The sequence below is a fragment of the Canis lupus genome, chromosome 16 (assembly GCF_011100685.1).
Source record: "Canis lupus familiaris isolate Mischka breed German Shepherd chromosome 16, alternate assembly UU_Cfam_GSD_1.0, whole genome shotgun sequence".
In the NCBI taxonomy this organism is placed as follows: Eukaryota; Metazoa; Chordata; class Mammalia; order Carnivora; family Canidae; genus Canis; species Canis lupus.
This window is the reverse complement of record NC_049237.1, coordinates 24787612-24859462: the sequence shown is the minus strand read 5'-3', so window position 1 is coordinate 24859462 and position 71851 is coordinate 24787612. Positions and strand designations below refer to the sequence as shown.

At 40.8% G+C, this 71851-nt stretch overlaps 2 protein-coding genes across 6 annotated transcripts; both read left to right on the top strand.

Moving 5' to 3' along the window:
• Positions 1-24168: 24168 nt before the first annotated feature.
• On the top strand, positions 24169-42699 carry GOLGA7 (golgin A7). Of its 3 annotated transcripts, none has more exons than XM_038559970.1 (6): positions 24169-24264; positions 24534-24665; positions 30246-30398; positions 37592-37693; positions 38697-38759; positions 41291-42699. In XM_038559970.1, the coding sequence occupies exons 2-5, from the start codon at positions 24555-24557 to the stop codon at positions 38742-38744; spliced, it is 414 nt and encodes a 137-aa protein (XP_038415898.1). In that variant the 5' UTR covers positions 24169-24264; positions 24534-24554; the 3' UTR covers positions 38745-38759; positions 41291-42699. The 3 variants fall into 3 exon arrangements, with proteins under 3 accessions (XP_038415898.1, XP_038415896.1, XP_038415897.1); XM_038559968.1 differs by having other exon boundaries at positions 24249-24315; XM_038559969.1 differs by lacking the exon at positions 24169-24264 and adding an exon at positions 24294-24401.
• A 15036-nt stretch (positions 42700-57735) lies between these two features.
• On the top strand, positions 57736-70485 carry GINS4 (GINS complex subunit 4). 3 transcript variants are annotated; one of them, XM_038559966.1, is made up of 8 exons: positions 57736-57925; positions 58556-58670; positions 62505-62591; positions 63358-63471; positions 65763-65860; positions 66027-66115; positions 68966-69056; positions 69146-70485. In XM_038559966.1, exons 1-8 carry the CDS (start codon positions 57741-57743, stop codon positions 69240-69242), a joined length of 876 nt encoding a protein of 291 aa, XP_038415894.1. In that variant the 5' UTR covers positions 57736-57740; the 3' UTR covers positions 69243-70485. The 3 variants fall into 3 exon arrangements, with proteins under 3 accessions (XP_038415894.1, XP_038415893.1, XP_038415895.1); XM_038559965.1 differs by having other exon boundaries at positions 68963-69056; XM_038559967.1 differs by lacking the exon at positions 62505-62591 and having other exon boundaries at positions 68963-69056.
• The last annotated feature ends 1366 nt before the right edge of the window (positions 70486-71851 follow it).

Genomic DNA, 71851 nt, shown 5'->3' with positions numbered 1-71851 from the left:
TGTGCAGCCTGTTTAAGATTCTCTCTCTCCCTCTTTCAAGGAAAGAAAGAAAGAAAGAAGAAAGAAAGAAAGAAAGAAGAAAAGAAAGAAAAAAGGAAGAAGAAGAAGAAGAGAAAGAAAGAAGAAGAAAGAAAGAAGACGAAAGAAAGAAAGAAGAAAGAGAAAGAATAAAGAAGAAAGGAAAAAGAAAAGAGAAAAAAGAAAAGAAGAGAAAGAAAGAAAGAAAGAAAGAAAGAAAGAAAGAAAGAAAGAAAGAAAGAAAGAAAGAAATCCCTACTTTGTAACTTCTGAACTCCTCAATGAGTCAAGGTGAGGAGCATTAAAAAGTACTAAAACCACTCAGTGAGACATTGGGAGCAGGAGATTCCCAGCATGCCAAAGCATCATCTCACAGAGTGCAAGGGTGGAAATGGACCCCACAATCACAAGATGTCAGTTATCACCTTTAACCAATCACACATCACTGCCTGGGAACAAAGCACCGTGTGCTTCCTGATGTGGTGTGATATGAGGGACACAGCTTCACCTAGAATTATTCCTGCAAAAATGTTTAACCTGAATCTAATCAAGCCTGGGTCCTAATTTTCATTTTACAGGAAATGCAGGGGATAGACAAGCAGGTTTAAAACACCATGAAAAACAGACAATCCAGAATGTTGAATATTCTACAAAACATCTAGACTGAGGGCAGCCCGGGTGGCTCAGCGGTTTAGCACCGACTTGAGCCCAGGGCCTGATTCTGGAGACCCAGTATCGAGTTCCACATCAGGCTCCCTGCATGGAGCCTGCTTCTCCCTCTACCTATGTCTCTGCCTCTCTGTCTCTGTGTCTCTCATGAATAAATAAATAAAATCTTTTAAAAATAATCTTGGTTGAAACTAAACAAAATACATCATTAGGACAAGTGAGAGAAAATATATGTTTGTATAAAAGTTTTATTTATTGGGCACCTGGGTAGTTCAGTCAGTTAAATGTCTGACTCTTGATTTCAGCTCAGGTTGTGATCTCAGGTTTGTGGGTTTGAGCCTCACATCAGGCTCTGTACTTGTCCCTCTCTGTCTGCCCCTACTCCACCTCAAACAAATAAATAAAATTTGTTAAATGAAAAATTGTATTTATATATGTAAATATGTATATACATATATACATGCATAGAGAAAGAATAAAATAAAATGGAGAAATCACCTACTTCAACTGATCTCTCTAACTGATCCAAAGCCACCTGAGAGATAACTAAAGGACTAAATAATATGCCAGGTGAGTTTGTATCGTCTGCACTAGAGTAATCAGTTTTCTAGACTTGCGCTTTCCTATTAACAGGAGCTTCAAGAAAATCCCATTGTTTACCAGCTACCCTTTTCACAAAACTGAAATTAGAACTGCCAGCCTCAGGCAGCCTGGGTGGCTCAGTGGTTTAGCGCCGCCTTCAGCCCAGGGTGTGATCCTGGAGTCCCAGGATCAAGTCCCATGTCGGGCTCCCTGCATGGAGTCTGCTTCTCCCTCTGCCTGTGTCTCTGCCTCTCTCTTTCTCTCTCTCTCTCTCTGTCTCTCATGAATGAATAAATAAAATTAAAAAAAAAAAAAAAAAAAAAAGAACTGCCAGCCTCACAGAGGGACTCTCTGAGAACTCACTAGTTAACACATGTAAATATTGTAAGGTTGAAAACCATTATGAAAATCAGATGTGGGGATCCCTGGGTGGTGCAGCGGTTTGGCGCCTGCCTTTGGCCCAGGGCGTGATCCTGGAGACCCGGGATCGAATCCCACGTCGGGCTCCCGGTGCATGGAGCCTGCTTCTCCCTCTGCCTGTGTCTCTGCCTCTCTCTCTCTGTGTGACTATCATGAATAAATAAATAAAATCTTTAAAAAAAAAAAAAAAAGAAAAGAAAATCAGATGTGTAAAAATATCAATGTGCCTGAGGTGTGTAGAGAAACCAGGACAGGCCTTCCACAAACCAGAGTTTGAATGTGAAGGGGATTCAATAAAAGTGGCAGCTTTTGCCAGATTCTCTTTGGAACTTGTACTTCATAGGGTATGATTGTGGAATGAAATCCCCACCAATGGTACAACACTTACACTCAGGAAAAAATGAAGTGACATAAGGAAGGAAGACTTTTATGTATATTCTAACTCTGCCATATTTTTGGCCAGTATCTGGTATAGAACCCCATTTTCCCTGTGTTGGATTCAGAGTTATTTTATTTTACTATAAGCCTTGGCTAGGTGTTAACCAAAGATGCACAGTTTAATTAGACTATATCAGAAAGTGTGTATCAGAAACTAGCCAGTTCATCTTGCTAGCTTTCCAAAGACCTGTGCTGTGGCCCAGCCACATTGCTGGCTTTGGCCACATCTAGCCATGGCTCATTCTTATTCTATGCCAACAACAGAATTGGAGACTGGTGGAAAGGATTTCTATTTTCAAGGCACTTTGATAACCTTCATCATAGTTGATCATTCCAATAGTCCCACAAGACAGGCAGAGCAGGAAATAAATGAATTTTGCAAGTGAGTAAACTGAGGCCCAGACTATCCTGGCCAAAGGCACATAACTAGTACATTACAAAGCTGGGAACAGGATTTAACCCACCCAACCTTGTGCCACGGTGGCCCCGGGATTCACAGGGCCTTCTTTTCACACCAAGCCTAGAGCTGATCCCTTTCCTGGAACCCCTAACCAACTTCTGCAGGCCAGCAGTTCCACAGCCAGCCGCCATGGCCCAAGCTCTCTTCCCATGAGATCCCCTCACAACACAGGGCGGGATGGGGGTGGGGGGTCCTATGAAGTTTCAAAACTTCTGAGACTGGTAAAGAAGTATGCAAACAGTAAAATGGTATCATAATTGAGGTAGGTTAGAGACAAGATTCCTTTGCCCATTTTCTTCCAGTTTCCAGTCTCTTTGTTGGAGATCAGGAATCAAAACTTTTTGCACAAAAGCACAGAATTCTAGACATAACAGAGAAAGTTTGGGAAGATCTAATCCAGTGATTCCCAAACTAGACTTCCTGTCAGAATATGCAGGAGAGTTTGTTAAAAATAAAGATTCCTGTGCACCACTTGCAGCGATTTTGATTCAGTAAGTCTGTAGGTGGGCCTGAGAATTTTTATTCTTATCAAGTTCCCTTGGGGTCCCAGCTGGAGAGGATGGTGAGCAGCAATGTGCAGCCTCTGTCAGAATATCAAGGGTCTTTCCGGGACAGGAGACTGACTCCCCGGCAGAGGATGCTTGCCCAAAGTCATCCAGCTAGACAGGGATTTATAGTTTTCTAACCAAATTCACACACATTATCACATGGGTACACTTATCAGCCCTAGAAGGAAAGTGAGAACCAGATGTCCTAATCCTTCTGGGGAAGAACAAAGGGCCTTTTGTGCTTCTGAGCACCTTCTTCATATAAGTCTTCTCAGTCTGCCATAACAAGTGCCACATTCTGGACAGCTTAAACAAAGACATTGGTTGTCTCACAGTCCCAGAGACTAGAAGTCTGCCATCAACTTGTTAGCAGGCTGGTTTCTTCGGAGGCCTCCCTCCTTGGCTTGTAGATGGCCACCTCTCACTGTCCTCACATGGTCCTTCCTCTGTGTGTGACTGTGTCCTAATCTCCTCTTCTTATAAGAACACCAGTTGTATTGGATTAGGAATTGCGGAAAATGTCTTCTCCTTGTGTCTTCACATGGTCTCCCATATATCTGTGTTCAAAGTTCCTTCTTTGTAAGGACACCAGTCATTGGATTAGAGCCCACTAATAACTTCATTTTAACTTAATTACCTCTTTAAAGACTTTGTCTCTAAATACAGTCACATCTAAGGTACTAGAGTTTAGGACTTCAACATATGAATTTGGCTGGGGCCAGGGGACCAACCAAATTCATCAGCATACAATTTATCCCATAACACTCTCCCTACCCCCAAAGTGCTGAAATTGCTACTCAATTTAGAATAAAATCAAGGTAATTAGGAAATAAAAACTAAGCTTTCAAGTTAAGCATTAATTGAGCATTTTTAATGCTTTCGAAGGTCCAAAATATCCTGTGGGTCATTAATGCAGAAAAAGTTTCTAAGAAATGCTATTTGTAAGCCCAAGGGCTTAAAATCTGTGTTCAAGTTTATTATCAAAGACTGCTATAATTCACAAATAATTAATACTGCCTCTCTTCATAAAAAATCTGATGAGTTTTGATTTTAAAAAGGAAACCTCTAAAAATAGATACAAGAAGGGGAATGAAACACTACATTTTGGACCAGCTGAGTTGGTGGAATAACAACGTATCTTGATGTTTCATTGAACAAAATAACCTTTCATCTTGCTCATGTCTTGTAAAGGCAGGATTCTGGAGGTCAAAGGTTAACTGGTTTGGAAATGATTATATGTTTACGAGCAAAATAAACTGAGAAATAATGTGTGAGTCAAAGCCGATCTGTTCTCACTGTCTCAAATTCCTAGAAACACAATGAAATTGACAATCCATGCAGTCTTTGCACAAAAAAAGGACATTTTTCCTTTTTTGTGCACTGAAGAGGACTGTGCCAATACAAACTTCTGCTTTCCATCTTCTGAGCAGTCCAGCTCAACAGTGCTATCTCTGACCCAGGGCAATGTTTTTAGAAGCATTGGCTCCTCTTCACACAAAACTAATTAATTGTATATTTTCAAATGTTTCCTAAGTGCCTCCTCCCTGTTGCTTCCAACCCTCTTTCCACCCATTGCTTGCTTAAAAAAAAAAAAGAAAGAAAGAAAGAAAAGAAAAGAAAGAAAAAGCAGTTCTGCAAGATCAGGCTGCTCTAGGACACTATAGATGGGCACTCCATTAGAAGTCTGTGAAGCTGGGTTCTCATTTCTGAATTCCCACCTTCTGTGTGATCTGAGGCAAGCTAACTCTCTGAGCCTCCATTTTCTCATCTGTAAAACTAACAGGATTAGATTCAAAGCCCTCTTAAGTCTTTGCAATAACCTTTATATTCTTATTTTTTAAAACAAAAAGATGTGAGATCTTGAGAAGTGCATTTATTAAGGGGTGCCTGGATGCTCAGTCAGTTAAGTACTCAATTCTTGATTTTGGCTCAGTTTATGACCTCAGGGTTGTGAGATCAAGCCCCTTGTGGGGCTCCCTGCTCAGCAGGGAGTCTTCCTGAGATTTTCTCCCTCCTTCTCCTTCTGTCCCTCCCCCAGCTCTCTCACTAGTGCTCTCTCTCTCTCTCTCAAATAAATAAAATCTTAAAAAAAAAAAAAAAAAAAAACAGAAAAATGCATTTAAGACTTACTTGTCTGACAAAAGAAGAAAGGTGAACAAGGAGGAAGAAGGAGAAGAAAGAAAGAAAGAAATGCATGAATTTTCTTGCATGCAAGCATCGCTGCCCCAACAATGGTTAGAGCACCCCACGAGGGATCATTTGACAGTGGGGGCCCTGCAAACACACATCACAAGTGGGGAGCAGCCTCCACTGATAGAAACCAGGACTGGAGCTCAGGTCTCCTGACTCAAAGCACAGTGTTGTCACTATCTAGCTGTGTGACCTTTGGAAAGTCACATAAACATCTCTGGTCTCTAGTTTCTTCATCTATAAAAGGAGGGAGTTAGATTAGATGGTTTTTCTCTCTTCTAGGATTGCATTAGTGAGACAGCTGGTATTGTTAATTGATAAGGAAGCCATTCAAAGAGGATCCATCTGTTTTTAATTAAATTCCATTTGAGACATCTTTATAAATGCTCTGGGTCTAGGAGATAACATTTTAGGAGATACTGACAACATACATATTGAAGCCATATGGCAATGCATAAAGAATAGACTCAATCAAATAGAATGAAACCAGTGAATGGTGAAACTGGAAAGCCTAATGCTTTGAGAGATTTGGAGAGGGAGTTAAAGTTTATTGGGCATGAGAAAAGTAAGAGAGTATTTTCAATGGAAATTGGACATTAACAGAAACATCATGATAGGAAGTTGACATTCCATGGACTCTGACAGAGTAAAAAGAAGTAAGAAAAATAAGAAAACAGAAGCCAGAGGTAAAATAGGAGAAATGGTTAGGAATGTTGTCCATGGGGATGTGGCCAGAGAAGAAGAGGAACAAGATCTGAAGCAGATGATAATTGCTATCCACAACTCATATTTACCCATGAGTTTTTATTTTAGTTTTTTTAAATCAATGAACTTTATTTGTTAGAGCAGTTTTAGGTTCACAGAAAATGGAGTTCCCATCTGCTCCCTGTCCTCACATATGTAGAACCTCTTCCACTGTCAATATCCTGCACCACAATAGTTCATTTGCTACAACTAGTGAACCTCCACTGACACATCCTCATCGCCCACACTTCATAGGCTGCATTAGGATTCACTCCCGGTGGTGTACAGTCTATGGGTTTTTGACAAATGTATATGGACATGCATCCAACATTGTAGCATTATGCAGACTAGTTTCACCGGCCTAAAAATCCTCTATGCTCTGCCTATTCAGCCCTCCCTGCCCCCTAACTCCTGGCAACAACTTAATCTTTCTACTGTCTCCATAGTTTTCCCTTTTCCAGAATGTCAAATACTTGGAATCATACAGAATCCAGTCTTTTCAGACTGGCTTCTTTCACTTAATAATATGTATCTTAGGTTTCTCAGTGCTGCCATGGATAGCTTGATAGTTTGTTTCTTTTTAGCTTGGACTAAAATTCCATCATCTGGATGTATCACAGTTTATTTAACAATTCACCTACTGAAGGATATCTGTCATGATTCCAAGTTTTGGCAATTAAAAATAAAGCTGCTATGAATACCCACGTGCAGGTTTTTATATGTACATAAATTCTCCGTTCATTTGGGTAAATAAATACCAAGGAGTATGATTGCTGGATCAAGTAGTAGGAATATGGTTAGTTTTGTGAGAAACTTCTAACTGTCTTCCAAAGTGGCTGTACCATTTTGTCTCCCCACCATCAATGAATGAGAGTTCCTGTTCCTCCAAACATCACCAGCATTCAGTGTTGTCACTATTTTAGGTTATAGGCATTTTACTAGTTTTGTAGTAGAATCTTGTTTTGATTTGCAATTCTTTAATGACATATCATGTTGAATATCTTTTCATATGCTTAGTTACCATCTAACTATCTAAAGTGTATCTTCTTTGGTGAGATATCTGTTCAGGTATTTTGTCCATTTTTTTTAATTGGGCTGTTTGTTTTCTTATTGTTAAGTTTCAAGAGTTCTTTGCATATTTTGGATAACAGTCCTTTAACAAATGTGTCTTTTGCAAATATTTTCTTTCATTCTGTGGCTTGTCTTCTTTTGATCATGTTTTTGAAATAGTTAAAATGGTTAAAATGAACACAATCAGCTTTGAAGAAGGAAATAAATCACAGATCAAATCATATCTCTTGAAGAGAACATAATAGAAGTGTGGCCAGTAGAGGAGAAGGGGAGGGTAGTGTTGGCCCAGTTCTGTCTCAGTATATATGTTCTACTATATATGCCCAAGGCATGGGTAAAAGTACTAAAACAAATCATCCACACCATATGGGAAAACTCATTTCAGACAGTATGTGGAAGTCTTAGAGGGATGGCTGGGATAGTTAATACCATTTGCCTTGGTTTTTCTCTCCTCTTCCCTTTCTTTTCATGGTTCACCTAAAACAGGGGCATCTGGCTGGCTCAGTTGGTAGAGCACGTGCCTCTTGATCTTGGAGTCATGAGCTCAAGCCCCATATTGGGTGTAGAGCTTACTTTTTGAAAAAAATCTTTAGCCATAGTTTACCTCAAACATTTCACAGAGGAAGTGGATTTATTGTACCATGCTTAGATGTTGCTTCCTTCAGGAAACTGTCTCTAACCCCCCAAGAAATTATTTAATGCCCTGCTTTTGTGCATTCTGTACTGTACTGGAGACTTCTCACACTACATTCTGATGGCCTGGGCACTTGTCATAGGCTTCCCTTGAGCATAAGTTCCATGAGGCCAGAGTCACCTGCCTTATTTCCAGCTGTATCCCAAAATATAACACAGTAATTATAATATTACTATAATTATAATATTATCACCTCTATCACAGTAATTATAATATTATCACCTCTCAACAAACATTTGTTGCATAAATAAATTAAATAAGTACTAGAAAGTACTAGGTGAGAAAGAGACTCATCCTATTAGTTTGCTCAGGCTGCTGTAACAAAGTGCCACAAAGTGGATGTGACTGGAATAACAGAAATGTATTGTCTTACAGTTCTGGAGGCTAGTGATCAAGATGTCAGCAAAACTATGCTCCCTTTGAAGGTGCTAGGGAAGGATGTTCCAGGCCTCTCACCCAGCTTCTGGTAGTTCCTTGGCTTGTGGCAGCCGAACTGCAATCTTCTTTCTATGTACCTGCCTGTCTCTTTGTCCAATTTCCCCCTTTATAAAGACACCAGTTATATTGGATTAGGGCCTACCCTAATGACTTTTTTTAATTTGATTACCTCCATAAAACTCCATTTCCAAATAATGTCACATTCTGAAGTACTGGGGATTAGAACTCTAACATTTTGGGGGGCAAAGGGAGTGCAGTTCAACCCATAACACTCACCTAGGGACTTTGAAATTTATCCTATAGACAGATAGGCTCTTTAAACAAGAGTATGAAAGAATTAAATTTGCATTTTAGAGAAATCATTCCAGTAGCAGGGTTGAAGGTAGAATGAAAGCATGTATGACTGATGAAAATGCTGAGGTGAGTCCAAGTAAGAGGTCAGGAGCCTCCAAACAAAGTTAGTAACAGTGGGAATGAAAAGAGAATCATTTCAGAGATATTTTGGAGGTAGGGAGGCAAAGATGCAATGACTAATTGCTGTTGACTAATTCAAGAGTGGATGCCAGTTAATAATTTAGAGAACTATAGAAAGGAGAACAGATAAAAGAAGATTAGCTCAATTTGGGGCTTACATAGGTCAAGTTGCCTTCTGCCCCAATGTCTCTCTCCAAGGATTTCTACCCAGTCAGTGAGATCCTGGATAATTTACAACATCCTCATATAGCATCATTTAATGACAAAGAGATAAGTGTATACATATTGCTACTTACCAGGGTCCCTAATGTTTTAGAATTTTTTTACTTTTCCATTTTGAAAGAATTACATAAAAAGTTGTAAAAAAAAAAAAAAAAAAAAAAAAAGTCGGATAGCCTGGGTGGCTCAGCGGTTTAGCGCCTGCCTTCGGCCCAGGGCATGATCCTGAAGACCTGGAATCAAATCCCACATTGGGTTCCCTGCATGGAGCCTGCTTCTCCCTCTGCCTATGTCTCTGCCTCTCTCTGTGTCTCTTATTAATAAATAAATTATTTTTAAGTCTTAATATATCTTTCACCTAGCTCCTGCTAACATCACCTTCTCACAGAACTACAGTGTAATTATCAATAGTACTATTAATTATATGATTATCAATTGTGCTATTAATTAGCATGATTAATAATTATATTAATTGGTTGTATGATTAATATTGACACACAATATCAACTAATCTACAAGTAATCTAGTACTTTAGATTTTTTTCATGGCAATAATTATTTAAAGGAATTCAAAACAGTGCCTGACACATAGGCTCCCAACAGATACTTGTGAAAGAAGCAATGAAAAGTAATGTTGGAAGAGGAGCCAAACTAATACTCTAGTGACTTACCAGAAGCTGAGTTAAGAACTTTATCTGAATTATCTCATTTCATCCTCATTACAACCTGTGAGACCAGTAATTAATTGTCTCTGACTTCACACAAGAAAATTAAAGGTATAGAGTTTTTGCCTATTAAAATATGCTGGATGGATTGGAAGGAAGGAATAAAAGAAAGAAGGAAGGAAGATAAAGAAAAAGAAAAGGAGGAAAAGAAAGAAAGAAAGAAAAAAAGAAAAAAGAAAGAAAGAAAGAAAGAAAGAAAGAAAGAAAGAAAGAAAGAAAGAAAGAAAGAAAGAAAGAAAGAAAGGAGAGGAAGGGGCAGCCCAGGTGGCTCAGTGGTTTAGCGCTGCCTTCAGCCAAGGACCTGATCCTGGAGGCCTGGGATCGAGTCCCTCCTCCCGCTCCCTGCATGGAGCCTGCTTCTCCTTCTGCCTGTGTCTCTTCCTCTCTCTCTCTCTCTCTCTCTCTCTCAGTCTCTCATGAATAAATAAATAAAAAAATCTTAAAAAAAAAAAGAAAGAGAGTAAGAAAGGAAGGAAGGAAGGAATCTCAAGCAATAGGTATTGCTTAGAGATGAGCCATGGGAAAGGGCTCTCCTCATCCTCAAAAGTGTGAGATGAAGAGCCCATTTTTCTCTGGGACAGGAGAAATGTATGTCCCACCTGGCTAGACATACAACATATCAAAGATTACCTGGTTTTTAATACCAACAACCTTTTTTTTTAAAGATTTATTTTTATTTTATGATAGAGAGAGAGAGACAGACAGACAGACAGACAGGCAGAGGGAGAAGCAGGCTCCATGCCAGGAGCCTGACACGGGACTCGATCCCGGGACTCCAGAACCGCACCCTGGGCCAAAGGCAGGAGCGAAACTACTGAGCCACCCAGGGATCCCCTAATACCAACAATCTTGATCACCCTTTCTCAATTCCATTTAATCTTGAAGCAGTTGATTCTGACGGTCTGCTCACCTTTGAAAGGATCCTATCACTTATAGCAGAACAACGCCAACAAAGATAAGAAAAATTTATCTTGAGGGTTCCTACCTGCCATTTTCTCTTCCCAAGTCCTCCCCTACCTACCTGTTAGGGATCATCACACAGAAGCCCACCTACTTCAAATCTCCCCCTTCTTCCTCTGCCTAGTCCAGGCTCACCTGACCTTTGTCCTATTCTCCATAGACCTACTGGGTCACTGACTAAACTGACAGCTACTAAGGGACAGTGGAGAAAGGTAATTTCTCTGCCATTTCAACAGATTACAGGGCAAATGTCTTGTCCTGGACTAACTTTTAGAAAAATTGTGACTGGGTGCTGACATCCCAGATAAAGACCCATGGTCACTTGTTCACGCCTTTTTCCATGCACCCTACACCTTCCACACCCTGCTGGTGAAGAGAGTCAAACTCCAAAACCTCTGCCACAGCCGGCCACTGTAAACACAAGAGGGCTGCAGTATTAGCCCAAACAGGAAAGGCAAAGGACCCCTATAAATGATGTAGCTCAATCCACTCTTCTCTCTCTCATTGAAAGAAACAAAAATGCAGGCAAGAGAGCTCTTTTATGAGAAAAGCATTCAGTACAACAGTTAGGCATCTGTTCAGCCTTTCCCCAAAATTGGGACACATGTTGCTCTGGATGATGGGATTTAAATAGGAAAGAACAGAGGTTAACTCAGGTATGCTAACAGTGTTATCTCAAAATTCAGTGAAGACATACAAGCTGAAACAGTAACTGACTAGAAATTACCAACAAATGTGTGAAAACAAAGAGAAAATGATCCTTGGGGCTCTGTCCGTTGTGTAAGTGTGCCCCAGAAACAAGAAATTGCATTCCCAGCTCTTATGAGTAAGCCCTCCATAAATATTGTTGAATGAATTCATTTTCAAATCATTGCTTTAAAATCTATCATAAACAGAGTAATGTAATAAATATGTAGGGCTCAAAAAAAAAAAACTATACACAAAGGACTTGAATTTCAAAAAGGAGGAGAGAATGAATTTTTAAGACTATAGACCACAAGCTCTGTAACCAAACCAATAGGAGTTGGCTCCTTGGTAAGTCAGAAACTGCACCAGGTTGAGTTGTCCCTCAAGGAAAACTTTATTTGCAGCAAATAAGGAGATCACAGGGAATAACTTCCAAAGTTGTGATTCTCTGAGCACGGGTGGATGGGCTCCTTTAATTTAGCACTAGAATGACCATTTAGGTAGGAAAACCCCACTATGGCATGTAGAGGCGGGCCTCAGGTCACCCATGCGCCTATTGACACATGCCTATACATGTATTGTATGTTATGTAAACGAGGCTGAGGCTCCTCCTTGAGTGGAGATTTTAGTACCATAAGGAGATAAAGATAGTCATTGGTCATTTTAGGAGTCACTCCACGGTCAGCTGGAGGTCTTGTCAGGGCAGTTGCTATCTTGAGGGACAGTTTTGCTTTCCATTTGCCTAAGTTAAGACATAAGCTGGGAAGGGGCACCTGGGTGGCTCAGTTGGTTAAGAATCTGACTCTTGGTTTCAACTCAGGTCATGATCTCAGGGTCATGGGATTGAGTTCCACATGGGGCTCTTTGCTCAGCACAGAGTCTGCTTGAGATTCTCTCTCCCTCTCCCTCTGCCCCTGCTCCCCACACACCTGTGCTCACTCACTATCTCCAATCTTTAAAAAGAGAGAGAGAAGCTGGGAAGAAGAACTTAAGGAAAAATGTGGGATAAAGGTGGGAGAGTAAAACTAGGTGGGCAACAAAGCTCAGTTCTTGGGATCTAGCTGGTGACAGCCTAACTTCACCTTAAAATATTAAAAGGTTTTTTAAAACATTAAAGGGACACCTGGGTGGCTCAATGGTTTTAGCACCTGCCTTCGGCCCAGGGTAAGATCCTGAAGTCCCAGGAACAAGTCCTACATTGGGGTCCCCACATGGAGCCTGCTTCTCCCTCTGCCTATGTCTCTGCCTCTTTCTCTCTGTGTCTTTCATGAATAAATTAATAAAATCTTTAAAGAAAAACATATTAAAGAATAAGATGATCACTTGGAGCTAGCATATATTCATGGATCACAGACAGTGTCTGATTCATATTATTATCATTGTTTGGCCAGGATTAATAGATTCATAGACTTAGTAAAGATTATATGAGGTAAGACATATAGACTATTCAGCCTAGTTCCTGACTCTAAAAACTCAATAAGTCATAGCTATTAGTATTATTATGTTGATTTTAGCAAGAGATTTGATTATATCTAATCATAAACAGTAATACTAATGAAAACAATGGCTACTATTTATTATTTCTTATGTGGCAAACACATCCTAAGTGTTTTACATACGATATCACATTGAAACCCTGCGATTAGCATACTGGCATGGACAGTGTCCCTAAATATTCATGTCCATTAAGAACCTCAGAATGTGACCTTATGTGAAAATAGGGTCTTTGCAAATGTTATCAAGTTTAAACAAGGCCACACTTGATTAAGGTGGGCCCTAAATTCAATGATTGGTGTCCTACCTGGAGAGAGATTTGAAGACTCGGAGGAGACAGAGGGGAGAAGTCTGTATAAAGGGATTGGAATTATGCTGCCACAAACCAAGAGATGCCATGGATTCTAAGCAGAAGAAGTTAGGGGTCTCCAGAAAAAGACATTTTTTGAGAAAGAGCACACACATATGGGGGTGGAGTGGGAGGGCAGAGGGAGAGATAGAATCTTAAGCAGTCTCCATGCCTTGCAAGAGCCCAACTCAGGGCTCGATCTCATAACCCTGAAATCATTACCTGAGCCAAAACCAAGAGTCAGGCAGTTAATCAAGAATTGCTCACTTAACTGAATAAGCCACCCAGACACTGGGAGACATAAGCTTTTTTGTCACAAGAAATTCATTTCAGGCCCCCAGTCATTTTGTAATCTATGCCTTACCGGCACTACTCGCCCAAAGCACAGGTCTTACAGAACTTCCCAAGATATGTTGAAACTGCAGAAGACCTCATCAATTAATTATGGTAAGGAACTTAAGAGTGTAGAACAAACTACCACTATCAAGCCAGGAGCCTAATTATACCAGAGACAATATATCAGTGGTTGAACTCCCAGTGCTGATTCGAAAGTAAAGATTAACCTGAATACATTCCTGAGTTATCTCTGCAAGTTCTAAACTCCCTTGAGCACTCAGATACCAGAGCAACTGGACCAGAAATTGATACTGACCCTCGCCAGCCCTCAGGACTCTGACCAACTAAGACCTAGACTCGTCACCTTAAGATAACTTGTGGGCTGCCTGGGTGGCTCAGTCAGTTGAGCAGCTGACTCTTAGTTTTGACTCAGGTCATGATGTCAGGGTGGTGAGATCAAGCCCCACATTGGTCTCCACGCTCAGGGGGAGTCTGCTTGAGATTCTTTCCCTCCACCTACCTTCCTGCTCTCTCTCTCTCTCCCTCTCTCTCTCTCAAATAAATTATTTTTAAAAAATAGGGGCACCTGGATGTTTCAGTCAGTTAAATGTCTGCCTTCAGCTCAGGTCATGATCCCAGGGTCCTGGGATCAAGCCTCTCATCAGACTACCTGCCAAGCTCTTAACCTCTCCCTCTGCTCCTTTCCCCCCATATTCTCTCTCCCGTGCCCTTTCTCAAGTAAATAATAAAATTTTTAAAAATTAAAATAAAGTAAATCTTTTTTAAAAAATATGACTTTTACCCCAATTCCATCCCGAATGCCTCATTACACAAGCTCCTCCATGAGTCTGTTTGCACTCTTAGCTTGAAGTTTTGTTGTTCAAGGAAACAGTATTTTAGGAAATATCCCCAGTGTTCTCCTTTTCCTGTTGCAAATATAATTCTTCCTTTTCCTATTCTTTGGCTTGGTTGTGTCTTCTGACTCGACACCCACCAAGAGGTGCACCTAGTTTCAGTTAACAGGCTGGTCAGAAATCACCAGAAGCTAGAAGAGGCAAGGGAGGATCCTTCCTTAGAGCTTTCAAATAGAGCAAGTTCCTGCTAATACCTTGTTTGAACTCAGCCTCCAGATTATAATAAAATAATTTTTTTTAAGCTACCTAATGTTATGGTGACTGTAGGAAACTAATACAGTGACTCATTATTATATTCACTCACAGTAAGGAAACTGAGATGTAGAGAGGTAATAATACATCTTGTCCAAGGACATAGAGTTAGGAAAGTACAGAACTCACATCCCAGCACAGGCCTATCTGAATCCAAAGCCCATGCTCTTCAACATAGAAACCGGTCCACAGATTTACATCTGGCTTATCTTTCGCCATCCAGGAATGCTAATTAGTACATTGATGCCAACCTGAAAAGTTCTCTAGTGATAGTCACCCATTCCTTCATTCATCCAACTTTTTAGAGGGAAGGTAGGGGTCTATCCCAGACTGCTTGTCTATTAGTGAATATTATCAATAATAACTAATATTTCTCTGTAGCTAATATAAGCTCGGCGACTTACTATGTACCAAATACAATTTAAGCACCTTATATGTATTAACACATTTATTTCTCAAATTCATATAAAGCAATGGGAAGACTGATTACAAAAATAGGCCAATTCACAGTGGGATAGGTAAAAGAGATGAAGGGGATTAAGAGTAGTATACTTATCACGGGGCGCTTGGGTGACTCGGTCCATCAAGCATACAATTCTTGATTTCAATTCAAATCTTGATCTCAGGATGGTAAGATGGAGCCCCATGTGAGGTTCAGGGCTGGACATGGAGCCTGCTTAAGATTCTCTCTCTCCCTCTCACTCTGTGCCTCCTGCCCCCACACACACACCCTTGCACATACATGTGTGTATATGCTTTCTCTCTAAAAAAAAAAAAAAATACGCTTATCATGATGAGCACTGAGAAATGTATAGCATTACTGAATCACTATATGGCACACCTGAAACTAATGAAACACTGAAACATTTAAAAGAAAGAAGGAAAGAAGGAAGAAAGGAAGGAAAAAAGAGGAATTTATTTGTAGCTACTCCTTCCCCCAAAATAGCCCCAAGTCTTCAGTTCTCCCTGTAGCATGCCCCTGCGATGTGACTTTGCAGCCCCTCTCATAAAGAAGTGATGGAACATCTTTCCCCACCCCTACATCTGGCATGGCTCTGTGACTTGCTTTGGCCAATAGAGTAGTAGAAGTGACTATGCCAGATGCAAGCCTCAGTTTCAAAAGGCCTCAATATTGTTCTTGAATCCTCTCTAATGTAATTTGATAGGAAATGCCACAGCACTCTAGTAATCCTTCAACAAAGAAGTTTCTCAAGGCTAACAAAGAGAGATGGGTGATGGGATAATGCAGATAGGATAGGTTTTTCAATTTCCTAAATAGGTCCATTTAGATATCAAGCACCCGGCTTAAGCTACTGTTCTCAGCATCTGCTTTGTGGAATTCTAAGAAGTTTCATTATGATATACCATTTCAGAAGTTACAGAAAAGTGGATTTCCAGCCAGTAAAAGGTTATCTTTCTAATGAAGCAAATGTATCCTGATCATACAGCTATAGTAAACGAGCCTCTAAAACCAGTACTCAAGCAAAGATTGTATAAAGAATTTCTGCAAAGAGTGGGAGATGCTGGGCAGGTAACATTTAACATCTTTCTCACTCTTGAATTCTATTATTTCTATAAGAGTGTCCATTCCTATAACTTAAATATATATATATATATATGAAGAAAGCAATCTCAAGGGGTCATCACAGTGAGTGATAATTACAAGCACACATGGTATTCAGAAGTGCTTGAGGGAATTTAAAGGAAAGAAAGCTCTTGGTAGGATATGCAGTTGAGTTACAGAGGATTTGTCTTCTATTATATTACTTACCCCATACCCCATACTTTGAAAGAAATTTGTTTCTGCTGTTTTTCATTGCTAGGCTGTGAGCAGCTCAAGGGTATGTCTTAGCCATAATTGTATCCCAAGGTCTGACAGAGTACCTGCTATGCAATAGTGTCAACGTAAATCTGTAGAGTGAGACCAACTGGACCACTGAAGCTGAGTTGTCTATTCCTGTACCAGAAATAGCAACCGAAGGCCACATGCACAAGCAATGACGACTAGGACATGAGACAGTGATTGCAAGATACTGTTGATTACAATCTGTGCCCCAGTTTTAGAAAGGACATTGTAATTTCCAGCTGGAAACTCTCTTAGAAAAGAAAAAAATAATCAAAGAAATCCTTACTCCCTCTACATGCCCATTTTTCTGACCAGAGCAAATTCCAACAAGACATGATCACCTGTCATTGGAAGCATCACCAACCCTTCACTCTTGTAGAAGTCTTAGGTGGCTCCATGTGACACACTATAGCCAAGTAGGCGACGCTTCTAACCTTCTCCCAGCCCTCAGGAACTGCAGAAATCTACCGTAAGATTTTTTTTTTTAAGATTTTATTTATGTACTTGAGAGAAAGAGAATGAGTGGGAGAGAGGGACAGAGGGAGAGGCAGAAGCAGACTCCCCACTGAGCAGGGAAACCTACATAGGGCTCAATCCCAGGACCCCAGGACCATGACCTGAGCCGAAAGCAGACACTTAACTGACTGAGCCACCCAGGTGCTCAACTGTAAGATTTTAAATTTAGAGGTTACAGAGCCTAGGCAATAACCACAGCGGTGCCTTAAGCTGCTCTGCTGGCTGAGTTTTGAGTCATTCTAAAATACCTACAGAAATGGAGTGACATCTGCAAAATAGAAAAATAGGGGTTTTCTACTCTCTTCTCCCCAAAGAACAACAATTTTTACAATCACCCACGGACAAGAGTGTCTTTGGTTAAGTCTGGGTGATCAGTGGAGAAGTTCCAGCATATCTCTAAAGAAAAAAAAAAAAATCCAAGATCGGACATATTGAAGAGGATAAAAGGAACAGCTTCATTTTGCCTGCATCACCTCTCCCCTAAAATGGCACAGCTAAGTGCAAGAGGGACACTCTCAGCCTGTGATTTCTCCCATAGGGAAAGTGAGATCCTGTGAATGAGTGCCTAGCTTCCCCAGCTGCATGGAATGCCACCAAAGAAAAAAAGACCTGAAACCATAAAGCTCTTAGAGGAAAACATTGGGGGAAAGCTCCTTAACATGGGTCTTAGCAATGATTTCTTGACTATGACAACAAAAGCACAGGCAAGAAGAGCAAAAATAAACAAGTGGGACTACATCAAACTAAGGGCTTCTGCACAACAAAAGAAAACAATTAATAAATTTTTAAAAACAACCTACAGAATAAGAGAAAATACTTGCAAACCATATATCTGATAAAAGTTTAATATTTAAAATATGTAAAGAACTCATACAGCTCAATAGCAAAATATAAATAATCCAATTATAAAATGGGCAAAAGACCTGAATAGGCATTTTCCCAAGGAAGACACATAATGGCCAATCAGAAAAAAACAATTATCATATGGTTTCACTCATATGTGCTATTCCATAGGAGACAACACAGAGGATCATAGGGGAAGAGAGGGAAAACTGAAAGTGAAGCCATCAGAGAGGGGAAAACCGTGAGAGACTCTTAACTATAGGAAACAAATTGAGTGTCACTGGAGGGGAGAGGGCCAGGGGGATGGGGTAACTGGGTGAGGGGCTTTAAGGAAGGCATGTGATGTGATGAGCACTCAGTGTTGTACGCAACTGATAAATTGTTAAATACTACATCTGAGACTAATGATGTATTATATGTTGGCTAAAACAATTTAAATTTTTTTAAAAAGACATAATGGCCAACAGGTACATGAAAAGGTGTTAAACATAATTAATCACCTCCGATATGCAAATCAAAACCAAAATGAGATAACACCTCACACCTGTTAACATAGCTTTTAGCAAAAGACAACAGATAAAAAGTGTCGGCAGGGATGTAGACAAAAGGAAACCCTCGCACACTATTGGTGAGAATGTAAATTGGTATAACCACTAGGAAAAGCAGTATGAAGTTTTGTCAGAAAATTAAAAACAGAGGAGCACCTGGGTGGTTCAGTGGTTGAGTGTCTGCCTTTGACTCAGGTCATGATCCTAGGGTCCTGGGATGGAGTCCTGCATTGGGCTCCCAGCAGGGAGCCTGCTTCTTCCCCACCTGCCTGTGTCTCTGCCTCTCTCTGTGTCTCTCATGAGTAAACAAAATCTTTTTTAAAAAACTAAAAATAGAACTACTGTATGACCCAGCAATCCTTCTTCAGTGTATATATCCAAAGGAAATGAAATCAGTATCTCAAAGAGATAACTGTGCTCTTATGTTAATTGCAGCATTAGTCACAATAGCCATGATATGGAAACAACCTATATGTATATAGTCAGATGAAAGGATAAAGAAAACTTTTTATGTACATATATAATACCAATATTATTCAGTTGTGATAAAATCCTGCCATTTGCAACAATATAAATGAATTTAAAGGGCATTATACTAAGTGCCATCAGTAAAATAGACAAATAATGTATGATCTCACCCACATGTGGAATCTCAAAAAAATAAAAATAAGTCTAACTCACAGACATAGAAAAATGGTGATTACCAGGGGCTAGAGGCCAAGGAGATGGGAAGATGCTGATCAAAGTGTACAACAAAGGGTTGTAAGATAAATAAACTCCAGTAATGCAATGTATAGCATGGTGACTATAGTTAATTCTTATGCATTGTGTACTTAAAACTTGCTTAAGAGAATAGATGTTAAGTATTCTCAACACACACACACACACACACACACACACAGGGTTACTATGTGAGGAAATAAATATATTGACCCAATTGTGGTAATCATTTCACAAGGTACACTTATGTCAAATCATCACATTGTACACTTTAAGTACATGCAAATAGGATGCCTGGGTCAGTTAAGTATCTGCTTCTGCTCAGGTCATGATCCCAGAGTCCTGGGATCCCCACATCCGGCTCCCTGCTCACAGGGAGGCTACGTCTCCCTCTGCCCCTTCTCCTGCTCCTTCTCTCTTACTCACTCTTTCTCTCTCTCAAATAAATAAATAAAATATTTTTTAAATAAGTATATGCAAATAAATACATACAAAGTATATACAATTACATCTCAATAAAGCTCCAATAAAAAGGGGAGAAACCTGGTAAGTGAATGAGTTAATGAATGAATGAACAATATAATGAATGTGAAGTGAGTATGGAAAGAATAAGTTAGTTTAGGCCAAGAAAATGTCAAAGTTCACTCCAGGAGACAGAGCAGAGAAGTGAAGATACGGCAGTGGGAATAGGAGAGGATCTCAGCAAGTTAGTAAACACAGAAGCCTGACTAGAAATGAGGGGGCTGTGTAAGAGAAAGAGAGCCATGTGACTATTAAGTAAAATCAGTTGATTTAACACCAGAGTTAGATTCGGTAGATGTTAGGAAGATGTTCTAGTTTTCCAAGCAGAGGAGCAAGTCTATGACTGCAGTGTAGAAGGACTAATCTTCAGAGTTAAACAACTGAAGCTCCCAATTAAAGTTGGGCCAAGGGAAATGGTTTAAACCAGAGAAGGAAAACTAGATTTGGTATTAAAAGGTCAGTTATGGGGGAGGTAGGCGGGGGGGATGGGGTGACTGGGTGATGGGCACTGAGGGGGGCACTTGACGGGATGAGCACTGGGTGTTATGCTATATGTCGGCAAATCGAACTCCAATAAAAAAATACCAAAAAATATAAATAAATAATAAATAAATAAAAGGTCAATTATGTGAGAAGTTTATGAAATCTTTCACAGAGTGATGAAATCCTTGAAATCTATCAATGAAGCTTCTGCTATGAGGCAAGGGAATATTCAGATACTTTTTTCAACGGCAGTTTCACGCCGTGGTTATAGGTTTCTCTGATAATGAAAACTGAATATGCTAACTAAATTTGAATTACTAGTACAGAATTCCAAAATGTGTTCAACTGCATTAAACAGGTTGGAACCACTCTAGGCCTTTCAATCAACTGAAGGAGAAGAGAGGGACGAAAGGAAGATGGAGGAGAAGAAGGAGGAGGAAAATGAGGATTGATAGAAATGGAAATATTTTATCTATCCCATGGTCCTTCATCTAAGCATGCCTAAGAAAGTGTTTCATCAATGTGATTGGCATCTATCAGGTGTGTCAGGCAGAAAGGCAGTTTGGGGGCCACTAGGTAAAAGTATATCACTGATCTAATCTTAACCAATTTTGATTGAAGGAAAACCAGTTTCATATACACGATTCTACCACCCTCGGTGATTAGGTAGGATAGAACCTCAATCCCAATCACCAGCCCAAAACGAACATAAGTCAGTAGAGAACCCACCTAACCCAGCTAACACCTATTTATATTGAAGATCAGATTTCACATCTTTGGGGGATAGCTTTCCAGGTGTGGGTTGTAAGACATGAAATTTATAGGCTGGGACAGGTGGGCTAAAAAAATAGAACTTTATTTTCTTTATTCCTATTTTGTAGCAAGAGGGGCCAAAAAAAATTTAAAAACTCTTAAATTTGTCCATTCAAAAAAAAAAAAAGACTTCCAAGCATTTTAAAAGTCTGGGTTAGGTTCTAAGCAGAAATCCAAGTCTTGGAAGAGTTTGTATAGCATTTGATTTATGTGAAGGAGAACTGGGTTCCTATCTGGCATCCTCCTGGGTCTAGCTTGGGCTGCCTAGTCTCTGGGCATCTTGTGCTGGTATTCAGTGAGGTGTGGCAAGACCCACCTGGTCCTTTTGGACACCATGGTGGCAACAAAGTAGAAATCTGCATGCCCAGCCATAGGTCCTTCCATTCTGCAGCCTCATCACTGCCACCCCAGGCTCCTTCCATGTCACTGGATCTCTTGGCCCTCCCACATAGGGTTCTCTGGCTTCCTAAGTCACAGGTGTAGACTGCAGAACAGGATATTTGGAGGCACCATCCATGGCCCAACAGCCTTGGCTCTCTCATCTGCCACCTGCATGGCACCTCTGTTGCTCTGGTTCCCAGTTCTATGCTAAAAGAGGGACTTGTGGTCTCTATCTTGAGAAGCATTGAGCAAACTACCCTGCCCTAGCATTCTGGATGTGTTCACTATCCCTCACTACCAGGTTCTTCCCGAAAGAATATCAACATATGGATGTGTAAGGAGGGGGGAGTAGACATATATGCAATGACATTAATATGGTTTATTGTCTTTAAATTCCTATTTTACCCAGGTTCTTCTTCTCAAGTATCAACAGTTACTTGTACTTTCCCTCCTGTTTCCCAGGGCAAAAATGAATGAATGAATGAATGAATGAATGAATGAATGAACTGTTTCACCACCTAGCCTTACTGGTCAAGGACTATAAGGAAAACCTCAAGTTAAAGACAAAGTACAGGGATGCCTGGGTGGCTCAGTGGTTGAGCATCTGCCTTCGGCCCACAGCATGATCCTGGGTCCTGGGATCGAGTCCCACATTGGGCTCCCCACAGGGAGCCTTCTTCTTCCTCTGCCTGTGTCTCTGCCTCTCTCTCTGTGTCTCATGAAAAAATAAATAAAATATTAAAAAAAGATAATAAAGACAAAGTACAGAGAGAAATATTTCCTAAGCACTACCCTTTTACACAATGTATGAAAACTGTTTAATTTGTCTACTCCCCTAGACTAATAGTTCAGAGGTTGACACTGTTTTACCATTTGAGAATGTTCCCAACTGCAAATACTGAATATTTAGGAAAACAACTCTTAGGAGGTCTTATGAATCAGTAAAGAAGCATCAACTGCAGAGATAAACACTAGTAGACATTTAATGCAAAACAGGACCAGATGATGGAACAGGATAGAAAATCCGGAAATAGCCACACATACACATAGAAACAACTGATTTTTGACACAGCTACAAAGGCAATAACGTGGAGAGAGTCTTCTCAACAAATTGTGCTGGAATAACTGGATAATCATATGAAGAGAAAAAACGAACTTAAATCCATACGTGTGGTAGGCAGAATAATGCTCTTCCCAAGATGTCCTTACCTAATGCCCCCAAACCCAAGGATATGTTAAGAGAGTGAAAAGGCAAGCCACAGAATATGGGGGAAAAAAAGAGTGTAAATCGTATATATGACATAGGACTTTTCCCTAGAATACATTAAAAAAAACTCTTAAAACTCAATGATAGGAAAACAAACACAAATACATTGCAAAAGACTTGAACAGATACTTCAAGAAGATATAGGAATGGCAAATAAGTATATGAAAAGATGTTCTAATTTTCTAGTCATAGAAAAATAAAATTTATAACCACAAATAAGATACCTCTATACAAGTGTTGGCAAAGATGTGGAGCATCCCTCATATGCTACTGGTGGGAACGTAAAATGGTACAACCACTTTGGGAAACAGTTTGGCAGTTTCCTAAAAAGTTAAACACTAGATATTTACCCGAGAGAAATGAAATCATATGTCCATACAAAGACTTGTAGATGAATGTCCGATAGCAGTTTAATCTGTAATAGCCCCAAACTGGAAAGCAGTCCTAAATCTGTCCACAGAATAAACGAATGACAGGATACTCAATTCAATGGAATACTACCCAGCAACAAAAATGAATGAATTCTTGATAAAACAACAACAGATGAATCTCAAATGATGCCTATGTGAAAGAAGCCAAACAAACAAGCAAGAAGTACACACTGTGATTCATTTTATATAACATTCAAAGAAGTACAAACTAACATATAATAGCAGAAAGCAGGTCAGCGCCTGGAGAAAAGGAGCTGGGTAAGGGCAGGAGAGAGGGATTACAGAGGAGCTTGTAGGACATGCTGAGGATGATCAATGTTCACAGTCTTGATTGAGAGGATTTCATGGTTGCACACGTATGTCAGAACTTATTACACTGTTCAGTTCAAGTATGCTCCGCTCATTGTATGCTGTTTATATTTCCATAAAACTTTTTAAAATACAGTAAGAGAAAATTTTTAAGATATATAAAAGGCAGGGTAAGGCATCGGTGCCAACAGGCTGTATCAGGCAGGCTCCAGCAGCTGAGGGCAAGGCGGAGTTCCTTTGGCTGCTCTGCAAAAGTGTGTGCTGAGTCAGGTGGAGCCCCAGAGGTCACGGAGGGGAACCTGTCCTCCCAGCCGCCCGAGGGATGTACAGACTGGGCGCTGGATGGACATCTCTGCGGGAGGAGGAACGGTGACCCCGCAGAGACCTGAGGACGGATGCTCGGTAATAAAGCCCAAGCAGGGTCTCCGTCCCCTCCTTCTCCCGCCCCCTTGCCAAGAGGATCCCCAGGCGTCTGCTTTCTGCTTCCAATTTTGTGTGAGCAGTTCGTTTTGTCCCGAGTCGGGCGGCACCCACAGGTAAGCCAGGACGTCAAAAACTACGTCGATCACTAGGGAAATGACACGACACGGATATGACACAACAGGGAAATCCCGAGTATTGGACCGGGGCAAACGAGGGGAGCGTGCAGCAGCCGTAGCTTCCCGGGCCTCGCCCCGCCCCGGCCCGGCCAGGCCCGGCCTCTTCCTTCCGTATTGACGCCCCCGGGCGGGGCGGGGCGGGGCGGGGCGAGGGGCGGGGTCGGCCCGGACCCCGCCCACTGCGCCTCCTCACCGCAGCGCGCAGCCTCACCAGGGTCGCTTTACGGCCGGGGCGAAAGTGAGTCCTCTCCTTGCGATAGAGGCTGAGCGGAGGGGCGGGGAAACAAGCTCTTTTGCGGCAGGACGTAAGTGGCGCTGTGGGCGGTGCGACTGCAGCTGGAGGGCAGAGGAGGCGGGTTCGTGTTTCCCGGGCCGAACCGGGCTGCGGGGGGTGCGGGGCCTGGCCCCGGGCTATAGCTCAAGTCCCGCGGGGCCAGTATGGGTGAGGGGGAGTGGGGCGGGGCACGCCTCGCGCCACCTGGGCCCGTGGGGAGGGGCTGGGGGGCGGGCGGGCCGGAGTCTCGGGTCCAGGCCGGGGATCTGACCCGAGGCTGTTGTCCCCCCAAACCCGCAGCGCGCCGGTCCTGTCCTCGCCATGAGGCCGCAGCAGGCGCCGGTGTCCGGGAAGGTGTTCATTCAGCGAGACTACAGCAGCGGCACACGGTGCCAGTTCCAGACCAAGTTCCCCGCGGAGCTGGAGAACCGGGTACGCACCCTGTCCCCGCACCTGCTCTGGGGCGATGGGGGCGGGCCTCCTCAGGGCAGACACCGGGCCCGCGGTGTGCCTGGCGGCGAGGGGAGGGGAGGCGAGGCCCGGACGCGGCGTTTGGAGGAGGACGAATAAGACCGACCCCCGGGTGTGGTGACCTTACAGAACTCTGTGGTGCCGAACCAACCAGCCGCCTTCTTCCCCCCGCGCCTCCGCCCCGCCCCACCCCCACCCCCACCCCGGGTTATTGACAACAGTGATGAGGAACTAATTCCTGAGGTTCCAGCCACCTAGCTCAGCACGTTGTAAACTATATCCTCCCACCTCGCCAGGAGAGTAATCATCATCGTTCTCGTGATTGGGGTTCCTGGCCATGGTGCTGGTCGCCCTGCTCGGCAGAAGGGGTTTATTAAATTGCTGTACCAGGCAGTACGGACAGGCCTGCTGGGAACCTGAGCAACGTGGAGCATTAGATCGGCCTGGACAGGGAAGGATCTCAGAACAAGGCCTGACACTTGCAATTCCCGGTTATGATCCCCGGGAGCCACCTGTGTTTTGTTGGCTTGCATATCAGAATTGGCGTCAGGATATAGGTCCCATAGGCAGCCCTGCACCTAGAAATGGAAGATGGAGCTGTGTTTCCTCTTTCTTCAGACTCGGGGAGAAATTCTTTGTATTTTATTTTAAAAATACAACGAAGTGAGCATGTGTGAGTTTGTTTTCTCTTGTATCTGAATGTGCTCACCCACCCAAAGAAAGAGCTTTTGGTCTTGAGCCATGTTACCTTGCATTCTGTTTTCTTTTTAGAGATCAGTTTCTGGTTAAAGGGGAGCAGGTTTTCTGCTCTTTTCTGCTTGATGGGGAGGGTGAGGGACTGAGGTGATTAGGTGTGTTGTGGGTGTGGGAGTAAGAAATACTGGTCATGGGATAAGTGGGTATAGAGGAGTCTGTACAAGAGAAATGTGTAGCAGTCCTTTAAAATCAGCTTGTAACAGGTAGATTGCTCTACCTGAATGCCAAGTTTGGAAAATCAATGTGTATCAATCCTAGTGTCCTTCGACTTAATTTATAATTGTGGTCAGGTTAGTGACCCAAGTATGTTTCTTTAAGTGCAAATGAAAGATCAGGTATGCTTTACAGGGATGGTGTGTGGATGAGCTTGTCTGTGAGATGCTGTATTAAATGCTGCACTTTGCCGTCTAGATGTTGAGTTAACTCAGCTTGACACTGGGTGGACATTTCCATCATGGTTTCAAGAGATAGAAATTGAGCAAGTTGCCTGTTGTCTACCGCTACTGAACGTTATTTTTAAAATAACTTAACATCCTAGTTAACATGTTTTACGTGTTAGGACTTGTATGAAATGGATCAAATGTTTTATTTGTAAGCCTGTTATGGAAACTCTGACTTATACTATTTATGTACTTTCAAATCAGAGTGTAAACTCTTCTTTCTACCACACTTACTTGGATGTTATAAGATTCCTTTGTTTTTTTTTTGTTTGTTTTTTTTGTTTTGTTTTGTTTTGTTTTATGATAGTCACAGAGAGAGAGAGAGAGAGAGGCAGAGACATAGGCAGAGGGAGAAGAAGGCTCCATGCACCGGGAGCCCAATGTGGGATTCGATCCCGGGTCTCCAAGATCACTCCCTGGGCCAAAGGCAGGCGCCAAACCGCTGCACCACCCAGGATCCCGATTCCTTTGTTTAAAGGTTTTATTTATTGTTTGTTTGTTCGTTTGTTTAAAGGTTTTAAAGTCAAACTTCCAACTCATAACTGAGCCAAATATATATATGCAGATATGCAGGACCAGACATTAGCCTTCTACTCCATGTGTGGTAGAGCCTTTACTTTATAGTCTGGATTCTGAGAATCTCCACGGATTCTTACAGGAAATTGATGTTTCTAAATTCTGGAGTCCTTTTACTTCTTTGACTTCAGATTATAGCCTAGAACTGCTAGGCTATAATGTGACTCTGAGTACTAACTATAGGGAGTGTTACTTGGTGCTATTCAATTGTGTCTTTGAGGGTGTTTTTTTTTTTTTTTTTCTTCCTTTTTTTTTTTTTTCAGTGTTTGGGTTAAAACACTAGTTTATGCTTTAAACTGCTTGGGAGAGCTTTGATTTTTCTTTTAATGTATTGAAATCAAATTTAAATTACAGGTTTAAATTTTCCTTGCTTTGTTTGATGGAAAATTAAAAGGTTTCTGTCTTTGTTTCTATACTACTTACCCTAGAAATTGTACTGATTGCTCTGCCACTGGGCTGATTTTCCTCTGGGGAGAACATCACACTTGGTAATTTAATAGAGGAAGAAACTAATATACAAATGTTTTGTATTACTTTAAAGTATTAGATACACTTACATTTGTACCCTTTAATCTGGGAGGGAGGACAAGTTCTGCCTGTTAACAAGTTTACTTCTGCTGCTGCCTGGTAAATGTAATACTTTGATGCTTAACTTTGTTGTCAGGACACTTCTTAAAGAGAAGTGTCTTGACACTTTATTCTCACTTTAGCCAAACTACAGGCATGTTAGGTACCCTTGGTCTGGGTGGGAGAGAAATAAGTGAACTATATAATTTGAAGCATTTGTTCCCCTACATACCTTTAAAAATTTGTGTCTATATCCAGTTGGTAGAAATTACCTTTGACTTGTAAGCTTTGATTTGTGATCACTTTACGCTTCAGCACCATGCTTTCTACCACATAGTTCAACAGGAAACAAAAATTCTGGGAAAACGAGTCAGATTCCTATTTCCATTCTGATTTTCAGTGTTTTTTACTCAAATTTGTATTTGGCTCCCACTTCACAAATCTCCCAATTTTGAAATAGCTTCAGTATCAGTCTTCAAGTACCCAGGGGAGAACACTGACAGGTGGTCTTCATAGTGAAGGGAGTGACAGAAAAATGCCCACATTTGTTCTCGTGAGCCCTTGTATGTTAGGTCCTTTGCCTTTACTGCTGACTACCACGTTTTTTACCTTTCCTCCCTTTTTTAAAATAACCTTTCAAAGAAATGCTTGACTTTTTACATTTCTTTTTTATTAAACTTTTTTTTTAGTCCTTCACCTTGGATTTTTTTTTTTTTAAATGATCTATGATTTACCTCCATTATAAAGCATTACAGTATTGGGATAACTTTTTTAAGAATTCATGATTCTGGTATGATCAGTAATTCTGATCTGAAAGAAATAAAATGTTTATGGGTTGGATCCCATAGTTTCAAATCACACTATATCCAAAGATATGTAAATAATTCAGAGAACTTTCCTTATCAGATCATGACATTTCAGATAGGTCAAACGTGAGAGTTTGAAATTATTTAGACTTTTAGGATTTGCTGATGCGACAGATGGAAGTTGTTAACTTAGGCATAGTTAGTGAAGATAACAATTTATTATAAATATTTTTTCACAGAGTGAACAGAGTCCGTTTTCGGGGAATGAGAACTCTGACATAGATTCCCTAGATGACCATTCAAGTGGTGGCTCAGTGCGGGAATGCTGCCCTGGTTCTCAGCATCATCTCCACCCACCCAACCCCTGTCAGAAACTCTGAATATTCTGGAAATTAAAAGTAGCTCCTTTGGAAAAAACAGGAGAGCCGCCACCACTTAAAGTTCACATTAAAGTTTTTCGTGCCATTGGCTCATTGAGTCCTCATAGTTTTTCCACACAACAGACAAAACAATGATTGCAACTGCTTCTAACCTAAAGGATTTTAATTGTTTAAAAGTGATGATCATAAATTGTTTTACATTTTAAAAAATTATGTTCTTGGGACTATTTTGTCTCCAACAGTATTTTGAAGTTCTTTGACTTTCTTTTGAGTCTTTGTATAAGACTTCACAAAAGTGGGGCACCTGGGTGCTTCAGTCAGTTAAGCCTCTTGATTTCAGTTCAGGTCATGATCTCAGGGTCAGGAGATTGAACTCTGTCAGGCTCTGTGTTGGGCAGAGAGAGGCTTAAGATTCTCTCTCTCTCAAAAAAGGACTTTATAAAGGAGGGAATTCGTATGTAAGGAGTTACTCTTTTCAGGAATAAGGTAGATGTGTGAGAGGAGGCATAGAGTAAGGACAGATAAACTGTCCTTTGTTGCCAAGAACGATAGTTTTGCGTGAAAAGCTCTACTAATTGAGTGAAAGTCCTAGGGTAGAGCACTGAGATTTGAAATCTACAAAGTACTGTTAGGAGAAAAACGTGAAAGCAGGAGAGGAGGTTAGAGTGAAAATGGATGACAGTGGTAGTATTAGTGTAAATGTGAGATAATGGTGTCACTGAATAGAAGGGTAATAGGAATGATTTGATACAAAGAGAGTTGTGTGATAGTTTGAGATTTTGCCTTGTTTAGTGTGAGCTTTCAGTAGATTCCAGTGTTTAGGGACTCAATTTAAGATTACCTGCTCTTAAAAGCAAGAGAGGCAAACCAAGAGACAGATGCTTAACTGTGGAGAACAAACCGATAGTTACCAGAGGGGAGGTTGTTGGGGGGCGGTGAGGGAAATAGGTGATGGGGTTTAAGAAGTGCACTTCTGGGCAGCACTTTATGCTGCCTTTATGGCTCAGCGGTTTAGTACTGCTTTCAGCAGGGCACAATCCCAGAGACCCGGATGGAGTCCCACGTCAGGCTCCCTGAATGGAGCTTGCTTCTCCCTCTGCCTGTGTTTCTGCCTCTCTCTCTCATGAGTAAATAAATAAAATCTTTAGGAAAAAAAAAAAAAGTGCACTTCTTGTGATGAGCACCAGGTGTGGCATGAAAGTGTTGAATAACACTTTTATATACCCAAAACTAATATTACACTGCTAGCTAACTGGAATTTAGATAAAAACTTAAAAAAGTAATGAGATTACCTGCTCTTTCCAGTTAAAGAGAATGTCTCCTTCCTTTCATACCCCTGCCATACTTTAAATATGCCTTGTCAATTTATTACCTATTTATATTTACATACATGTTCTATTTGCATGACTGTCAACTCCTAGAGGACTGAGACAATGTCTTATTCATCTTTCTCTAAGGCCTGTCCTAACATCTGATGATAGATGCTCAATAAATGTGAATATAAGTGGAAGCAAAGATGGCAGGATTGTATAATTTTTTTAAAGATTTATTTATTTTAGAGAGAGAGAGAGAGCACATGCCAGCAGGGGAGAAGGAGAGAGACAGAGAGTATCAAGCAGACTCAGTGCTGAGCACAGAGCCCAGCATGGGACTGGACTTAATCCCATAACCTATGAGATCATAACCTAAGCCACAACCAAGAGTCGGATGCTCTACCAGCTGAGCTACCCAGGTGCCCCAGGATTGTATAATTTTATTATTACTTGGTACTCAGTATAAAGAATAAAGAGACAAGATATTGAATCTTGAAGATATCCAGTGTCCATAAGAAGGATAAGATGAAACAAAGACTAAGCAGTTTCAGTAACATAGGTCCCATTTTAATCACTTAAAATGTTTGCCAACTATTGGATAAGAATGTTGATGAAATAGCAGAATGAATTAATGATAGCAGGCATAACTGAGTGATTGATCTTTTTTTCCAAAACTTACTTTTAACTTCTTTTTTCAACACAGATTGATAGGCAGCAGTTTGAAGAAACAGTTCGAACTCTAAATAACCTTTATGCAGAAGCAGAGAAGCTTGGAGGCCAGTCGTATCTTGAAGGCTGTTTGGCTTGTTTAACGGCTTATACCATCTTCTTATGCATGGAGACTCATTACGAGAAGGTAAGGTAACTTTGTTCTCACAAAATCTCTTAAAATCATATTAATTGACATTTATGTTTACTGGTGACAGTTGCCATAAAACTTAAAGGGGCAAAAAAAAAAAACTTAAAGGGGCATGTATAGTAATAATAATAATTCAAATTCTGCTGTTGCTTCTGTGTCTGGAGCACATAGTAAAGAGTCCCGAGTTTTTCAGAAACTGGTCAAAACTGATGTGTCAACATGGAGTTAACATACCAGTGTTCAAATGGGCTTACACTTAAGAAAACTGTGGAAAATCTATATTTTCATTCTGTCTAGCTTTCTCAGAATCCTTTTTACTTATCCTGCCACTTGCTTTTTTTTCTTCTCTTTCTAACCTGCTAGACATGGAGTTGCCAGTTTCTCAACTTAGATGTCCAAAAGGCAAACTTCCCACCTCCCCATTTTGTTTAATAGCACCCTACCTTTCTCAGTACCATCTTAAGGTATGGAGGATGAAAAAGAAGGGAAATATTTTCAGTTGTCAAAGACTGAAATATATTCCATTTTCTCATTATTAACTTTTCATGATTTCCTCTGCCACCGTTCTAATATATTCCCTGATTACCTGTCTCTTAGACTATTGAAATAGTCTGATGAGTTTTATTTCTTTCATTCTTTTATTTTTCTAAACCATTTGCTTCTGCCTTCATAAAACACTGCATTGCTATGGCTCCTGGATGGCTCAGTCAGTTGAGCTTCCAACTCTTGACTTCAGCTCAGGTCATGATCCTGGAGTCCACTTGAGATTTTCTCCCTCCTCTGCCCCTCTCCACACTCACCTGTTCTCTCTCTCTCTCTCTCTCTCTCTCTGTCGCTAGAATAAATAAAATAAAATCTTAACAAACACTGCGTTACTTTCTCTAGCACTCTTACAAAGTCAGAGGCCTTCCCTGGCTTCCATTTATTGCCAGTGAGTGATGTTCAAGCCCTTTCTCCAACGGACCTCCAGCTTACATTTCCAGCTCTGTCTCCCAGCCCTTCCTCACTTTGTCTTTCAGCCAAACTCATTCACTCACCAAGCACACCCTCTGAGATTTTCCTTTACCTACAGTTCCATTCCTTCTGTGTTCAAATCTCACCAGCCCTTTATGTCCTGCCATCTAACTTTTCCTTATGCTTCTAATTGGAATTTTTTCTTGCCTTTGTATCCCCACAATACTGTACTTATGTCTCTTTTCCTGGCACTTAACCTCTCTTGACTTTGGAGTGAAGCAGTTTGCATTTTTATTTGCCCTTCAAGTATGTATTTTTCTTGAGGTCAAGGACATTGCCTTAACCATTTTATGTCCCTCTTCATGCCAAATACCAAGCCCAGGGTGTGTTAGGCACTCATTGAATGTGTGTTGAATGAATTTAAGTTAATCACAGTACACTCCTAATATATCATTTAATTTTGAGCATTTTTAGCAGCTGAAATGCTATAAAGATAACTCTATAATACTCCACCTAATACAAGTGTGCCTGTGATGTCCTAGACTCTGGAGAGCAGATACAGTTGCAGCTAAAGTATTTTTGGAGTTATTGGCTGAAAATGCTGCTGCTGCCAGATGCTTCATTAGCATCCTGACATGAATTGTCTTAGTTTTACTGAAAGAATGTATTTAATAACTAAATTAGTAGTTTATATTTTTTCTATACCTTATAGAGAAGTAGCTAACTTTCATTCCTCTTTTAACATTCAAAATCAGAAGTTTTAAAGGATCGGTATTTGTCTTAGCAGTTTCTCTTTAATAGTACATTTGCTGAGTGAAGGGACAAGAGATTCATTCATTTCATAAATATTTATTGAAAACCTACTATGGGGCAGCCCAGGGGGTGGCTCAGCGGTTTAGCGCCGCCTTCAGCCCAGGGTATGATCCTGGAGACCCAGGATCGAGTCCCGCGTTGGGCTCCCTGCATGGAGCCTGCTTCTCCCTCTGCCTGTGTCTCTGCCTCTCTCTCTCTCTCATGAATAAATAAATAAAATCTTACAAAAAAAAAAAAAAGAACACCTACTATGTACTAAACAGTGTGCAGGGGATATAACAGGGCAAATATGATTGCTGACATGTGGTGTTTATAATTTAGTAGTAACAACAGATGCAAAAGAAACAAGACCAACTCAATTATAAATGGTGGTAAGTGTCTTAAGGAAACAAACTTTCCTGTTTGTTTCCTATTAAATATAATAGGAGAGACCTAATTTAAATTGTATGGCCAGAAAAGGCCTCTGAAGTAGTAACATATGAGCTGCTATGGGAAGGATGCAAATCCAGGACCGTTCAGATAGAGAGATGAGTGTGTGCAAAGGCCCAGAGAGCATAATGGGTTCTGGGAACTATAAGAAGGCCAGTGTGGAAGGAGAGAAGTGGAGAGAGGGGCCAAAGATGAATTTGGAGAGGTAAGGAGGAGCTGTATCTTGTGTGTAGTCCATGAAAAGATGTTTAGATTTTATTTTCAGTGCCAAGGGGAAGCTACTGAAAGGTTTTAAGCAGGAGAGTGATACAATTAGGTTTTCATTTTATTTTATTTTTTATTTTTATTTTTTTAAAGATTTATTTATTTATAATAGACATCGATCCCGGGACTCCAGGACCGCGCTCTGAGCCAAAGGCAGGTGCTAAACCGCTGAGCCACCCAGGGATCCCCATAGTTTTCATTTTAAAGCAATCTCTTTAACCTAGGGGAAAAAAAGATAAAAGTGGAAGTAGAAACCAGGTAGCATGCTCCATAGAAATCCAAGCAGGAGATGATTATAGCTTGAGCAGGGACTGGAGCAATAGAGATGGAAAGAAGTGAACAAATTCAAGGAATATGTTGATAGTGAAATACAGATTTGAACCGGAGGCCATGTAGGAGAGGAGGGTAAGGCTGAATCCAAATGGATAGAAACTAGGCCATCCGGGCGTGGTCATTTACCGAAGCACATGGTACTGCCAATTTGAGGTGTAATTATGTCCTCTAGAGTATTTTGTTCATACTTAGTGGAGTAGTAGATAATTGAGTTGTCATCACACTATAGTTTTACATTTGTTGATAAGATTTTAACTAACTTTTAATCAATGTGCATTTGCTGAAATAGATACCCCCTTCTAATGTCAGTTGTAAAAAAAAAAAATGGTAATTGGGTGCCAGCCAAGTCAATTGCATTAATTATGGAATCATGGACAAATTAATCTCTGAGTTCTCACACCTATAAAATGGGTGCTAGGGCAGCCCCGGTGGCACAGCGGTTTAGCGCCGCCTGCAGCCCAGGGCATGATCCTGGAGACCCTGGATCGAGTCCCACGTCAGGCTCCCTGCATGGAGCCTGCTTCTCCCTCTGCCTGTGTCTCTGCCTCTCTCTCTCTCTGTGTCTCTATGAATAAATAAATAAAATCTTTAAAAGAATAAAAAATTAAAAAAAATAAAATGGATGCTAGAATGTAATGCATTTCCTCACATATGGTAGATGCTTAATAGTATTCTCTTAAGATAAATTTAAAAATTAAATTAGTGTATATACATATATACACATGCTAACTTATGTGTTTATATATATATACACACACATACATGTTTTAATTAGATATTTGTGAATAGTTTTGTTTTTTTTTTTTTTTTCAGATATAAGTAATCTTTTTTAGCATCTGCTAGCTTATTTAACTGCTTAAAACATTTAGCAGCTTTTAATTAAAATCCCTTTGGCTATTGGGTTGCCTGGCTGGCTCAGTAGAGCATGGGACTCCTGATCTCAGGGTTATAAGTTCAAGCCCCACATTGGGTGTGGAGGCTACTAAAAATAAATAAATAAAAATCCCTTTGATTATTAATCTTGACAGGCAGTTCTCTATATCAGAAATAGAGTGGAAATTGATCCTAATATATGTTTTAACTTGGGATCATAGGCAACATGGAAGGTATTACTTTATAAGTCTAATCAAGGTTTCTTTCTTTTTATGGAGTATTATAAAGCAAGTAAAGACCAAATAAAATTAGGGGTGCCTGGGTGGCTCAGTTGATTAAGTGTCCACCTTTGGCTCAGGTCATAATCCCAGGGTCCAGGGATTGAGTCCTGCATCTGCTCCCTGCTCAATGAGAAGTCTGTTTCTCCCTCTTCCTATGCGCCTCCCTCCCCACTCATGCTTTCTCTCTCTCTCTCTCTCTCTCTCTCTTTGCTCTCCTCTCTCTCTCAAATAAATAAAAAAATAAAGTATTTTGTTAAAAAACAAATAAGATTAGTTTTAAGAAACCAAAATTTAGGGCAGCCCTGGTGGCTCAGCAGTTTAGCGCCACCTTCAGCCCAGGGTGTGATCCTGGAGATCCGGGATCGAGTCCCACATCAGGCTCCCTTCATGAAGCCTACTTCTCCCTCTGCCTGTGTCTCTGCCTCTCTCTCTCTCTGTGTGTCTCTTGTGAATATATAAGTAAAATCTTTAAAAAAAAAAAAAAAAAAAAAAAGAAACCAAAATTTAAGGCATGTCCATATTTTTAAATAGGTAATTTTATTTTAGAAACTGGACATGAATAACTAGATCATGCAAAGTGATTAACTGGATTGATCATAATTAAGATGTGTACTTATACTTTTTTTTTTTACTTTTTTTTACTTTTTTTTCTTTTACTTTTTTTTACTTTTTTTTTACTTATACTTTTAAAAGAAAACTTTAAATATATTTTTGTAGTTTTGATAAAAATCATATAAGAACAGCTGCCCTCTCCATCTATCAATTTGTACATTAGGAATTTCTAGGCTATTATTTACTACTTTATGAAAGGACAGGATTGAGTCATTTAGTCTGTATTGTTTTAAACACTAAAATTTTAGTCTACAAACAGTAAGCCAAATATAATAGTGCTTATACTTTGTCATGTGGGTTAAATTTTTTGAAATTGTAAATAAGCCTTTTAAAACTCCCTAGAACAATCATGCTTTTTTTTTTCCTATAATGTGCTATTTATTGATTTAAAATGAAGATAAAGACTTCAGTGTTATTTCTCTATTGTTGCTGCCCATTATAATTAGGGAACAAATGGGCTTGTAGAAGCTTCTCCTTTCAGTAGCTATCTGCCTTGTTCATAACATCCCTTCTGCCTGTGTGCTATATCGTCTATAAAAGGAACAAATTAGAAGGAACTTCTATATTTTCTGAAAATACTGTTCTCACTTAGCTTCTCTTAGGATATTTTTTCTTGAACATCTGTATTTTTTCTTCAGGATTTCTCCAGTTTAATATTCTCAAGGAGGATAATAGTCTTTATTGAGGTTTGATCGTGTTTAGCTTTGTAAATGTTAAAATACAGATTGAGGTTTTGTTAGGTATGAGGATAACAGAGATAATTTTCTTCAATATTGTAGATTGTTTTGACTCTGATTTACCAAAAATAATAAGCTGACTAAAATTTCAACAGTTTTCTTTCTGAACTTATACCTAAGTGCACATGAATGTTATTAAAGTTTAAATAAAAACCTTGCACAACAGAGTTATGCTTCAGTCAAACAAAAGCATGCTCTTTCTTTGCTGGTAACCTGTACCCAAGGAGAGAGGGAAGAAAGCTGTTCTGACAGAATCCTTTCTTTGACTTTTCTGACTGCCCCCTCTAGTGGAAATGGACTAGAGTAAGGTAGACCGATTCTCCAATTTCCAGTTCTGGCAGGTGAGCCGAGAAAGGAATTGGAGAGAAGATTGAGGGTCCTGAGTTGGGCACCTCCATGGGCTTCTTCCTTCTGTTTGTCATTTTAGCATGACTGACAAACTGATAGAAAGCTAGAGCCTAAAAAAAAAAGAAAGCTAGAGCCTAAGATGGCTTTTTTTTTTGCCCATAAAGACCAAGCATCATTCAAGTTCTTTCAAGTTGAAAATAGGAGAATGATACTTGTATTACTTCAGGTAATTAGGTAAAAAAAAAAAAAAAAAATGTTTTCTTTAGAAGTGGTATTCTTAATTCACTCCCTAAAGAACCCTGCAGACGGCTCTCTTAATAACATTGTGCTCTTTTAGAACATGAAATTATAGTATTCCCAAAGATGTAACATGAATAAACATAAATTTTGTTTTCCTTAAATTAGATAAGTCATTAGACAAACTACCTAGTGGTTTAAATTCTAAATCATCTTATCCCATGGCACCTAAATTGCAGCGTCCTCATTTTGTTAGTTTGCCCTGGTTCATTGTAGACACACACTTAAATGGTTTCTTAATCTCTAACTGTATTCTCAGACAGTTCTTTTTCACTTATGATGTGATCACATTTATCCGGGACTTTAGCATATGCTGGTAGTATGAATTTAAGAAAACACATAGTAATTAAAGAACTGGATTAGAGCCTTTTTGAACATTAGAGCCAAAAGAGGGTTATGATGACTTTGAATCTGAAAAAACACATGTAACTCTTTGATTTTGTATATAGCTATTAAGATTTATTTTCTTCTAGCTTATCTGCCTCAAAACTGCCCTTATTAAAGCCTAGAGATTTGGCAATTTCCAGAAGTTCCTCTGTATCCTATCTGGTTTTTGTCTGCATTTGCTTTGACTTTTACAACCTTAATGCTAAACTTATAAACTGAAGTTCCCATCAAGGACACAAGGGCAGACTGCGGAGTAGCATTATATGCAATGGTGAAATTGATACAAGACACTTGTCATCAGAACCTCCATGCCTGCTGTCACATGCTTTTCAAAGGAAGGAAACTTTTCAGTTTTAATCGAACTAGGCAATCTCTTGTTATGGGCCAACTTTGTATCATTACTTAAAGTTGACAGAAACATACAAAGGAGAGAGGCCGGTTCTTAAGTGTTAATGGGAAAGGCTAAGAACTACCCTTGGTATGAGGAGGTGTCGCATTGACCACACTTGATGCGTGGGAAGGAGCAAAGTACAACCAACTTTTGTGTCTATAATCAGCTACTTATTTCTCTATCTCCAGGGCTGAGAGGACAGCAGGTAAGGAGCAGGGGCTGGCGCTCTTGCTTTTGTGTGCATCAGTGCTCATACCACACTGAAGAGCCTGACATGCAGAGTCCATTAGGCTGTGCCATGTGTCACATACAGCCAGTGTGTGCCAGATACTCAAAGTGTGTCCCTTCATACAAATATCCATTTCTTGTTTTAAAAACTAATTCCACTGCCTGAGTATTTTGAGATCCAGCTGATACTTAATGGGAAATCCGATGACATTTGTAAAAAGCTATGGTGTTTCTTTCCCTCAGGTTCTGAAGAAAGTGTCCAAATACATTCAAGAGCAGAATGAGAAGATCTATGCTCCCCAAGGCCTCCTCCTGACAGATCCCATTGAGAGAGGACTTCGAGTTGTATCTTTTTTGCCCAGATCATAAGGTCTAAATATCTATAAAAGTTTGATGGTACTATTTGGCATCTACTAGATAGAGAAAATTTAACTCCCTTCTCTTGTATTTGCCCTAAGAATCTTATGTGTGAATCGCATACCTACCACAAGTCTCCTGTCTCCAACATTTTTCCTAAAGCATGTTTCCTTCCTTTGCATGGTCTCTGGATTGTTTGATATTCTGGTTACCGTCTTTCTTGGTGGTTCTGAGGGCATCTTGTAGTAATAATGGGGGTGGCATGAGTAATGCATTTCAGCTGCAAAAACTCGGACCCTAAAGCCTCTTTGAAATGCATAAACTCATAATGTGTGGTGAGACTTGTCATCTAAATGAATTGCAGTTCCGTGGGTTCATCTGACTAGTTGAAATCAGTTACAGCTGCCAGATGTATAATTTCATTACCTTTGACATACTGTGCATATTTTTAGAGGCAGTAAGCTTTGAAACTCACCAAGTAAATTTGGTAAATAAAATTGCAAAAAAAAAAACTAATTTAGCTTGATAACTAGAGTAATGAGTAAAATAAATTTTTTTTAAAACCTAGGTCAGATTATCCCAGGCCTTCCAGCTGATAATAATTTCAGCAGTTTTATTTTACTCTGCAGCAGTGATGCTTAAACTTTCAGAGGTCATGAACACTTTCCCAAGAAAAAGTTCGCAAATAATTTCAGGACATTTTGAACCACTGAATTCATTACCTTCTTCAATTCTCAGCTAAAAACCCTCTTGTTCTCCAGCATAGCATCTTTTTTCAGAATTTTTTTTTCCAAAAAATAAATAATGCTTTGGGGAGAATTACATTTCTCAAAGTTTTCTCTAAGGTGGAGAAAGCATCATGTTTAACTTAAGTAAGAGAGAGCAAAGGAAATTGAAAGCAAAGTCTATGTAGATCATATACATGCTCTTGCCATCGTCCCCTTTATATGTTCCATCCTACAGTGTGTTTTCTTAACAGCCATGCTGTTAGATTGAAATCACCATTTATGAAGACAGAGGCATGAGCAGTGGAAGATAAACCGTAGAATTAAAGGTAAAAAAAATCATGTGACTTATATGCAGTTTATGTAATTTGTAGCATGCATGAATATTCTTCCCTGAATGGTAAATAAAACATTAGATAATGGCATATTCTCTGTTTTGGCTTGATATTTAAAATGTGTCTATAACCTAAATTCTATTTGGTGATTTAGAATTTAAGCCTGATTTTTCCTCTTTGTATTGTTTTCAGACTGGTTTTGTTGTTACTTTGCTTTAGTGGTGTTTTCTTTTTGTTTGTTTTTGTTTGTTTGTTTGTTTTGGTGGGGGAGGTGTTGCTTTAATATTTCAAAGCAATCCTAGACATTTAAATAGTTGGATTTTGCATATAAAAATTGTTTAATAAAAAAAAATAAATAAATAAAAAAAATAAAAATTGTTTAAGCAATTGCCCTGCCTATATGATGAATGGCTTTAATAACCAAAGAAACATTTCAGAGTTGGAGGGGGAGATTCTGAATATTTCATCCATTTAAGTGGTTTCATTGCCCTGTAGGAGAAAACTTACCCCTGGTGGTTAAAACCATAAATCTGATTCTTTTGTTTAGAATATTTATGTTCTTAGATATCCATATAATGACCTTGAAGAAGTGAGAAACAAGTTAGCTAATATTGATAGGAGGGTAGAAGAATCATGTGGAAGCCTTATTAATACAGGAGCACAGTCTTCTAAGTAACAGAAAATCATACTTCACTATTTCTGCTGATTTCATATGCTTTCTACAGAGAGTGTTCTGCTGCTGTATTTTCCTAATTGTGTGCAGGTGTTTGTCACTAACAGGCAGCACAGAAACAGATCTGCCAAAGCAGACATCCTTCTCCTTCCCAGGGCAACAGAAATAATAACTGCCATTTCAAGGGCACCTGCACTGTGCCAAGTGTCATACAAATGGTATTTCTCATCCTTACAAGAAGTGTGCAGAGCATTTCCTCCATGTTACAGATGAGCAAACCGAGGTACAAATAGAGTAAATGGTGTTCTCAAAATTATACAGTTTAACACACTGTGGGATATGAACCCAAGTTCGACTGACCATAAAACCCCTGTTTTTTACACCATACATCCTATAAGTACTTGCAGCAGCAGAAACAGGGAGAGGGAAGAGTTCATCAGATTATTCTAAGTGCTTATCTTCCCCTTTTCTTTTTCAAGACTTTCTTTAAAAATACATTTTGTCTGCCCTGTACAACTTATCAAATCCTATAAACCAACCAAATTCCAAAGCTGCCTTCTCTTAGCACTAGTGAAAGTGTCACCTGAATTCTTTGACTTTGAAAGCCAAAAATCTAAATAATGATATCCTCTGCCATGTGTTTTATTTCTTTAAAAAGGCCTTATTTGGGAACACTTAGTGTTACTTGTTCAAAGAATTGCTCGTGTACAACTTCCAAACTGACACTTCTCAGTTGTGCAACCAGGAACCTTAATGTGTGGTTTTTGTTATGTGCCATTGGAGTAAGTTTGTTTTATCAATTGCAGCTGCGTTGGCTTGGCACAACGCATTTGTCATGACTCACTTTGCAGCTATTACTGCTAGATGTAATGTTTTTCTGAGGTGGCATGGGGTTTTGAGCAATTACACACCAGAGACTAATCTATCAATAGTCAGGCAACTGTGAAATTTTGAAATGGGAAAGATTTATATTAGGAACTCCTGGATAGTTTCATGAATGCAAATATTTCTGTTCAATTTAGAGCTGTGTGTTTTTCAGGCCCAGGATCTAGTGTGGGTGGAGGTCTTGGAGGAGAGGGAGAAACTGTAAGAATACTCAATTCAGTTCTGTGGTTTTTCTTAAGTCTCCATGTTTTCTGCAAATGGAAGTATTAACATGAGAGTTAATGATTTAACCAAAAAATACACAAATCATGGAGATGGCCTTTATTAAAAGTGTTTAAAATATCTCTATTAAAGACTGATGGTGGTTTTTTTGGGGGGGTGAATGGGTGACGGGCACTGAGGGGGGCACTTGATGGGATGAGCACTGGGTGTTATTCTGTAAGTTGGCAAATAAAAATAAATAAATAAAATTTAAAAATAAATTTATTATAAAGTTATAAAAAATAAAAATAAAAATCAGAACATATCAGTACCGGGTCACAGTAAATGAGCACTGACGAAAATAGCTACCTTTTGTGGGTGCTCATTATGTGCCTGCACTGTTCTAAATGCTTACTCCTGATTATCACAGCGGCCCTACAAGGTACGTACTGTTACCCCAGTTTTCTCAGATGAGGAAAATCAGGTGCAGAGAACCTAAGTTACTTGTCTAAGGCTGAAGACTAATAGGTAGTAGTAGTCCAGGCAGCCTGGCCCCAGATTTGCCACTTCAGCCTGTGTTCTGCTATACCTCTTGTGACATTGTCCAGAGACTGAAACAGGCAGAGCTTGCATTTCTAGACTGTTGAGCGATGTCCTTAGTCAGTACAGGTCTAAGTATTCTATTATAAGTTGGTGTAGGAGCGATGTTTTAGAGGTTATTTTAGCATCCCTTTCTAAAACTTCTACTTTTTGTATCTAACTGCAGATCCCACCTCCAGCTGGGACCCTCATCTATCCACTGGCCAATCGCAGAGTGTCCCCTACCTCCTCTCCAGAGCATCATTCCTTTGTATCTGCTGCCAGAGCCACGGTGCCATATACTCCAAGGACTAACTTTCTAAAATTCCACACGTGGAGTGACCTCTAGTCGCTCAGCATCCACTTTGTGTCTCCAAATTGTTTAGGACTCTGTAATCTTTTGATTCATTTCTGAGAAAACACAATGAAGTGTGTCACTTTTTTTATTCAAAGCCATTAATAAAAGATGCCGTTGGTTAGCCCAACACAAAGTTTATTTCTTATCTGCCAACCAGTACCAGTGGTTCTCTTCATTCCTTGGGCCAGCTTCCCAGGTAGCTCTAGACTTCAACAAGTCATATCTTAGCCAGTGTTCACTCTTCTTTCCCCCAAATTAATAAAATGCTTTCCTCCCAGATTTTGGCAAAAGGTAGGCTGTGTCTATGGTTTTGCTAATGCATCTCCCACATTTCAAAGAACTACCAGTTTTGCCATGGCTAAACTCTTAAAGATCTGTTTCTGCTGTTCAGTTTCTCAAACTGAAACTCATTGGAAAAATAATGTATAATGTTATTTGTTTTATTATAGCAATTATTCCTAATTAAAGCAGTATTTAATGCAATTTCCAGTTATTTTTCTTTGGAGAATTTTATTATTGCATTACCTTGAATGTTGGGAAGATGTAGTATGTGTTGCGTGTTCCTTACAAAAAATAAGTAAGCACAATAAAGTGGATGCTAAACCATCAAACATAAATGTCCCTGCTGTGTCCCTGAATGTGTAATAAGCAAGTATAATAAATATTTTAATTATAGTTTTGTTATAAATATAACTTATGAGAAAAAAATTTGATAGGAATAATACTGTATATTGCTAATTTTTAACTATCCCTACTGGCAAACCTTATGATTCATAGACTTTCCTCATATACAGTATTCAGTGCACAGAAATCTTATGATTGGTTCAAGTACAGTAAGTTCAGTGATTTCCAACTAAAATTCTCACATCTGAGTCAGTGTTTCTAGTTCTTTTGGCTGTATGTTCTTAGTATCAGGGTTTCTTATGCCCTTCATTCATCTTTGGGGTTTGAGAGCACTGTTTTTGGGAAAAAGTTCAGAAATATATTAGGAAAGAATGAAACCGTTAAAAGTTTTACTTGCAGAGATACTGTAGGTGCTAATACTGGATTTAAATCTTTCAGATTTAGTTTCTTTTATGGATCTTTTATTCAGTAAATCCCATCGGTCTGTGTAATATTTTAATTGTATAAAACTCCTTTGTTACTTTATAGCCTGTAATAATGTGTCTGTCTGCCTTTTAAACCTGTTGCAATAACTTTGCTGAAATAACTCATTAGTAAAACTTTTCTTAAACAAATTGTCTGTGTCATATTTGGTGTGGTTTGGTAAAGAGATACGGCATTAAATTTTTCAGATAAACAATACAGCTAGAATCACTGCAACTTAATATTTCTCAACAAACATCTTAACACTCATCACACTTTTCAGTATTTTACAAAAGGGGCAGATATGTTAGCCAAATAGATAAAAACCAAAAAATATTTCCTAATAAACTAAAAAATATTTCCTGATAGTAAAAAATATATTCAACTAAAGTTAAGGATTAGGATGTTTCGTTAGGAAAAAAATATCAGTTATTGTTACTATATTGGATCATCTGATGACTCTTTTTTAAGATGAAGTGCATTTGTAGAGAAAACCACATATAAAAATATAGTCCAAAAATTATATATAGTCCATATTCTGACTTTTGTGAGAATTTTGTTTTTTTATTCATTCATGGGAGAGAGATAGAGAGGCAGAGACACAGGCAAAGGGAGAAGTAGGCTCCCCACAAGAAGCCTGACATGGGACTCCCTCTGGGACCCCAGGATCATGCCCTGAGCCAAAGGCAGACACTCAACCACTGAGCCACCCAGGTGTCCCGAGATTATTTTCTTTATAAAATTTTCAGCTTTTCTTCTCTACCCAATTATACTAGTAAGTGGTACTTATAAAGAACATCATAAGACTTGAATTAATAAGTTCCTTCCATATTCCACTGGACCCTGGCTCTTAGCATAAAACCATCATTCCTCAAGAATAGCATGCTTTCTTTTTTATTTTGTTGTTAAGTCCATATACAGGGGGTCAGAGTATTAGTGCTATCTTTGATGTATATATTGATCTCCCTTCCCCTTGCTGTGTGTCTCCTACCCTACCCTAATCTTTCTAGTTCCACGAGGGCAGGAGTTTCTAGTTACCTTGCATCTACCCCTAACTCTGAAGCACCATTATTCAGGGTGATACATATACTTAATACTCATATTTGTTAAGTGAATAAGATATAGGTTGATCAGTCATTAGCAGAGTTACTTCCCTACATCTAAGGTGTTTGACTTCATAAGATAGTGTCTTGTATACTCCCCTTGTAAAGTTCTAAGACTGGAAAGGTATCTGTGGCTCAAACTCCATTAGAATACACTTTTGCACAGAGATAACTACTCTTGAGGATTCCAGTGATCTTTCCCCTGCAGATAGGAATTCTCAGGGAAAGTAATTGCATTAAAAAAAAAAATCTGAAATATGTAGATCTGTAAATAATGAGTAAGCCTCCAACTCTGTCGTTTTTTTATTCTGTGTATCCCTGACATTGCCAATAAGTGATCCCCATCTTCATCTGTGCTTGGTTAGAGGATAGACCAATACATAGAATCATTACACAGTGACCAACTTTAACCTGCATATGTGTAAGGTTGAAAGATGTTATTCCTCCCACCAAAGCTGTAGGGAGTAGTTTACAGCAGTACTCCACAGTACTCAAAACTTGGAAATGTGTATAAGATAGCAAATAAGGACAGTGACCCGTGAATGCCAAAATGATTCTGTACCACCTAAATTCTAGAATAATTTGCTTCAAAATGAGTAAATACAGAATTTTATGACTGTTATAAAGGTTTTAGGTCTTCTGTCTTATATCCTAAGTTCTTCCCGAATATCTCAAATGGTGCAGATACAAGGTTCCTTGAAATACTGCCTACAAACAGGAAGCCCTGTACAAACTGAATGCCTACTTAAAAAAAAAATTAAGCCTCCGTTTCACAAAAAAAGGTAATTTTATAAATCAGGCACAAAGATTTTGGTTGAGAGTCATTGTCAAAACGAGTTTATGCCAGCAGAACTGTCACTTTTTATGTGAAATCTTTAATCTTGAGAATCATAAATCACCTTGTCTTTGGAGAATTTTTGTTGTTGTTGTTTCAGTTACACAGAGCTTTTTTTGGAAAAAAAAAAAAAAGAAGTGGGGGGGGGCTGCTGCGTGGTTGAACATCCGTTAAATATCTGCTCTTGGTTTAGGCTTGGGTCGTAATCTCAGGGTTGTGAGATCAAGCCCTCGTGTTGGGCTTCATGCTCAGGGGGAGTCTGCTTGAGACTCTCCTTCCTCTGCCCCTTCCACTCATGTGCTCTCTTGCACTGTCTCTAAAATAAGTATTTTTGGGATCCCTGGGTGGTGCAGCGCTTTGGCGCCTGCCTTTGGCCCAGGGCGCGATCCCGGTAGACCCGGGATCGAGTCCCACATCGGGCTCCCGGTGCATGGAGCCTGCTTCTCCCTCTGCCTGTGTCTCTGCCTCTCTCTCTCTCTCTGTGACTATCATAAATAAATAAAAAATAAAAAAAAAGAAAGTCTTTTTAAAAAGGGGAGGGGCTAAAAATCAGTCTGTTGGCTGCCAGGTCTGTTGCTCTGGATTTTATTTAGTGTTTCTGTTCATGTATATATTTTCTTTTTTTTTTTTTTTAATTTTTATTTATTTATGATAGTCACAGAGAGAGAAAGAGAGAGAGGCAGAGACACAGGCAGAGGGAGAAGCAGGCTCCATGCACCGGGAGCCCGACGTGGGATTCGATCCCGGGTCTCCAGGATCGCGCCCTGGGCCAAAGGCAGGCGCCAAACCGCTGCGCCACCCAGGGATCCCAGTTCATGTATATATTTTCCTACATCATATTTTCATAGGCCAATTTTTTTTTCACAGACCAATTTATTGCTAGGAAATAAACATAATAATTTGTACTCAAAATGTTTTGGCAACTAGTCTTCTGGAAACAACTAAATGCCAAACAACATAACCACAGAAGCTTAGATGCTGTGATATACAAGGACTCAAATGTAATGTGACCCTTTTCCTCCCAATTAAAGGATTGGTGTGCACATTTGCATATTTTTGTGTATCTCATACAACATACAAATGTTTTATTTAGTCCAGTTCCTAATTTCTTAGACGTTTGAAGGACGGTGTGCTTGAAAAACCGACATTATTATAGATGTGACTGTCTATTTTTACAATGAGTGATGCTTCAGTTAATTAGGAAAGAAAAAGCCTAACAGCATATTGTGGGCATTTTTAATATTGCAGAAGAAGATCTTCACTTCACGTCTAATGATATGAAGGAACTACATCAAGATGGGATAAAAATCACCTTTTTAAGTAACCAGAATTCCCAACAGAAACCATATTGACAGAAATGTTACCAACCCCTGCCGGCAAGAGCTACATTTTAAAAATAATCAGATCCTTGATAGAGACTCTGTGAGAAAACTCTGAGGAGGAAAGAAAGTTGCTTGTGTACATTGATTTCTATTCTCAAATACTATGTAGATTTTGAAGTGACCACAATTTTTCTATTTATCAAGGTAATGTGTAGTGTCAGGATAATACTGCAGCTTCATACTAACTATATGTAACAGTTAAAGGCAGAAATTAAAAATGCCTCTGGGACTGGAGGAAGCATTTAGGGTAAAATTTAGTCTAATCAATTTATTCTACAGACAGGCTTATTAAGAACTTAAAAAATTATTTGCCTGACAAAGTCCTAATAAGGTTTTTTTATGGAACTTGACATGCTGATTCTAGAAAAAGTGAAGAGACCTGCCCTATAACTAGATATATTGAGTCGTAGTGCTTAACGTGTGGTACTGATACAAGGACAAGCTCACAGAATAACAGAACAGAATAGAGACCCAGATGCAGACTCAAGCTTGTACAGGGGGCTGGATAGTCTCCTTTTGCCCCTCCAGATCCTTTCTCCTCTGTGTGATCCTTTAGGTTCTAGAAAACTGATCCCTGTGGACGGCATCAACCATGTTACCGTGGCCCATGGTTTCCAGTAGGATTGAGCCAATGGGAGAAATGAATGAGCAGGAAATCTGAGCATGGTACACAGATTCATGGGAGTGGCTAGCTGGCCCACTGCTCAGGAACCAGGGAGGACAAAAGTGGAAGGCAGAAGAGTAGAGGAACACTCCGTGCAAGAACCCCTGGGAATGGTCTCAGCATGCGAAGCAATTCATATACCATGTAAATACCCACCAGATAGCACCCCTGGCAGAGAGGCTCTCAGTGTGGAAGTGGAAAGCCCTTTGATGTCAGTCAGCCCCTTCCCAGCCCCCCTGGTGCTTGCTCATTGGGACCATGTAACATGGTCATGGCAGCAGGGATGGTGGCTACATGTGACTCAACAGCATAGACTTCCTCTCATTATGACCCATCTGGCTACTGCCACTGCTGAGGCCCAAATGGCACACAGAGGCCAATGCTAAGCCCCCAGCGTGGTACTATTCTCCAGAGGGGGTTTTGACTATAACAAACTGGACATTTTCATTCCTGAATTGGGACTGTGTTTTGTGACTTATAAAGATCAAAAAGGGACTTTTTTTTTTTTTCAACAGAAGAGTGACAAGAGTAATAATAATAGAACTTCCTCAGTTTTCATGCAGGGACAGGGGAAGAGCTATACCCACCGAACACATCAATGTAAAGGAACAAAAATAATATTAGAGACAAAAATAAAGTTGCTTTACAATTACGTTCCATGAGTTATCCTAATTGATAAACATACACACAAAATTTATTTATTTATTTTTTTTTTTTTTTTTAAGATTTTATTTTATTTATTCATGTGAGACACAGAGCGAGAGAGAGAGAGGCAGAGACACAGGCAGAGGAGAAGCAGGCTCCATGCAGGGAGCCCGATGTGGGACTCAATCCCGGGTCTCCAGGATCACGCCCTGGGCTGCAGGCTGCACTAAACCGCTGCACCACTGGGGCTGCCCTACACACAAAATTTATATATTATTTCCGTATTATTTTTGGACACTAAAATACATCCATTTACCTGGAAACAATGAACAGTAAGTTGGCTGAAGCTGCTGGTTACCTGTAGAGAGGGAGGAAAGAGAATGGGGTCAGAAAGAGGGGCACAGGGCTTACAACAAATTTGTAATGTTAAACAGCTGATTATTTTCTATACGTTTTCAAATTTTAAAAAATTTTATTACAAAAACAACCACCTGAATATGTCAATACTATATCTAAGTATTATACATCCCATTTAGCACCTTCAGTGTCATCATGGGCTTTGATAATTTGGGCACAATACCTGCACCCCCTGGGATTTTACTCGGTTCTCTGTTTTCAACTTCCTCCAAGCGTCCAGGCCTATTTGTCTTGTTGGTCTCATTGTCAGGAAGCACTAGCCTCTGAATCCTGCTACTTCTAATTATACCCAAAAAAAGTAAAAAAATATGGAGAAATGACTTTTTCCTGCTTACAGATATGTGAGTAGCACTTTAAAATAAATGAATTAAACTTCCCAGCCTCGAAGCAGCATATAGCCAAGGGTAAAGTTCAGGGTCAAGCTAAATTTCTCCTGTAAACATGTCTAAGATGAAAGAAAGAAGTTGACTAGGAAAGTTATTATCTCACTTCCCCGTAAACAGGGACAAGTTCAAAGTCATCTCAGCCTTCCCAGAGCCCGATGGGTCACGTCCAAAGCTTACTGACCCTAACAAGTTGGCAATGTGTAGAATGACAATGTTCACAGCAAGACCAGCTATGAAAGGCCAAGTGACCCAAAGCTTCTGGTTCTTGTCTCTAAATATCAACAGTTAACACAATTTCATGACCAGGTTTCAGTATTTTCAGCTGAAAATATTTTCATAATTGAACTGGACATAACAGAAAATGAAAACTTCAATGTTTTTTTTTTTACTCTAAAGTTTGAATTATTACATTATCTGCTCTAGCTAATTTAGTGGTAAAATACCCAAATAATGTTCTGTAACATGGAACCCACCTAATCATCCATTTTCCAGCTTTCTGATAGAGGATGAATACTGAACTCCATTAAAATGTTTAGTTCACCAACAAGAAACGTGTAAGAAGTGTTTAAATGGGGACGTCTGGGTGACTCAGTGGTTCAGCGTCTGCTCAGATAATGATCCCGGGGTCCTGGGATCGAGTTCTGCATTAGGCTCCCCAAAGGGAGACTACTTCCCCTTCTGCCTATGTCTCTACCTCTCTCTGTCTCTCATGAATAAATAAATAAAATCTTTAAAAAAAAAGTTTAAATGAACAAACCTAGAAATAATGCCAGAATTTTTAAAGATATCACAAATTTTTTTAATTTCACATTTTTATATTAATTCAGTCCTCTTATTCCTTATTATTTCAAGCACTGACATCTTGAGAGATATAAAATTTATATATGTTCTGTGTGAAAATAAAAGGGAATGGTAATAATGGCAATATAATTCCATCTCTGTAACTCAAACTAGAATATTTGGGACTTAAAAAAAGTTTTAAAATAAATCTTCATGTATCTTGTCAGTTCAGGGAAACCCTTACCCATATACAGATGAGTCTCAATTGTATCATAAGAGTTGTTCCTACACAGAAAAATTATTTCAATAAAATTCACTCTAAAGTGGAATGACCCATTCATTAGTTATATCAAGTTCTCGACATGGTGCCATGTCTATGATCCATTAATACAAAAACAGGTAAAGCATTAAAATGAAAACGAATGAATGGAATTTCAATACAGGGTGGACTCGAGCAAGGCTATGCTCTCTGCCTCTTCCTATGACCATAATCAAACCTGTACCTGTGGCTACATACTTAAAAAAGAGCATTGCTCTAAACTGTAAGTGCTTAGAACTATTGAGTTTAGCCTGCTTTTCACTTAGACCAAAAGACAATTCCCTAAATTACATGGACCCTAATAAACATGAAGACCTGCCAGCACTTAAGACAGATGCCCCCTACATAAAGTCACATGAATTTCTTGATGGAAAAAAACATATTTCTCTTTGCTGACTCTTATCCAGAAAATCATTAAGAAAATAGTTTTCTGTAACCTGCTAAATGCTATATTGGCCATAGTTTTTCAGAAGATAAACTGCATTTTTTTTTAAAAGGAAAAGGTGTGGTTATTGTGTAGTCCACAATGACAAAATGACAATACAGTTTTTGTATCTCATCACAGAGTTTCTTGTTTATCTCTCCTGGAATTTTATTCATCCTTCTTGCAAACTATGTCACCTCCTATAGCAGGGAAAGCTGCTATAGGCTTAAGGATTGTCCCCTCAAAATTCATATTTTAAAATCCTGGCCCCCTAACCTCTAATTCAGAGCCCTCATGAATGAGATTAGTGCCCTTATTAAAGCAGCTCAGAAAGCTCTTTTGCCTCTTTCATGAGCTTACATGAAAAGACCCTCCCCAGACACTGACTCTGCTGGCACCATGACCTGGGAGATGCCAGCCCTCATAACTGTGAAATATAAATTTCTGCTTTATAAGCCACATACTCTATGGTATGTTATCACAGCAGCCAGGTACCTGTTCCAACCTTCTAAAATGTCCCCACCTGCGACGTTCTGTCACCCATCTTTATTATATACCACCTGACAAATAATTATTTGTTTATTGTCTATCTCTCATCACAGAATCTGTTTTCTATTTGATGCTTTTTCTTTTTTTTTTCTTCTGCTTTTTCTTTAGCGCTGACACAGAGCCTGGCAGTAGTAACTAAATATCACTAGGTGCTCAAGAAATATTTGTTGAAAGAAGAAATGAATGCGAGCATCAACGATGGGCGCTGTGCTAGATATGAGGGCTACCTTCAGGGAATTCACAACCTCCTAGAAGAAACAGACATACAAAATCAGCAATACAGCATGCTAAATGTTAGAATATTATAAGGAATACTGGTAACCTACAGAAGAGGTAGATAGATTAGGAATGCCATCACAGAGAAAGAATTACTTCAGCTGAGTCTTGAAGGATGCAGAGAGTTCATCAGGAAAAGTTAAATGAAGGGAAGCCTAGAAAGAGGGAACAGCATGTGCAAAGAAAAGAGACAAAATCCCTCGTGTCCTTGAGTAGTTCAACAGGACTAGAGCAAGAGGGTGCAAGGGAGGAAGACCTATACAACAAGAAAGTCACCAGCACTGTTCTCCAGGAGTGTAACTGAAATCACGCCAGCGCCTGCTGGCCACCCTACTTCTCTCAAGGGAATCGACTTTGTCCTCCAGCAGACCCAGTGCAGGTGTCTAGGCCTAAGAGCAATGAGCTGCTAGCCTACAGGTGTTCTGTTCACTCTCATCTATGGAAAATGCTGAGTGCAAAATAGCTGAATAGAAACCCCAGAAATAAACCCACAACTCTATGGTCAATTAATCTTCGACAAAGCAGGAAAGAACATCCATTGGGGAAAAGACAGGCTCTTCAACAAATGCTGTTGGGAAAACTGAACAGCTATGTGCAAAAGAATGAAATTGGACCACTTTCTTACATCATATACAAAAATACATTTAAAATGAATGAAAGATCTAAATGTGAGGAAACCATCAAAATCCTAGAAGAGAGCACAGGCAATAACTTCTTTGATATTGGCCAGAGCAACTTCTTTCAAGATATGCCTTCTCCTGGGACAAAGGAAGCAAAAGCAAAAATCAATTATTGGGACAACATCAAAATAAAAAGCTTTTTCAAAGTGAAGGAAACAGTCAACAAAACTAAAAGGAAACCTACAGAATGAGAGAATATATTTGCAAATGACATCTGATAAAGTGCTAGTATCCAAATATATAGAGAACTGAGACAATTCAACACACACACACAAAAACAAAACCACCAATTAATCCAATTTAAAAATGGGCAAATGTGAACAGACATTTTTCCAAAAAAGATATGCAGAGTCCAACAGACACTTGAAAAGATGTCCATCATCACTGATCAACAGGGCAATACAAATCAAAACTACAATGAAATAGTATAAGATATGATATATATATACATACAATGGAATACTATTCAGCCATAAAAAAGAATGGAATATTGCCATTTATATGACATGGATAGAGCTAGAGAATATAATGCTAAGTGAAATAAATCAGTCAGGAAAGGACAAATACCATATGATTTCAGTCATAAGTGGAATTTAAGAAACAAAACAAATGAACAAAGGGAAAATAGAGACAAACCAAGAAAGACTTAACTGTAGAGAACACACTGATAGTTGCTAGAGGGGAGGTGGTGGGAGGATGGGAGAACAGGTGATGGGGATTATGGAGGGTGCTTGGCATGCTGAGCACAGGATGATGTGTGGAGGTGCTGAATCACTATACTGTACACCTGAAACTAATATCACACTGTATCTTAACTAACTGGAATTTCAATGAATACTGAAAAAGAGTGTAAACTAGGAATACTGAAATGAAAGGTCATCATCTTATGCTCTGCTGGAGGAGGCAGCGGCCTCTGACCAGCATCAACGCCTCTGCCACCTTAGTGACAAAGTTGAGGCAGGGAGCATAGAAGGGAGGTGGCATTTTCAGGTCTTTGACCAGGCTTGGGAAGCCTTTGTTCAAGCTGAAATTTGGAGCCACATGATCTCTTTCCTGGGCCAATTCTCCCTCCAGAACATGAGTACCCCCTCCATAGCAAACAGACTCTTCTTTGATATTCTGAGGCTTATTCTATCCGACATCATGGAAAAGGCATTCTCCCATAACCATGAGAAAACAAAGTACAGAGGTGAAGGTAGGAGTTATGTGTCTGTGCCAGAAACTAGGAATACATTAGGGACCAACTAAAGGAAGAGAGTCATACCAGGTTGCTACAAGGGAGGGCACAAAAAAGACAGAGAATGTAGCACTGAAGGTTGGGCATGCTTCAATAATACTACAAATCGTTTATTACAAATCCTATAATTTGCCTTTACCTGTTAAGACTCTTGAAACCATGATCTCAAAACTTAGAAAAAGAAGAACTCAGAAGAGATCTGAAAAGTTTCTATCTTTGTTGGGGATAATTTAATGTGCTGGGTTAATTTAATGTGCTTGAAATCAAGATGGGTTTGGGATGAGGAAATAAGTCTGAGGGGAAAAAGGAATTCAGATTACTATGAACTGCCCAGACTTTGCGTTTGTCAGGGAGATCCAACCAGACCTTGGTCTCCTCAGTTTTCCAGCTCCTCCCCATACAAGCACATACAGAGTTATACCATTGGCCAGAAAAATACTTGCAAGTTCACTGGTCAATAGCTTTCCTTGGGAGGCTAAGGAAACATCCTACGAGCACTTTTCTATCCTCTTCCTTGATAATCCTGCCTAAAAATGCCTACTCTATCCTTGGTCCAAATTATCATTCACTCCGAACAACTGGGAACTGAACTTTGCGTAATATGCTCCCACAAAATGTAATGTTTTGCTTCTCAGGGTAATGAGAACAAGAATGTGATGGAATTTAAAGGAAGGAAACGGTGAGGAACAGCTGTTGACCAAATGAGCAAGGGTAGTGATGATATGGGAACAATAATGACAGTATTACCTTGTATTTTAAAAGCACCTTTCTCCAAAAGGCTCACAGTGCTGTAGATTTTATCTCTTTTCCTTGGTGATTGAAAAATAAAATTAGATGCATTCTTATTAACATGCTATCCACAAATATTTGGGCTGTTTCTGTTTGCTGTGTCTATAACTGCAATTAATTTCTTCATTGGGCAGTATCGGGAAATCACATTAAATTCTCAGTTGTATGGGGTGCTGTTTTCTGTAACATCGGTTAGCTTTTCCATTCTTTTGCCATGTTTGTGGCTGTGTTGTACTTGTCTGAGTCCAGGTTAGCGTGTTCATCTCGCCCTTTCAATCATCAGAACTTGCCTACAAACTCTGCCCCGCCGTTCCTTTTACCACCATCAAACTGGACCCTCCTGCTATCATAACATCTGTGATTCCTCCTTATGTGACTATTTTAATGAAAGGCATTCCATCTACATGGCTATGTTGTCTTTTTTTAAATTTCTTGACAATAGGTGCACATCAACCTAATTTTATTCTTCATTCTCCATAATGTAACTTAAGTCACATCTTCTCTCCCACCTTCCTAAACTTGACAGTGTCATGTGACCAACAGTTCCATCATAGGTTTCTCCCCAGATAGTTCTATATATTATTTTTGGACATCTCCTTAAGTCCCCCTTTTTTTACATAACAGAAAACTTTATGTAAAAACTCATTTTGGGATCGCTGGGTGGCACAGCAGCGGTTTGGCGCCTGCCTTTGGCCCAGGGCGCGATCCTGGAGACCCGGGATCGAGTCCCATGTCAGGCTCCCGGTGCATGGAGCCTGCTTCTCCCTCTGCCTGTGTCTCTGCCTCTCTCTCTCTCTGTGTGACTATCATAAATAAATAAAAATTAAAAAAAAACTCATTTTACTCTAATGTGGTTTTGTCTGATGCATACTAGTTGGAATCAAAGATCTTAGAAGTTAATCTATCGTTCTGCATTCAGGAAGACACATATTATTCTCACTGAACAGGTGGCACCACCTAAGTCCAGAGAAGAGACTTGTTTATGGCCACGTCTCTACTAAGTAAAAGAGCAGAAGCTGGGCAGCCTGGGTGGCTCAGCGGTTTAGCGCTGCCTTCAGCCCAGGGTGTGATCCTGGAGTCCTGGGATCGAGTCCTACATCAGGCTCCCTGCATGGAGCCTGCTTCTCCCTCTGCCTGTGTCTCTGTCTCTCTCTCTCTGTGTGTATCTCTCATAAATAAAACCTTTTAAAGAAATTTTTTTTAAAAAAAGGAAAGCAGAAGCTGGATGCCCACTCTCCAGTTGAGGAGCAGTGGGCAATTGGAAAAGGCAGCTGGTGCTAGAGAAGGGAAGTCTCTGAATCAGTAAATTAATCAACTGGTACATGGGTGGAAAAATTACCAGTGCTTGGACTCAAATCTGTAACACTTAAGGAATATTAATAGCAACCACTGAAGAGCTATGTAGGAATGAAGATTATGGAAGAATGGGATTGTGCTCAACAACTGATGCTCCAATCATCTGATGTTCTGATCATCTATTACTGCACAACGCTGCTAAACTTAGGGGCTTTTTTTTTTAAGACTTTATTTATTTATTCATGAGAGACACAGAGAGAAAAGCAGAGACACAGGCAGAGGGAGAAGCAGGCTCCCCACAGGGAGTCCTTGATCCAGGACCCCAGGATCACGCCCTGAGCCAAAGGCAGATGCTCAGCCACTGATCCACCCAGACATCCCAAAATTTAGGGGTTTAAAACAATATTTTGCTCACAAATCTGCAATCCAGGCAGAGTTCTGCAGGGACAGCTCATCTCTGCTCTCTCCATGTTAGCAGGGATTGCTCACAGCCTGAGAGCTTGAATCATCTGAAGGCTCACTCAACTCAGACATCTGGAGGAGAGAATATGGGGCTGTTGGGGCTCCTAAGGCATGACCCTCTATCTCCATGTGACCTTTCCATATGGACCTTTCAGCATGGCAGCTGCAGGATAGCCAAACTTCTTACATAGCAGCTCACTGCTCCCAAGGGACGTAGCTCAAGAGAGTTAGGTGGAAGCTGCACCACCTTTTATGACTTAACTCCAGGAATTATATAAAATCACTTCTGCTACATTCTCCTGATCAAGGCGATTACAAAGTGCTATTGAAAACCAACCTCTGGGGGATCCCTGGGTGGCGCAGCGGTTTGGCGCCTGCCTTTGGCCCAGGGTGCGATCCTGGAGACCCGAGATCGAATCCCACGTCGGGCTCCCGGTGCATGGAGTCTGCTTCTCCCTCTGCCTGTCTCTGCCTCTCTCTCTCTCTCTCTGTGTGTGACTATCATAAATAAATAAATAAATAAATAAATAAATAAATAAATAAATAAATAAATAAATAAATTTAAAAAAGAAAAGAAAACCAACCTCTGGGATCCCTGGGTGGCTCAGCGGTTTAGCTCCTGCCTGCGGCCCAGGGCATGATCTTGGACACCCGGGATCGAGTCCCAGACCAGGCTCCCTGCATGGAGCCTGCCTCTCTCTCTGCCTCTCTCTCTCTCTCTGTGTGTGTCTCTCATGAATAAATAAATAAAATCTTAAAAAAAAAAAAAAAAAGAAAACCAACCTCTGTGTTCTCCAGACAAAGTATGTAACACGAAGACAGAGTCTGGGCATAAAGAAGGCAGATAGTTTATTACTTTGCCAGGCAAAGGAGGCAGGCTAATGCCTCCAGGACTGCCCACCCACTCCCAGGAAAAGGCTGAGGAGTTTTATAAGAAAATACAGGATCTGGGGTGCCTGGGTGGCTCTGTTGGTTAAGCATCTTCTTTTGGCTTAGGTCATGATCTCAGGGTCCTGGGATCGAGCTCTGCATCCAGCTCCCTGTTTCTCGGGGAGTCTGCTTCTCCCTCTTCCTCTGCCTGCTTGTACTCTCTTGCTAGCTCTCTGTCAAATAAATAAATAAAATCCTTTAAAAAAAAGATAGAAAAAGAAAATACACGATCTGGATGGTTTCAGCAGGAATCTGGTACTTGCTGCCGGCCGCGTTCCAGTCTGTCTTCAAGCTGGTCTCAAGACTAGTGCTGGCACTGGCCATCCCAGTCCTGTTACTAAGTGTACATTGAGATCAACAAGATGTCAATATTGACACGGAACAAAGGATTGTACAGAAAAACAAGTGAAAGGGAGGAGGGGGCTTTGAGAATTAGGAAGAGAAAAATGTCTTCAGTTTGAAGTCAAGCCTTGCTGAGGCACTGGTGTGACCATCTTGATTTCCAGCCATCTTTACGCTTCTATAGCAGTGTCGGGAGGTCTTCCCAGAGGCAACAACACAGACCATCCCCCTTGATGGAGGAGTGTCAGCATCATATTGCAAGAAGAGTCCGTGGGATGAGATCTATACCAGAGCAGCTGTCTTTGGAAAACACAATCTGCCACAAGTGTGAAAACCTTGGGATTACAAAACCACTGAAACACAGAATTGAAACGGTCCTTGAAAGGGCCATCCATTTGTCACCAAAAACTCACTCTGCAAGTTGAGCTCAAACGAAATTGTCCCTTTTGGAATCCCTCCTCGATGTCCCCCAGCTTCCACGGCCCTTTGTGAACGTGCCTATGCTACCACTCAGGATATTCTATTTTCAAAACATGACTGCAATCAGGCAGGTACTATCAACCTGTCAATTAGCCAAACTTCCTATTCAAATCAATGAGTATCGCATAGGAAACATCACAAGGAGAAGAGTCTGCAGACTGATGGGGAAGAGACACTTTAGGGAAGCCACATGTGGTACTTTGCACAGAAAACAGATAAAGCACCCACAATTCTGAGAAAAAAAACTGGTATCAGACAATATGCTAAGCATTTTACATAGATTATCTCATTTAATCCTTGCAATGGCTCTGTGAAAGAACCGTTAGGGCAGCCCGGGTGGCTCAGAGGTTCAGCGCCGCCTTCAGCCCAGGACGTGATCCTGGAGACCCGGGATCGAGTCCCACGTCGGGCTGCCGGTGCATGGAGCCTGCTTCTCTCTCTGCCTGTCTCTGTATCTCTCATGAATAAGTAAATAAAATCTTTTTTTAAAAAACCGTTATTACTAATGCTTACCTGTTCCAGGCTTTCAATGAGCTCTGCAGGAGTTAGGATGGATAGATAGATGATAGATAGATAGATAGATAGATAGATAGATAGATAGATAGATAGATAGATAGATAGATAGACGCTTGTCCTACATTAAGGGGAGAAGGCCCAGCAGCACCGTCAAGGTCTAATCTGCAAAGTGAAGCAGCCGGGGTGGAAGCACAGCCTAAAGCGGTGCTCTGCAAGCTCACCGGCATCAGAATCACCAGGGGAGAGCCCGTCCCAACGCCCCCAGATTGCTGACTAAGCGGGTCTGGGTGGGGCCTGAGAATCTGCATTTCTCGCGGGTTCGGGGCACCGATGCTGCTGGGCTGGAACCACGCTCTCAGAACCGCTGGCCTAAGGTGCTCAGACCCGCACACAGCTGCCACAGCAGAAGCCCCGGCGAGGACGCAGGGACCCGCAGGCCCACAAGAGCGAGGACCCACGAGGCGGAACTGGCCAGCTCTGCCGTCCGCTCCCCGCAGCCGCGGTGCCGAGGCGCCCCCTCCCGGCCGTCCCGGCTGCTGCCCGCCGTACCCGCGTCTCCCGCCGCCGGCCCAGGGGGCGGGGCCAACTCCCTGCGTGAGGCCGCGGGGTGATGGGGCCGCGGCGAGCCGAGTCCCCGCCCCCGCGCTGTGATTGGTCAACGCCGCCCGAGCGCGGTGACGTATGGGGGGCGGAAACCTTGTGAGAAGAGCGCGGGAGCGGAGCCGTCGAGGGTCGGCACGTCCGGGAGAGCCGTGGGGGAGGTTGTTCCGCGGCCGGGTGCTGCTCCCAAAGCTCAGGTGCTTCCTCACCCTTCCCAGACTAGCCGCCTGCCCCTTGGGGTGCGCCTCTGCCGCCCTCGTGCCCAGGTGAGCATCCGAGCGGGACGTCTGGCGGCGTGTGTGTCTGTGTGTGCGGGGGGAGGGCTGCCTGTGCCCGGGGCGCCCAGGCGGGAGAGGAGCTGGGGGAGTCCGCTCAGCTTCCCCGGTACTCCGAGGACGTCCTCCGGTCCCTGCCACCTACCGTCTTAGCATCTGGGATGATCTCTGGTCTGGTGGTGCTGGGCCCTGTGCCTCCGGGTTGATGAGTTCTTGCAACGAGTGTAAGTGCCTGCTCAGCACTGTGCTAGAGCCCGGGGAGTGCGCAGGTGATTAGGTCCTAGGACTTACAGTGCTGGAACAAAGCAGATGCTGATGCATATTTGAACTGAAGTGATCACGGCCCCTAAGGAAAGCACTTCCACCAGGAAGACAGTTACTATGTGGTGTGACAGACGCTCAGTTCCAGGCATATGTGGAAATACTTTTAAGAGGTGACCTCTTGGAGAAACTGATCCCTGACCTAAGGTTTGAAGGAAGAGTTGAAAAGAATCAAAGCCTGTGAACTGACTGGCGCTACTGCCAGTGAGCCTCTGCAACACCAATTTTAGATATACAGTTGCCTATTCTTGCAAATAAATAGAAACTGCACTGCAAGGTATTGGTTCTTATTTTCATTAGGTACCTGGTTTCAGAGAAGATGACAGAGGAACTGGACCACACAGGACAGGACTCTGATGCAGATAGTGAAGAGGTGGTCCTAACTCCTGCAGAGCTCATTGAAAAGCTGGAGCAGGTAAGCATTAATAATAGCAGTTATTTCACAGAGCCGTTCTGAGGATTAAATGAGATAATATATGTGAAATGCTTAGCATATTGTTTGACACATGATGAGTACTCAGTTAGCTGTGAGTAGTGATAATCCATACAACTACCCACCCAGTGAGGCAACTATTACTGCCTAATATGAACCAAGTCTCTTTGACTCCAGAATATGTGCTCTTAATCTACTACACCTGTTGTCTTCTCTCTTTAACAGTCCCTTCCTGGAATTATTTTAATATTCTTGACTATTTTCTACCATGTGTTGTAATCATGAATGACAAAAGGAAGATAATCCTTACTGTATAAGAGTAATTCTTCATTTATTTTTATATCACAGACCTTTCTGAAAATCTGGTGAAAACTGGCCCTGTTTCGCAGAATAATATATGGATACACACACATCCAGAAATTATGCATATAATTTCAGGAGATTCACAGACACCTTTAAAATCTGCCCGCCTAGTGAAAGAGCCCCTGCCTTATTATTAAAGGATTCGTGAAACAAAAATCCAAAAACACAAAGTTCTACAGTAAAATTGAGAACTTTTGTTTTTACACTTTCATGACAATAAAAAGACATGCTGCAAAACAGGCAGAAAATATGTGCAGTATTAGTATCCACAGTATATAAACAGACTTCAAAAACTATCCAATAGAAAAAATGAAGGCATCTTTCTTTTTTTTTTAAGATTTTATTTATTTATTCATGAGAGACACAGAGAGAGAGAGAGGCAGAGACACAAGCAGAGGGAGAAGCAGGCTCCATGCAGGGAGCCCGACGTGGGACTCTATCCCAGGTCTCCAGAATCAGGCCCTGGGCTGAAGGCGGCGCTAAACCGCTGAGCCACCCGGGATGCCCCTGGCATCTTTCAGAATTGGAAACCAAGGTGGTCAGTAGTCATATGGAAAAGATGTTTGATCTTTTTAGTAATCAGTAACATAAAAATTTAAATCCTTAGGAGATGCTACTTCATACCCATCAGATTAGAAATGAAGAAGATGAACAATATAATGCAACATGTAAATAAAACAATAAATAAAACAGTATAAAGGTTTGTGGAGTATTTGCATACTTGTTTACTTTGGTGAATTGGTGCACTTTGGAAAATAACTTGTTATTGTCTTGTCAAGTTGAAGGCACACATATCTTGTGTCCCAGTCATTCTACTCCCAGGTACTTACCCTAGAGAAAACTTCCAGGAGACATCACAAAATGTTCATAGTATTGCTTGCAATGATTAAAAACTGAAAATAACCTAAATATCCATCAACAATAGAATGAATAAAAGTTATCTATATGCACAATGGGAGAAAAAAAGCAGCAATAAAATAAGTGAAAGATAGCTCCTGCAACAACATGGTTGACTCAAGAACATAGTGTGGAACAATAAAAAATACGTTTTTGAAGAAACCATTTAGGTTAACCTCAGACACTTGCAAAATTGTTTGAGGCAGAGTTCATGGCACACACTGGTATGCTATACTGTATCACAGTATTGACCATCTACCCTCTGGGACAGCCATAGCCCCCAGGCTGGTTCCCTCTTGTGGGTACGAGGGGCTCCTTGGACGGCAGCTCAACCTCAGCTTAGCAGTGGGTGAGCATGAGTTACATCTCTGGCCCAAAGCTCCATTGCAGTGCCCTGAGTGCAGCCAAAGAGTTGGTCTACCACCTGGACAGCTGCTGTACCTGGACACAGACTTGTAGGCTGCATAGCATGGCCTACAGAGAAACCTCACCAGGCCACTGAAAAACACAGCTCCAGGAGCATATATAGGATACTCATGAATGCCTGTTGGGGGAAAAAAAAAAAAGATTTAAAAGTTATTACAGTGCAAAGTTCCTCATTTTTAATGATTGTATTAATTTGCTAAGGCTGTAAAACAAAGCATCACAGACTGGGTAGATTAAACAACAGATGTGTATTTTCTCAATGCTGGAGGCCAGGAGTCTGAAATCAAGGTGCTGACACCAGAGATTTCTTCTCAGGCCTCTCTCCTGGGCTTATAGATGGCCATCTTCTCCATATGTCTTCACATGGTCTTCCATATGTGTCTGTTTTCAAATTTCCTCCTCTTAGATTCTCTTAGTCACAGAATTAAAGCCCACCTAATTCATTTTAACTTTATTACCTCTTTAAAGACCCTGTTTCCAAATGCAGGCACATTCTGAGATGTTAGGAGTTAGGACTTAAACACATGAATTGAGAGTGGAGAGGAACACAGTTTAGCCCATAATGAACAGATTGTCATTAAAATTTTGATCAGGAATCAAATGTAGCTATTTCAAACATAGAACCTGATTATTTAAAAAAAGACCATGGATTTAAATGCAAGTTTCTCACTAAATATTTTGAAATCATTTTATTTGACAATTTTATACTAATATAAAATTTCTGTTAATGTTTTAAATATTTTTATAAAAATAATTTCATAATGTCAGTAAGAAATCCCCTTCAAATCTACCCCCATTTTACCCCTATTGTACCCAACAAGTGTTATCATTTTCCTTGAAATCATTGGGAATCCTTATGTAGAGATACAAACAAATGTAGTGAAACTACAGAAAATTAAATACTGAGGTCAGGCTAATGATTACCTTTGAAGAGGGAGGAAGACACAGGGACTTTTAAAATAATAATACTTGTTAATGAAGTTATGTGCACACAGGTGTTTATATCTCTATTCATGTTATATTTCATAATTTCCGTACCAATGCAGTATTTAATAAAATCAGTTAAAAAGAAAATCTCCTGCTTTTATAAGTCCTCTGTGACAATTCGGTCTTTTCTCATTCATAATGTTCCTTGAAAATACAGACTCTTTCTGGTTAACTTTTATAGCACTATTACAGGAGCTTGAGCATGTGAAAAAAAAAAAAAATTTGTATGGTAGCAGGAGTACCCAGTGTTTAGTAATGTGTCTTCATGATGAGAATTGGATATGCAGAAAGAAAGGAATAAAGTGAGTGTGATTAGCATATAATTCTGAACTATGCTGAAACTAAATTTCCTGTAATTGAAAGATAGGATTAGTTTTCCTCAATCACCTGTGGATATTTCAGTTCTCTAAGCCGCGGTTATTGCTGAAATGTACCAAACATCTGGGGCAGAGTCATAAACTAAGGATTTAACCTTTTGTTCCAAAATTGTTTAATAGATGAATATCCTTTTATATTGTGATCCTTTGTACTCTTAAGTGGTTAGTAAATAACGTGTTTTCTCATTAATAATTAAGATAAGGATAACTGTATCCATTTCCTCTCAGATATTATAATGATGAATGAAAGAATTTTTGTAAAGTGCTCTAAGCTTCCCCAATGAGATGTGTAGGGTTAGGTCACCTGGTCCCTCAAAATAGAAGGATGCTGGCTGGCCCCCCCTGGTGGGAAGTAGCGCAGGAAGGAGGAGGAAAGTGTTGATGCTATTTGGTTAAAGGTACTGTTTGAACACCAGATGGTGTTGCTCTTACTGGTGGGCATCATACCGACTTTTTTTTTTTTTAATAAATGATATTAGGGAACTTCAGAGGCAAACTGACATTTTTGACATGAACAGTGATTTTTTGCAACATTGGTTAGATAAAAGATTGTAAGCACAGCCTTCTCACTAAAATAAATAGAAAAGCCATCAAAAACATAGCTTGTTTACAAAGCATTTCGATTACTTCCAATTCATAGGCAGACAGTTGTCTTTGCCAGAAATAGCTGTGATTTTCTTGGAATATATAGGACTCACATGGTTATTTTGCTCCATTGTGAGTGATACTGATACGAATATTTGGCGGCGGGGGCATTGTTTTTTAGGCCTGGATGAATGAAAAGTTTGCCCCTGAGCTGCTGGAAAGCAAGTCTGAAATTGTAGAATGCGTCATGGAACAGCTCGATCACATGGTAAGAGTTGCTTATCTCAGAGTTACAAAGAGAACTTTAAAAGGGTTTGTCAGCATAGCGAGAGGTTGAAGTCTGATGCTAAATCTGTCTTATTTGGCCCAGCCTAATGGGTTTTTCTAATATTGAATTAGTTACCTACATTTATAAAGCACAAACGTTCTTGTGAATATCTGGATGTCAGCTTCCCCTGAAAAGTCTAAAACCCTGTCAATACTGGGCCCACGTTTATGTATGAGAACAGCTGACCAGAGCAGGGTCAGGGCCACCCGCTTTCATATGCTGTCCATTCCCTATGGTCCTTGCCTACCCACCCTTCTCAGATCACTTGCCTGCCTGGCCTCCAGAGACACTTGGCTTAGATGAGCGGGTCTTAAGGCATTATCAGCTTCAGACTAGCTTTAAAGCATTGGTATTTTGCAGTCTCAACTGGTGATTTAACACTGCCTTTAGACATTTCTTTTGTCTGCTATAATCTCCTTTACAATTGGATTTGAGTGCTACGCCTTTCTCACTGACCATATTCAGATTCTATTCAGATGATTGTTTTCTAAAAGTAAATGAGTATTGTTTGAACTTTTTATGAGACTGTAGTCTTATATTATTTGTGTAAGAAAATCAGAACTCTTAGGAGTTGTTTGGTTCTCCTTTGACCTAAATGTAGTCTTTGAGTCCTCAAACTTGCCAGTGATTATAGTCCCTATGCAGTTCTGCAGATTAAATGAAAAAGGTTCTCAGTCTGAATATACTTCATTTTCTCTTTTAATAGGAAGAAAATCTCAGAAGAGCCAAGAAGGGGGATCTGAAAGTCAGTATCCATCGAATGGAGATGGAGAGGATCCGCTATGTCCTTAGCAGCTACTTGCGGTGTCGGCTTATGAAGGTTTGACATGGAGATATCTGTAGGCATTAAGGCAATGTGTTTGTAATATAGATGGAGCATCCTGGGGAGAAGTTGGGCTGGAGCCTGCCTAGGAGAGTCCAGGGCATGAAGATGCCATGAAGCCCAGTATTAGGGTAGCTAAAGAGTAAGGAGGGCAAAAGATTATTCTGGAGAAGCCTAGCTGGAACATGTGTTGCACATGTCTGGGGACACATTTGTAGTCTATTAATCTGCTTTGTGAAAGGTGCCCCCTGGAATTATAGCATGGCAGTGCTGTATGGCAGAGTCCTTTGCATGGTTGACTAGGGAATACTGACCAGCAGAGAATTAGTTTCAGAAATTTCTTTGTACCCATCATATAGCAGGTGTCAAATTGACCATGATGACTTAATATTCAGCTATAGTTCTGAGGCTATCTAACTTACAAAAATGAAATCACAAAACATTCTTTCTCTGTATGATGTCTATTTTAACCTTGGGAAGTTCTTACCTCCTTGAAGCCTCTTCTCATTTGGTTCCACTTGTTCCCTTAGTTACTACAAAATGAATACATCCTTTCTCCTACATGAGAGTGCTCTCAGCCAAACATTTCAATTATGTATTTCCATTTACTCACTGGTTCTGGTTCTGACAAAGGTTCCAGTTCCTGGGTATCCTTAAATCATACCACCTACGACTGAGTATGATATTCCAGTTGTAGTTTGGTCACTTGTGAAAAATAGGAGGATTACTTCCATATTACACAGACATATCACACCATTCATTCTGCACTTGCCATGAAGTTTAACCTCTTTGAAGTTTCTGAGTTACTATTCTCCCATCCTGTGACTAGCCTGTATTTGAATGGTTTGATTTTTCAACCCATAAGTATATCGCTTAGTACTTATCCCTCTTGTACTTTATCTTATTAAATTGGGTCATTTCCCTGTTCTCTGGATCCTGATCTTGTCATTTAATATATTAGCTATCTCAACATTCTATGTCTTCACTTTATGTCAGGTTTGGTGAGTATGTTGATAAGATCTTATCTGATTCATTAACAAGACTGGGCCAGCAATAGAGTATTCCACCAGAGACTTCCCTACAGGTTGACATCTCTGTGTTGAATCGGTGTTGTTTGTTACAATTGCTTCTTGCTCTCCCTTTCTATGCTGTCACAGCCCCGGCTTTACAGCTTGCCCCCAAGGATGTCATAACAATGGTGTCGTGTGTTTTGAAAAAATAGAGATGTAAAAAATATGCCTTTCCCCATCCTCAACTACCAGGGCACTCACTTTTTTTCTTCTTAAGTTGAATAAATCCTCTTTGTGTTAACCACTGAATTTTCTTTGAGTTCACAAACCATCTCTTAAGTGACCTGTTCCAATATAATGCCACATACCAATGTGGAGGACACTAATCTGTATTTTAAGGTTTCCCCACCTTCTTTGTATTTTTGAAAATTGGGAAATTGGCCCATCTCCAGTATTTCTTACCTCATCTGAGCACGTGATCCTAAGATCATGAGACTACCTGTGTCTGCAGAGCACTAAGTGATGGAGGGCCACAGCCATTTACAGACTCTAGCACAGAAGGCCTTATGCGCTGAAACTCCGTATATGAGCAGAATATAACTGATCCAAGGCAAGAGACTTAAACTCCTTTAAACAGATAAGTGCTCCTTTGTCCTGGCCTCAGATCCTCCTTCCCATTGTCATTTTTCTGCTTGCACTTCCCTCCACAGAGAAGCCTAACAGCACTGACTTGAGCAGTGTGCTAATCCATATGCAGTTCCTGACCATATATCTTTAACTTTTAGCTTTTTTGTTTTGTTTTGTTTTGTGTTTTCCTAGAGTTCTTACCATTTTTTTCCAAGCCTCCCCTCAGTGTGGGCTTCGTCCTTGCTGGTTATATTCTTATAATTAAGAGTCACTCTTCCCTCTATTTGTGTCTTTCCAGCTTCTGTACATGGTTCGTCTCATAGAAGAACAACCAATGCAGTTGACTAGAAATGTTAGATGATATGCCCTTTTCTCCCTCATACATACCATTTACAGGTGTATATTCAGATTTTCTTTTATGAAAGCTTTTCATCCTTTTTAAATGGTCTTCCTTTTTATAGCTCTTATGTTTGCTCTGAATTCCTTGAAACCTGCCTTCTTGAAATCTTGAAAGTCTAGAAAAGGTCTTGACTATGAAGACTTGTCATTTTTTAAATCAATTCTAGTTTAACCTCAACCTATTTCAGGAAACTAGTATATTTGACTCTCAAATCCTGACACATTTACACGATGATTTTTATTTATCCTCAGATAGAGAAGTTTTTCCCTCATATCCTTGAAAAGGAGAAAACACCCCGTGAGGGGGAGCTGTCTAGTCTTTCTCCAGAGGAGCTGATCTTTGCCAAACAGTGAGTAAGCAGGATGCATAGAGATGGCTTTCTTTCCCTGGCTCGTGAGTATGGGTGTTGGTGGTTGTCTCTGTGAAACTGATGGCTGGGCCGCCGTCATGTGTCTGACAACCTGGTGGCTCCTGCCAGTTGTGTGGTCGCAGCAATTTGAATTCCTCTCTTTCAGATACATGGCTAACACAGAGACCTACCTCAAGAATGTTGCCTTAAAGCATATGCCTCCTAATTTACAGGTGGTGGACCTCCTGAGGTCAGGTGAGCGGAGCACTCCCTTTTCAGACATATCTTCGGGTGCCTTAGAATAAGGTCTTCCTCTTTACTCTCAAGCCTGAAAAAATAAGTATGTAGATGAACAGAAAAAAGAAGAGAGGAAGTGTTGTGGTTTGAAAACAGACAAAAAAAAAAGTCATTGAGGCACCTGGGTGGTTCACTCCGTTAAGTGTCTGCCTTGGGCTCACGTCATGATCCTGGGGTCCTGGGATCGAGCCCCACGTTGGGCTCCCTGCTCAGCGGGGAGTTAACTTCTCTCTCTGCCCCCGCCCCAACTCCCTGCCACTCATGCTCTTTCTCTCTCAAATAAATAAAGTCTTTTCAAAAAAATCATTAAAAAAAATAATTAAGAGAAGATATAAGGGTAGCCTTTTCAGCATTATTTTTGTGGTCTTTAGGTTGAAATTCTTATGACTAGCATTAAAAATGCAGATTCATTCACATCTGCAGGCATTCATTCCTTCAGCTGGTATGTTCTGGCATCCACACTGGGCTAGGCCCTTTTGAGCATTGAGGAGGCAAAGGTCTCTGTTCTCCAGGGGCTAGCATGCTTTTCCTCATGGATTCCAGCCCATGCAGGGACTGCCTACCTATCCAGAAGGGGTTAAATAGGAGGCTAAGAAATCTTCAGTGATTTTCAGTCACTTCCCAGCTTCCTAGAGGAAGGGTTCCCAATATTTTTATTGTCCAGGGCGCCTCACGGGAAAGGGGTTCAGGCTGAGCAGGAGGAGGAAGGGAAAGTGGGGGAGGGGGCACTGCCAAAGCCACCTTTGTGCTCACCTGGCAATGCCCCCTTACCACTCTGCTGAGCTGAGGAAAGGGAGTCCTGGATGGTAGTCACTCTTAACCTTGGATGGACCAGTGGGGGACCATTGACACACAGGTTAAAGTCCATGCCCCTCAGGCCTTCACAGCTTGCTGGATCCCAGCAGGATCTCATCAGGCAAAGTTGCCAGACCAAATCAAACAGTTTTGGGGACTGGGTTCCACCTTGTTCACAACCTAAATGTAATGTGCTGAGGCCACAAGTCCAGTACAACTGAGCCCTGGGAATTCATCTCCCACCTGGCCTGTGCTGGGGGCTGCACTGTGACCCCTGTGGCCAGTAGAAGCATTAGAACAGGACAGGTGGAGACATAGCTCCCCGGGTGTGTCAGTCAGTTCAGGCTGCTGTAATGAAGTACTGCAGAGCATACATTGATTTTTCTGGAGGCCAGAAGTCTGACCAGAGTGCTGGCAGGGTTGGCTTCCTCTGGGGCCTCTCCCATGGTTGCCCCTCTGCATGTGTACTTTTCTTTATAAGGACACCAGTCAGATTGGACCAGACCCTACCCTAATAGTCTCATTTCAACTTAGTTACTTCCTTAAAGGCCCTATCTTCAAGTACATCTCCATTCTGAAGTACTGCAGGTGAGCACATCAGCATATGCATTGTGAGGAGGGGGACACAGTGCAGTCTACAACACCAGGGACAAGGCAAGCCCCTAGCAGACTTATGGAACTCTGAACTGGTTGTTTTGGTGAACCTGCCTGAGGGAAACAAAAGGCCTGGCCCTGGTCTGCCACTGTTGTCTACACCTTGGAAAAATAGGAATGAAGCAAGGACCGCATCCCCTAAACATGGCCCAGTGCTAGTGCATCTGGCTGATTGAAGCAGGCATGGACATCAGGAATCTAAATTCCTAAAACTGAATCTAACTGGATTCTAGTTGATGCTGGTAGACACCTCCTAAAACATGTCACTTGTCTCAAATCCCTTCCAAGGACTGGTGCCAGGCCCCTGGAATTGGAAGATCGCAGAGGCCATCAGCCTGCCCCAGTGAAATCAGTCTTGCTTAATTAGACCAGGTGCCCTGCATCCCCTTCAGGCCTCTGAAGCAGTGTATACCCCGCTGGCGGAATGGGGGAAGGCATGTTGAAATCTCAGCTGGGTTTCCTAAAATCAGTAACTGCCCAGCCGGGTCAGCAGATCCTGTGAAGTTGGAGTCTCTGTGGCAGGCCCCAAACCCTGAACCCCTTAGACCTTTGGAGCCTATTACCCTGAATTCTATCCCCTCCCCACCCCCAACCTGTGGATGAGGGAATAAAGGGCAATATGAATGAGTTAGGCTCTTAGAACTGAGAGTTATCCAGTAGCTTCTCAGAACCTACGGTTGATGGAGTCCTCTGGGTACACAGGGCTCCAAGAAATGAAGAGCTGTAGAGCAGCCCAGCTCTGGGCACCTCCTCACATGCAGTGTTGGCTAGTGATAGAAGATGAGCAGCCTCTCACCCTGGAATCAACCAGTGAAGGATCATTTACAGAGAAAACCTATATTCAGTTGTCTGACTCTCAAGACTATCCCCATGTGACCCAATCTTTCTTATGCTCTCCTACTACTGCTTTATATAAAAATATTTTCTCACTAGATTTATGCACTTTTGTCCTCCCAGAACGTCATGCATATTTCTGCTTGGCCCTTCCTGTTACTCCCTGGCTCACTCCCTCATTAAGTCTGCATTGACTTCTTTCTCCTCACTTCCCAGAGTGACTGTGCCACCAGTGTGACACTTTCTCAGATGCTACCGGTAGCCCCACAGAGTGACTAGGGTCATGCTTGCTTGTATCTTACACAATGTGCATATTTTATGTACTCAGCATCCGTTGGATGAGCTGTTGCTGTGTGAGACCCTGAATAGGAAGTGTGCTGTTTCTATAAGGACCCAGATCTTTCCTCAAGTCACCCTCCCCACAAAATGCTGTCACATCAGGGGTCCCTTAGTACTCAGTACAGTGAGCCCCAGCAACTTCCCTATGTTGATCTTGTTGGCTAAGTATTATCATCTTTCTAGCAGTTCCCAAACCAGATCTGGATTCATACGTGTTTCTGAGAGTGAAAGAACGACAGGAAAACATACTGGTAGAACCAGAAACAGATGAGCAAAGGTGAGTGACTTGTGACCTTGATGGTGGGAAATGTTCATCCACTGGGGGCACCAGCTCAGCTCTGCATACATTTTTTCCTCCTTTTTCAGGGACTATGTGATTGACTTGGAAGAAGGCTCGCAGCACTTGATCCGATACAAAACCATTGCACCCCTGGTCGCTTCTGGAGCAGTTCAGCTGATTTAAAATAAAAAGATAGGGGGATCCCTGGGTGGCTCAGTGGTTTAGCATCTGCCTTTGGCCCAGGGTGCAATCCTATAGTCCCGGCATCGAGTCCCGCGTCGGGCTCCCAGCATGGAGCCTGCCTCTCTCTCTGCCTGTGTCTCTGCCTCTCTCTCTATGTCTATCATAAATAAATAAAATCTTTTAAAAAATAAATAAAATAAAAATAATAAAATAAAAAGATAAATTCATAGTGACAGCACAGAACCTTCAAATGTTTAGGAACTTCTGACCACTTTGTGCCTAAGGACAACAGACTCTCAGCAGTGGGGTGAATCACTGGGGCGCTGAGAAGGAGCTCCAGGCATGATTGCTAACTTGTCACCCATCCTGACTGCTGTGTTAGCCACAGTCGGCAGATGGAGCTATTGCTCTGTCGATCCCACATGCTGGGCAAGCCCTTGGAGACTCCCTCTGTGCTTTTTCCCTTTGTGGTATTTCTTGAGCTAAGGAAAGTGAAGCAACCACAGTTCATAAAACAGCATTGCTGCCTATGATGAGGGGATAGTAGTTAGCCCTGCCCTGAGAGTGACTGGACAGTCCTTTCACTTCCCTAATAAGAAATGCATAAATATGCATTAGAAAAACAGAAGATGAAATATTTTCTAGGTTATCTCCCTGGATTGTGTGAACTAACCTAAGGCTAGTATTGGACTTTAAACCAATTTGCCCTGATTAACTGAGAATCACAACTAAACCAAGAAACCATTGCTGAGTTTCAGTTTTGTGCCAGAAGGACCCTCTGGCCAGTTCTCAGTTTGTAACCTAATGAAGTATGTGCTTCCTGCTGCTAACCTGCAACCTTCCCTGAATCCCAGGCAGCTTTGCCAACCCAGCCTCCAGACCATCTGGCCGTTCTTGGCCAGGGATCTGCTAACAGCAACATCACCTATCCTATCTTGTGACCTCAGTAGCAGCGTTTCTGTTTTTAGCTCTCCTTTCTCAGAGGAAGTGAATGAAATTAACATGGGCAGAGAGCATCACAGTGATAACTGGAGGAAGGATGTAGAGACAGTAAATGAATCATCTTCCTTTCCTGATAAAAAGGAATCTGCATTCCAGTCTTTCTTGCTAATGAGAGGGCAGCAGATTTTCACTTGTATTTTTCAGGCTGTTAGAGTAATCAATATGGTTCTCCTGTCCAAGAGAAATCACTAAGTGAAAGCCAGGAGGGTTTTATTTGTTAATAAAAGCATTTTATATTTCATGCAGTGCTTTATTTTATCCACAGTGTTTTTAACCTCTTCAGCTACTTATAAAACAAATATGCATTGAGCATATAGGGTGCCAGGCACAGTTCAAGACTGAGGCCCAACCCAGAATAAGACCATCACTGTCCCTATTCACATGGGATATGTGCTCTGCCGAGAATTGGAACAGGGTGACTCACCGAAGAGTAACTAGATTGGGGGATTGAGAGGTTCTCACCTAACTCAGTGAATTGGGCCAAGATCTTAATACCAAGTAGCCAGACACACAGATCAAAAGGAAGGTTGTTCCAGACAGAGAAGACAGCTTATACAGAGGCCCTGAAGCAGAAACCAGCTCTGCCTGCAGTCATGAAACAGTGGGCAAAAGTGTTGCATGGTAGGGTCTGAGAGGCAGTCGGCCCAGATCATGTAGGGTTTGGTCCTCCTAACAGTCTTGAGAAGAGGGCAGGGCTAGGAGTAATAAGTGAGAAGTGGAGGTTTAGTGGGAAGTCTGCGACTAGAACCCACAACTCCCTCCTATTCACACTTAACATGATCTCCCTCCTGTTCTCCCCCCTTGCGAGCCGCCTGGAGAGGGATGTGAGTTATTATGCTGCTACCAGAACAGTGCCTCAAGAGCCTTGATAATGAACACTGACTTCCCAGAGATCTGTTAGGAGGCTGATTCTGATTCAGGAATACTGGGATGGGGCCCAGCAACCTGTTTCTGAGGAGCTCCCAGGCTGTTCAGTTGATCCTTACCCTGGAACCACACTGTGAGTGGTGGAGCTTTACGTTGCCACCAGCTCCTGTTGTGTACATGCCAGCCCACACAGAAGAGTTAAAGTTCTCTGCAAAGGTCACAGAGTGAATGCTCCATTTCCTGGGCCACCTCTTTAAAAGAAGACTAGATCAGTCATTTTAGGATAAAGGGGAAGTTCAATTTCAAAACCAAGTAGTAAAAGAAATGAAGTAGCTTAGTGTGACATTGACTTCAGCTCTTCCAGTTTGTGGTATTTTGTTCTATTGATAAAAACTCATCGTGGAAGCATGATGGATGTTTGTTATTTTCAAATAATTGCATCATATTTCATCATAAGCTTGTTGCTAGCAAAATGGCTATTCCTGAGAAGCACTGCAGCTCTGTTTCTGGGTTTTTCCAGTCACAGCAATCATGATTCAGCTGTGACCTTACAACAAGGTCAGCTGTATTTATTCTGTGCTCAGGCTCCGGCAGACAATGTGACTTTAGTGTCATCCTCGTATGCATCAAACTTCTTTCTGTGATGTACAGGGGCCAACCATAGAGCTTTCAGAGCAAATTGTCAAGCAGACACATTAGATATCAATTCTTAATTTCTTTAATTTTTCATGGGAAGCTAA

Bases quoted from the DNA above. Each gene is read 5' to 3' on its own strand.
- GOLGA7 (XM_038559970.1), top strand. From the start codon at position 24,555: ATGAGGCCGCAGCAGGCGCCGGTGTCCGGGAAGGTGTTCATTCAGCGA. The intron at 24,666-30,245 runs GTACGCACCCTG...TTTTCAACACAG, and splicing joins CCGCGGAGCTGGAGAACCGG to ATTGATAGGCAGCAGTTTGA. The intron at 37,694-38,696 runs GTATCTTTTTTG...CCATGCTGTTAG, and splicing joins TTGAGAGAGGACTTCGAGTT to ATTGAAATCACCATTTATGA.
- GINS4 (XM_038559965.1), top strand. From the start codon at position 57,741: ATGGGGGGCGGAAACCTTGTGAGAAGAGCGCGGGAGCGGAGCCGTCGA. The intron at 63,472-65,762 runs GTTTGACATGGA...ATTTATCCTCAG, and splicing joins TGCGGTGTCGGCTTATGAAG to ATAGAGAAGTTTTTCCCTCA. The intron at 69,057-69,145 runs GTGAGTGACTTG...CTCCTTTTTCAG, and splicing joins CCAGAAACAGATGAGCAAAG to GGACTATGTGATTGACTTGG.